At 51.4% G+C, this 55,601-nt stretch overlaps 4 protein-coding genes, 1 long non-coding RNA gene, 1 other non-coding gene and 1 pseudogene across 6 annotated transcripts in view; 3 read left to right on the top strand and 4 right to left on the bottom strand.

Annotated features, from left to right (window-relative positions):
- The window catches only part of Chd64 (transgelin calponin-3), a 10,441-nt gene extending 9,184 nt beyond the window's left edge, over nucleotides 1-1,257 (top strand). Inside the window, exons 2-4 of the mRNA XM_003743751.2 lie at nucleotides 149-285; nucleotides 373-583; nucleotides 689-1,257. Coding sequence (XP_003743799.1) covers nucleotides 149-285; nucleotides 373-583; nucleotides 689-859 — 519 coding nt within the window. The 3' untranslated portion in view covers nucleotides 860-1,257. The remainder of the gene's footprint in view (nucleotides 1-148; nucleotides 286-372; nucleotides 584-688) is intronic.
- Nucleotides 1,258-9,891: 8,634 nt separating this feature from the next.
- On the top strand, nucleotides 9,892-10,563 carry wde (Fibronectin-III type domain-containing protein windei). The gene is made up of 2 exons (XM_018639698.1): nucleotides 9,892-9,989; nucleotides 10,266-10,563. Exons 1-2 carry the CDS (start codon nucleotides 9,892-9,894, stop codon nucleotides 10,561-10,563), a joined length of 396 nt encoding a protein of 131 aa, XP_018495214.1.
- A 402-nt stretch (nucleotides 10,564-10,965) lies between these two features.
- LOC100901688 (multiple inositol polyphosphate phosphatase 1) lies at nucleotides 10,966-23,267 on the bottom strand. The gene is made up of 8 exons (XM_003743752.2): nucleotides 23,148-23,267; nucleotides 19,913-20,036; nucleotides 13,659-13,866; nucleotides 13,259-13,495; nucleotides 12,935-13,167; nucleotides 12,206-12,320; nucleotides 11,893-12,097; nucleotides 10,966-11,752 (listed from the first exon to the last, which is right to left on the bottom strand). The coding sequence occupies exons 1-8, from the start codon at nucleotides 23,189-23,191 to the stop codon at nucleotides 11,395-11,397; spliced, it is 1,524 nt and encodes a 507-aa protein (XP_003743800.1). The 5' UTR covers nucleotides 23,192-23,267; the 3' UTR covers nucleotides 10,966-11,394.
- Nucleotides 14,933-15,005, top strand: TRNAR-CCG (transfer RNA arginine (anticodon CCG)). The gene has a single exon. It is a non-coding gene; the product is annotated as a tRNA-Arg (tRNA).
- Nucleotides 23,268-27,271: 4,004 nt separating the features above from the next.
- LOC100900547 (uncharacterized) lies at nucleotides 27,272-30,153 on the bottom strand. The gene is made up of 4 exons (XR_001951189.1): nucleotides 29,957-30,153; nucleotides 28,992-29,841; nucleotides 28,772-28,873; nucleotides 27,272-27,812 (listed from the first exon to the last, which is right to left on the bottom strand). It is a non-coding gene; the product is annotated as an uncharacterized LOC100900547 (long non-coding RNA).
- Nucleotides 30,154-34,032: 3,879 nt separating this feature from the next.
- On the bottom strand, nucleotides 34,033-35,463 carry LOC100900688 (lysosomal Pro-X carboxypeptidase pseudogene; annotated as a pseudogene).
- A 15,662-nt stretch (nucleotides 35,464-51,125) lies between these two features.
- On the bottom strand, nucleotides 51,126-52,106 carry LOC100900832 (lysozyme C, milk isozyme-like). The gene is made up of 4 exons (XM_003743827.3): nucleotides 51,900-52,106; nucleotides 51,636-51,800; nucleotides 51,300-51,375; nucleotides 51,126-51,222 (listed from the first exon to the last, which is right to left on the bottom strand). Exons 1-4 carry the CDS (start codon nucleotides 52,036-52,038, stop codon nucleotides 51,126-51,128), a joined length of 477 nt encoding a protein of 158 aa, XP_003743875.1. The 5' UTR covers nucleotides 52,039-52,106.
- Between the last annotated feature and the right edge of the window lie 3,495 nt (nucleotides 52,107-55,601).

A 55,601-nucleotide genomic window follows, 5' to 3' on the forward strand; every position in this document is an offset into this window, starting at 1 on the left:
AACCTAAGCCTTGCAGAAACCTACAGTCTGGCGGTCACGGCTCTAGTCGCGAGACGTCAAGAACAGTCGGACAGCTCATGATAGGCGCGCAGGTATCATAGTGGAATAGCTCGCACCTTTCCTGCTCAGTGTAATAAATATCTTACAGCTCCTATCGAAATACGACAACCAACTTGCGTCGGAGGTCATGGAGTGGGTCCGCCGGACGACTGGGGGCGATTTCTCGGCTAGTGGTGAGATCGACAACGTCCACGAGGTCCTGAAGGATGGGGTGGTCTTGTGCAAGTGAGTATTCTGTTCTCGTCTCGACCTGCTTACCAACGAGGGATAAAGTTCCCATTCTGAGGAATCTTCGGAACCTATCTTTTTCAGGTTGATGAATGTTATCAAACCAGGAGCCATCCCCGAAAAGAAGATCAGCAGCTCGAAAATGGCTTTCAAATGTATGGAAAATATCGGATTCTTCCTCCAAGAAGCTAAAGATATGGGTGTGCTCGCAGAAGAAACGTTCCAGACCGTGGATCTTTGGGAGAAACAGAACATTCTAGCCGTCGTCATCTGCTTGCAAGCCGTGGCCAGGAAGGTACGTGAATCTCCGCTGTGCTGAATAAATTGAACTCAATCTGGAAATTATGCTACAGACTATCCCGTCTGTGAAATGCTCATCCGTAGTCTCTTCAATTGCAAGGCTTCGAAGTACGGCATCGAGGGAATCGGTCCCAAGGAGTCGGAAGGAAACCGGAGGAACTTCTCTGAAGAAGTGCTCAAGGCCGGCCAGAACGTCATCGGACTTCAATATGGCTCGAACAAAGGAGCCTCGCAGTCCGGCATGAATTTCGGAAACACGCGACACATGTGAATCATCTCAGCGGTTGGGAGCGGCGCTGGCTACACTCGTAGCGGAGGGATTTCGCGGAGATATGAGCGGGAAACATTTCCGCCTGCAAGGAATGAATTTTCGCGGTGCTTGCTCTGACTAGCGGGGCAACCGCTGCTCGGCGATGAACTGTTATGCCAAACATGTGCTTGAAAAAAACAGCTCATCGATTCTTTGATCGCATGGGGCACATGGAAATGAAAATCTTCTGCGTGCTACCGGCAACGTGATAGCTCGAAAATGTTTTGAGTGCTCCCTTGATGAGAGTCGCTGGGGAGATGGCGTATTCACAACTTTTTCCGTGGTGATATACTGATTGAACCTCGTCTGTTCCTTGAACAATTGTATCTATAAATAATATATACGCAGATAATTTATCTCTATGACATTTGCTTCGTCTCTTTCCCTGGCGTCCCAGATTTTGATACACAGGTGGTCGCTTCAATGCGACTTTTCTTCCCTGGAAGAAGTGATTCCCGAGAGCAGTGCCTCCAGGCTATGATATTGACCTTCGACAATCCTCTGATTGAAGGAGTTCAGCCCGTAAAAAATCGAATCGCTCAAGTCCCAGCCCTGGAATTCGGAAGATCGGGACGCTGGAATAGGTTCGATACAGGCTCATGGTTCGACTGACGAAAGCCTCCCGTCTAGCAAGGAGAAGCATCCGCACCGGACCATAGAAAAATCTCCCTCCAGACAAAGGGCGATGGAGAGTTCACTGTCAGATGATTCATGTAAAATTATGATATACATATGAGTAAAGTTTACCCGTTCTAGTCGACTAAAAATTGACGGGCATGCTTCCTCCCGTCCACGTGGGAATCTTTCACAGAAAATGTTTCCTACTTCGAAAAAGATTTCCCCGCTCGATCGGGAGTCCCACCAGTCGGGCTGAATATGATTTACCCTAGGACGCTCGGTGACTCACACAAGTTCCATTACTCTGATAAATCGCGATTTTCAAAATATGGCAGCCGGACGTATCCACCCCATCCGGAGCATCCTGAAGACATCCTCCGAGATCCATCGGAGTTTTCGTCAACCTGCCTTGAGACTATGTAGTCCCGGGGCCCGAGGAACGCGCAGTTTCGAAGCACCGGATTCGATTTCCATCGGATTTCTTGTCCAACTGCCTCAGTAAAAGTATTCCTAGAACATATAACATCATCATCCCGATCATCCGAAGTTTTCGCAGTCCTGAATCTGCGACGACGTCATGACACAGCCGCGACGCATACCGGGAAAAACTTGGAGTTCTTCAGGTCTATATGAAAAACGGCCCGCAAGAATGCATGGAAAACTCACAAAGGCAAAGGACGATTTGGTACCGCATTGATTGCGCGCATGCTCAGAGGGAGATTATGGAGTGGACCTGTGGACAGTAGCGTAGTAAGGTGGGGGCGGGGGGTGCGGACCGCCCCGGGCGGCACTTCCTACGGAGCATTTAGGGGCGGCATTTCGGGGTTTTGCATCTAAAAAAACGGCATTTTCGTCGAGCACGGTGAAAAACGGGAAATTTCGAATCACCGCCCCGAGCGGCACTCCGGCTCGCTACGCCACTGCCTGTGGATAAGGTGCAAACTGACGGGCAGACAGATATGGCGCTCCCATGCGGGGGAAGGATTAGGGGGGGTTGGATTTCACGAAGAGAGGGTTGTCCGATTGGCCATCACTTCTGAAGCCCGTCTACCGCATACTGCCCGTCCGTGAGAAAGTGCCCAATCATCAGGATATTCACATTTATAAGCAGAACGATATGCGTGTACCGATGAGGAATCTCCTCCGATATTGGGTTGGGGAAATCATAATCAAGTCTATGACTATGATCATAATCACAGATCGAATTTTTGTGACTATGATTATGATTATAATCATAACCATAATCATTATCACAGGCGTAATCATACCCGTAATCACAGTTTCTAGCACCACAGGGTACAGGATTATTCAATTATTAAACATAATGATGATTGAGATTGAAATCATAATTCATAATCATAATCACAGGCTCGACCATACCCGAAGTCACATTTCCAGCATCGCAGGATTCCGCGCGGACGAAAAAGTTTCCCGGGCCTCGCGCTGAGCGAGCGGAAGGTCAACATCCAAGCGAGTGATCGCGACACGGCGACATCGACGAGGAGAGCCTTGGCCTGAGCCGCAGGAGGAGAGGGAGGGGGATCAGGGCGAACCAATGCAAGAATCGAGATCCAGTATCCCGAAACCCCCAGATACATACCTATCATCCTCAAAACCCGTGTCTTGAATTCTATGAATACGGGTATGATTACGGCAAAATCACAGGATTGCTGTGATCATGATTATGACTCTAATCATAATCATACTCATGATTTTCAGACATCTGTGATTTTGACTATGATTTTATTCATAATCATAGGTTTGATTATGATTTTTCCCAGCCCTCCTCATTGGAGGCAGTAATATTGTGTAAATTGAGGAGACCCTGGTTTCGATCGACTGCGACATTCCAGACTCCATACTTCTACCGGCGCAGTATGAGGCGTGCGATGAAGATGCAGTTGAAAAGTTGAGACTTCTGGGGAGCGTCTTGAGGTGCCTTGCAAGCTCTACGCACGGTGCCTCCAGTTCTCCCAGGCCCACAGTACACCTGGGGTCTATGGGGACAGTCTCGGAGATTTTGAATGCCGAATGCCGCCGCTCACACCAGCTCCGCCATCCGTCGCGTCGCAGGTATTCAGCTACCTCAAGTGGGCTTCTTAAGAGCAATTACAGTAAAACCTCGCGATGGAGAACCCGGATATAACGGGCACTCGCCATCAACGGACCGATCGCTCGTTCCCGGACAAGCCGATGGGATCTTCAATGTCAGGTGATCGGCTCACCGTGACCCGTTCATCGCGGAACCAATAACTCTAGGATACAACAGGCTGATTTGCAGGCCCCGGACCAATCTCTTTCCATGTGAATCAAGTCGGTAATAAGTTATAAGTTACACATTTGGTACCCATTATCGCGGAAGCGATAGCCTATGCCTATAGGACAGGACGATTTGCGAGGTTCCTCGCCTTTGGACGAGTCATTAGAGAGGCTGCAGCGGTGTACCCGGAGGGATTCGTGTCCAACCCCTATTTGCCTCTAGCCCGAATCCGTATAAAACGTACTCCGCATATAATGGACCGTTTTGGCCGGTCCCTCCAAGTCTGATATAACGAGGTTCTACCGCAGATAGGATCGCAAGCCGCGCGCAAACAAAAGATCCTATCGTTCTCGGGCCCTTCTACGAGCTCGATGAGACAACAGCATACAGATTCGAAATCGCCCGCTCAGTCTCGACTCCCCGAAACATACCCTCTACGTCTAGCGGAGAGCGTCCGCTGACTGACCTTCAATATAGGACGGACTAGATGCATTGCAAATATTACTCTGCAGCACTTTCAGCCTCGTTTGAATTATCCTTCAAGGATATCTGACCTCTCGTACATCGAGAGCATAGATCGACGGCGAAGAACTCAAGCTGTCCGCAAATGTACGACGCTCGATTTGTCAGGATACGTGAGCCGAGAGAGATACTGATCCAGATCTCAACCAGGAATTCGAACTTTGCTGTCTTGAGCTCTCCAATAATTCCCTCCGGTAGCGGGCTCAGTTAACTTATCCAGGATCTGGGGTAAGGTGCCTGGAAGTCATCTGCTTATCGGACCGTCTCCACTTCACTCTCTCATGCTGGCCCTCTCCCATTTTGATCGCCTAGAAATTAGTTCGATTCTCAGTCAGCGGCAAGAGCACTGGTACTCGTCCTCACATCGGGGAATCAGGGAACTCTTTGCGAGCTTCTCGAGGGATCTTCGCTTCCACAGCATGCGCGTATTGAGACATCATGCGCGTCGCAATGTCACGAGTCACGAATCGCATCCACGGAGGAGGCACACGCGACGCCGCTTGAGGGGGCTGCAGATTTTCGCATTCACCGCCATTTGCCGAGGAGGAGGAGGTGGTCTCCCACTGAGAGGGTAACAGCTGCTGCGGTGTGGCGCTGCTGGCGCGGCTCGAATGCACACTAGAGAAAGTCAGCCCTCGATCCTCGCGAAGGAAAGATGCCGCTCGTGTCGATTCCGATGAAGATCGCTTATATCAGGGTTGAACTTGAGACTCGTGCGGCGCGATACCGAATCCCATCTCAGGATGTGGCAGGTGGCCGCTTTGGGATTCGAAAAATTCATATGGTGCTCAGATGCGGGAAATCAATGAAGTCAGGCCGTGACCAAAAATATTCCGGATACAAGACATGACTTTTACGGGCTGAGCCACCAGATGAGGCTATTGTGATGCAATTCTGATGTACTCTATCCGCTTGCCTACGAGCCTCGCCTACCTAAGTACTCTCGCTGAGCTTAGGCACCGAGGTCGCATCTGATTGAGATTTTTCTCCAAACACTGGTTCAGAGGGGACACGGACATGGGGCATCGTAGGTTCCACTCCGCATCAGGAACCCCATGGAGCCCGAATTCTTTGCGAGATCGAATTATTAAGCGAGCGTAATTTGCTGCACGTCGCTGCGCGCATGCGCGGCGCACGCATTCTGGGTGGAATGCATTCATTCGTCAGGAAAAGCTCCACCACAATAACTGTTGGCGGTATCTCTCTCGCCACGTCCACAATGGCGTATTTCTGTATTGTTTCCAGTTGTTCCTTCGTAACTGGTGAGGATTTCGCTCGCGTGCTCTGTGACAGGATGAGAAAAGTGTGTTGAATATGATTTGGTTGTCGGATTCCGAGGGCAGGCTTCCCTTCTCAAGTTGGAAGTATGTCATTTCCCCGACATCCTTAGGCGCCCTCTAGCGTTCGCGGCTTGAAATGGAGTAGAACAGCCGATGCAAGGTGTAAATCGCTTAGACCGAATCGAAGAGGCGTTCTCGAGGGTCTTGGTTGGACTTGCCCTCAGAGAAGTCATCTCCCACAACCGAATCTCGGGTTCGGCTCGGAGATGGCTCTGGATGTAAAAATTAAGAAGTGCTGTGTGCTGAACTGCTCGACTCAGAGAACGGGGAAGAATGATGTCAGCAAAATCGTCAGAATGCATAGGTGAGCATTTGGGGGGTCATGATCGAAACTGTCTTGTTCGGGAAGAGATGACCTCATCAGGATTTTGGGAATCCGATGCCGTGGATGAGCCTGGCTTCTGCTCAGGCCGGAGCGTTCCATTGGGCAATGATCATGATCAGAAAGTACACAGAGGGGGTGCTTTCCCCAAGAATCAGGGGTCGAGAGTTTCGTTTACTTCTCTTAGGGATTTCATTGTTCATCCTTCTTCCCCTGTGATTCCCTTCGGTTTTTTATGGTACGAGAACTATGCGTATTTCTGAGGCGTCGTGAGCGCATTAGAACGTAACCAGAGTCCGATTCCCTCTCAAATGTGCCCTATGTTGAGGAAGGTCCGCCGTCGATATGAGGTAGGTGTGCAGGTTTCGTGCACCAAATCTCTTCAGAAGCCGCGTGGGGATGGGTTCCGTTCTAGATTCGGACATCGACACCTATCGGGTGACATGTTTTGAGATTGGAGAGATTTTAAGTCAAGTCTTGAGAGCTCCGAGTTCCCCTCGCTCGGGAGCCCCCAGCGCGAGAAATTCTCTGTGTCGTGTGGTAGCATCTTGGAATCGAGCTGACCACCCCTTGAGATCCAAAGAAGATCGAGAGTCCGTATGCCGCAAGCGTAGGGGAGATTGAGTTTATGAGTACCTCTCCGCACGTCGCTCCATTTCTCCTTTATCACACAAGGTGGACGATGTGCGGTGAGAACCACATTCGCTTGCCCGTGCTGACCCGCTTGAGCAGCAGCCCTTCTCATTCACTATACCCTAGTTTCGCGAATCATCCTCGAGGGATCGACTGACTTATTTGACTCCTTATCTCGAAATGCTCGCGCATAGATGCGTCCCATCTATATACTTCTGATTCTTCTCGAAAATGAAATAGGATCCATGAAACATGAGGCATTCGCTCACATTTTAGACTGCCGCGTGTGGATATCGCCGACGGAGGCAAATCGGAAGACCCTCGCGGAGCCCTGAGGTTGAGATGGCTGCTACTTTCGGGACGTGAGGAGGAGAATATCACCGCTGAGAACGAATATGTGTGCGGGAAGCATTTTTTGCCGAGCGCATATCTCCATCCAGGTGAGTTAATCTGCCGCGATGCTTGGTCTTCCGTAAAGCTAATCATGTAGCATCCGGAAACAGCTCTGATATTACATGGTATTCAGTGCTTCGTCTCATCGCTTCCAGCCGGTGAGAAGAAAATCAAGAAACTCCATCCGCTCGCTGAGCCGTCGGTATTCCTGCCCGTGAACAAAGAAAACACGTCGAGCAAGAATGTTCTGTATAGCCCCTCCTTCGGCAGCAACGGGTGTGCGACTTCTTCCAAGACCTCGTCAGTCTCGGACGATAACGATACGGTTAGCTTGCATCTCGCATGTAGTCTCGAAGCCTTGATCTGAGCTCGTATCTCCGCGCGTATCATGTTTCTCAGACCAAGATTAGAGCATTTCCTGATGGTTAGAAGACTCGACCTTGGTCATCCCGGCGGCGAGATGATTAAACTCCTTCTTCCGCAGACTTGTGATGTCACTCCATCGGCCGAGGCCGATGAAATACGGCCAGTGCAGGCTCCGATAGATGGCCTGAACTCCGGTAGCAAAGACACGTCCGGACCTGATTCATCTAACTCGGATTCTCGTGATAGTCTGATTTGTAAAACGAAGAAAAAGTCGGTGAAGAAATCCCTCAGCGATAAATTGGGGGCCCGCCTACATTCGCTCAAAGATTCGAATGTGCTCCGGGAATCTAGCACAGAGTCCGAAAGCGGATCTCGGAGAAACAATTCGTCGGGAGCGAAGCTCGACGCGCCAGAGGCAATCGTGATCAGTTCCCCCGGGGGAGACGATTCGAGCGACGTTCCGAATCAGACACAATCGGGCCCATCGATCAACGGGTCAATTTCGGCAAAGAATGCTCCTGTGTCCGATGCCGAGACGAATGGCGAGTCTCGGGGCTCCACTGCTGCGCCGGTGAGCCGACTAAGTGTCAATGGATGTGGAGACTCATCCAGGAATGAACGCACTGCAATCGAGACTATCCCTCCACCAACGAGATCTGCGAAGAGGAGCTATCCCGTCGATTCCGATGATGATACCACATCGGAGTCTCAAAGAAAGCGCACGAACGATGAGCAGAAGTCGCAAGCTCGGGTGAGTAGTGAATGAGACAAGTTCCCGGCGTCAATGTTTCGATGGGCATCACCATGGATCCTCATATAGATAATTATCCATCTATGGTTGAGCTCGAGTTCTCTCTCTTTTAGATTAAAATTTGCCCTCGGAGAAGTGATCTGCAGAATGACGGCGTTGCAATAAACTATCCCGACGTTGTGGCGGGTGCCAACAACAAAGAAGGCTACCTGAAGGGTTTCACGGAAGCCTTATTGAATGCGGCAATATATCAGTTAAGGAAAGCCTTCGAAACCCAGAATTCCCAGCTCACCAAGTGAGTTCACAACACATGATTTCCCAAGATCCTCCACCGTTCCAGTTTCAGCTCATTCATGATGAATTGATCAAAAAATAAATCTTCGCTTACAGTATATTCAAGCAACTCTCAGTCGATGCGGAGGACATCGGAAAAAATATGAGGATCTAGCCTGCCGGATGAATTCTTGCAAACCCTCCGGCTCTACCAGGAGCGTCGGTATTCAGATGTCGAGCCTTGGCGATTCGCTACCAAGGTTAATAGCGGAGTCCCCGCTGAATTCTTCTGTTTCAACCAGCTCTAACAACGTAGCTGGTGTCGTTTCCGAGTCGCCTGCGCAACCCCGACGCAGGGGCAGACCACCTGGAAGTACTCATAAGGTGAGCTGCCACAGAAACCTCGAATCCACGAATATTCTCGCAAGACTCGAGCTGCCCAGTATCATGCTCTCTGCTTCCAGAAGGAGCCATGCATAGATCTCACGGATGATCAGCCTGGAGTTTCGATAGTCCGCGCGCCACAGGCTCCCACATCTCACACAAGCCTGGGACCACAAAATGATCCGAAACCATCCGCTGCCCCGTCGAAGTTTCCAGTGTCTTACGCGAGAGTGGGTGCCACACAGCCCCCCAAGTTGCCGTCTGCCATCAAAGTCACGAAAACCATTGCCGTACCAGCATCTAAATCGGATCTCACGTCTCCGAAACCGATTTTCAAACCGATATCCACGGCGGCGAAATCCACGTCGACTCCGAATTCCTCGAGTACTACGAATTCCATTCAGCCCCATTCGTCGGTTCTCGCTGCGTCTGCGAGACCCACAGCGATTCCCGTTGGGTCGATCTTCGTGGGTCAAATTCGCAAAGGGCTCACGGGGACGCAGAACGGTCCGTCTGCGCCTCCGCCTCGAACGCCGAATGAAATCAAAGTAGATGGAGAGACCTTCTGTTTGCCTCCAGACACGGTGGCCAAGCCGGTGACGAAAAACATTGTTGCTTCGTCGGTCGTGTCTTCCTCTACGGAAACTCGAGAGGCACAGGGGCGGCCGCAGAAATCTCTGTCACGACAACTACCATCTTCGTCACAACAACAACCTTTTGCGTTGCAACAGCAGCCATTCGCTTCACAAAAGCAACCTCCTGCGATTGAACAACAATCACCGCACCTCCCGCGCACGGTACGCCAATTTTCGCGTCTCTACGTAGCTTCTTTGTAGCATTGTCGCGTCTCTGTGTAGAGATTTCCCATCGAGAATAAGATGCTCATAGGCGGTGGGCTCAAGGAGGAGTTACCCCTCTCGAGGCTGCTCTCTGACCGAAGCGGACTGTCGGTCCCAGAAAAACCATGGGTCACTACGGGGATGAGTTCTGGTGTCAAGGCTTTTTGCGAGAGCCAGATCTGTTTCTACAGGAGTTCTGGGGGTTTCCGACCAAACTGATCATGAGTGATCTCGATTTTATGTTTGAAAAATACGTCAACATAGATTGTTCCCACAGAAACCGAGATCAAGTATGCAGCGTGCCCGTCATCCGGCTCCTCTGCCTGAGCCGCCGAAGTATGATATCGGTGAACTCCACACTCCGCCCGCTCCGATTGTTGATGTGACTACGTAAGTGTCGAGTACCAATCGTAAATAATCGTTTCCCATCCCGGACCCCAGTCGAGGCAGATGCATGCGTGATGACCATTGCTTACGAATATTATCGATTTATCATATCTATATGTATATTCACTGTTTATCATGAGTATTTTTTTTTCATATATTCGATGAAATGCCGGAAATATAATCTGATAGATATGATGTAGCACACATGATTACGAAAGGAAAATATCGGTTTTACAATGGTGCAGCATGAAGAATCATGAATACTTGCTTCTATTGCAGGTCGGACGGGGGTATCGTTGTGACGTGGGACATGAAACTGCAGCCGAATTTGAGGTACTCGCCCGCGGACAAATATCAGATCTTCACTTACACGGAGGGTGAGCAACCGCCATCGACCGATCTCTGGAGGAATATCGGCACCATAAATGCTCTACCGCTGCCGATGGCAGTGACTCTATGCTCGTACAAACGCGGTTTTCGGTATTACTTCGCGGTTCGAGGTCTCGACCGAGAAAACCGTTATGGTGCTTTCAATGAACCCAAATCTGTTGATCTCAGAGAGATAACGGTCCTGTGAGACGAAGCTTCTCAGCAGGGTTACTCGGCTCCGGTTGTTCAGTACTGCCAGCATAAATTAATAATTATGTCACACACCGTACAATTCTATGTCGTGAGAGACAGCGCGGCAAGATGACGCCGCTTGAGACGTACGCCTTGCCGGATGGGAATCTGCGTGAAGTTTTATTCCTTGCTTAGAATATTGGTGACAAGTTTCGTCCTACCTGTAAAATTCTGTAAATGTGTAAAATATGGAGATGGAGTCAAACATCAGAAGTGGAAGGACCACGTCAGATTATGCTCAGCCTCGGGAGATGACCCGATGCTGGGATTCGGAGTTTTGTGTTACGTTGGAGTTTTCTCGCCTAGCATGGCCCGCTCATGTCGTCCGAGTGAATAAATATAACCGTATATTCGAACATGAAACCAACCTCACGCCAGTTTATTCAACACGTTTTCTTTGTACATCAGAGGTTTTCGTTATATCGCTATGCGCTCATCCTCTATATAAGGGTTGCTACCTAAAACTTGTACAAGTCTTCGTCGACGCTAAGATAGACTAGATCACACGACCGAAGCTTCAACTTTGATCGAATATTCCCCGAACATTTTCAGAGCGTTTCAATTCGTCCTTCCCTCAGAGAGACCTGACGCCGACGCCTTTCCGTCCTTTCGCGACATTTCCGACTTTCCGACTCCCAACTCGATTTCTTCATGGATCAGCGTGGAACAATTTTCAAAAATAATATTTTGGTTGTCCCATCCGAATCATGAGGTGATAGCCAAGAGCTGCCTCCCCAATCAGTAGAGCTGCTGATACAAATCAGATATGGTTATCGGATGATCTTCGTCACGAGCAAATTTCTTCGAGTTCACATTTCAGGTCCTCGCGCTGGAACGACGCGCGGAATTCGCCCAAGGGGCAGAACTTCGATGAGCACCCAGGGAGCAGGATTAGCTTTTCGTTGAGCAGGGTGACCATTTTTGGCTGCGTGCCAAGGCATCTGTGCAAAACAAACAGAATATTTGCGTTGAAAGGACAGAACTTCGAACTGCGCCAGCCGCGGGGTTCGCAGGCCTCATCCCATTTGACTGCGGGTCCTTTCCCGATCCCAAAGTAGGCGAGGACCTTCTTCAGCGCACCCGCATGACTGAAGTGGAGAACGGTCCGCGTGTAATTCGATGCGTAGGACGGTGATTCGACCTCACTGAAATTGAATGAATACAATCATGAGGTTCTCGATTGATGCGCGGACCCAGGATCCGGAAATGAGCGGCGAAGTCGAGCGTTCTGCTCGGATCGGGCGATCCGCATCGGTCATACAGGAGCATTCGGGGCCTGACTCACTCGATCGACTCGAAGAGGTTCGCTGCTACTCCGCAAGCCTGCTTCCAGTTCATGTCGTTCCCGTACGCATCTTTATGATAATCGTCGAGATCTTCTCGGAACTCCAGCAATTTCAGATCGGCCGTCGTGAAGACGGCACACCACGGAGATCGGCCGACGATGGACATCTCGAACATGCATTGTCTATACATGACTTTCATATCGTCTGATGGAAGAAGATGATCATCAGGGAGAGATCGGGTGGAATTTGAGACTACCTTCGGCCAGGCTCTCGGAGCGGCGTTGAGCATTTACGCTCGGTGCACTGACGTACCTTTTGAGACTCGGCGACCCAAACGGGAGCTGAGTGTTTCCAGCAGGCTCGAGTAATAGGAGCTGTTTTCCAAACTCGTGACCGCCGGTGGGGTTTTGACCAATTTTCCTTTTTGCTGCGCGAAGAAAGAAATGTTAGCCCTTAAAGCTCGCCTTCTCGTGGAGCCCCTGGATATCTGCCATCAACACGTCGAGTTATGATCCGGGAGAAAACAAAACAAAGTATGGAGACGGAAAGATTTCCAAGACTTCCGAGGCGCCATCGGCTCTGGAAAGTTCTCCTCGAATCGCCCTCATTCGAGTCCCTGTCGCGTGAGAGGGGGACAGCCTCATTGAGAAGACTTTGGTGATCATGATTCAAAAACATCGAACGCCCCGAGAATCCATCAAACAGACATGAGCGATCTCCGAGAGCCTCGAGAGGAATATGCGAGATTGAGGATTGAAGTTTTGCACGCTTGGTCTCTGTCGATGTTACAGGTTCGCTAGTCAGTCGGGCGATTCGTTCCGCTGTGTTTGATGGACGCTGTCGTCTGACGGAGGCCCCACCATATGCGCGGAATGTAAGCGCGCATGGTGTAGCCGAAGAGCAGCTAAGACTACAGAGAAGAGACTGGGAACTAGCAGAGAGATCCAGCGAATATTGAGCCTCGCCTAGCAATAGAGCACAGGGTAGAGCCCGCACCGACGAAATATGAGATCAAGCAAAGCTAGTCCGCTTCGAACTTACCTTGAGCTTGGCGGCGCACTCTCTGTGGAAGTGCAGCAGGTCGTCGTTGACGTTGTCCCTGATTTGTCTCTCGATCACACTGTTGAAGACGCCTTCTGTGAACCATTGTTTCAGGAATGCATAGCCAGTTTCTCGACTCCTGACCCTGCTCGTGAAATCGACGGAGATCGACGAGGATTGAAATGGTCTCTCCACCGAGAAGATGGACGGAAACCGTTTCTTCAGACGAGCGACTGAAAATTCCGAGACATGCGTATAAACTCTCTCGGTTCATCAAAACCCCCCCTTCGTGACCTCAAACATTGGAGAGGATCGCTAAATCACCTTGTTCTGCGACTATCAAGTTCCCCTGAGGCGCCACCAGGTTATCCTGATCGGGTACGAATGGGAAAACCCAGTTCGAGAATTCCTGCAGATCTTGCTTACAGAGACGGCTCTTTTCCCTAGACACGATATCCTCCGCGAGTTTCTTCAGCCTGATGCTCGCTTCTTCTATGTCTTCTCGGTCAGGATAGCGCGTCGTATGGCGTTGGAATAAGAAGAAGAGGACCGGCTGGCACCCTGCGAAACCACCGAGCTAATTAATCGAGAGTGACAGCTCTAGAAGAAGAGGATCATGAGAAGTTAAGCGGAAAATTCACGATCCGAGTTCTGTCCAGTCGACCAGCCTCTTCAAAAATCACCATCCTACGAGGAAGAGCTCAATAAACGATTGGAGACTCACCCGGGATGTCTAACGGCTGGACGCTCTCATCCAGATGCTCTTGAATGGTGACGTTATAATCGGTTTTCGTACCACCCCATTTGTATCGATCCCCTTCAGGCAGATCACTGTAACACACTCTGCCGTTCACCGGGTCATAGCAACCCAAATGACGCTCCCGAAGATACAGGTATATAAAGGTGCCGCCGATCAAGAGAAGCGTTATCGCCTGAAATGTATATCCTTCATTAAGCCAGGCGACTTAATTTCTTCATCCATTACTCGCGAGAACGATATCTTCAGTAGACGGAGGTTGATTCCGGTTCTGAATTCAGTCAGAAGTGCGATCGATAGAACAGTCAAGTAGTGGTTGTTGCACCGTGAATTACAGCCCGCTCCTGGAATACCCCGTGATCGGAGATCTACGTGTTGAAGGACAGCCGGGAATCTATCGGAGTTCCCGGCAGATTTCGAATTGGAAAGCGCCCTTTGATATGCACAATCACCAATCTTATCCTGATGGAGATTCAGTGTGCCTGGAACCGACACGAAAAGGCGGACTTTCATCCTCGCGAGCTGAACTAGAGGAGCAAGGACACGAGACTGGCGATGGTCGACGGTCTCAAGTCTAAAACCCAGCTCTTGAAAGGAAGAGGAAAACGTCAAACACCCACTGCGCAGTATCCATCAGCTCCGCCATCGGTCGTCTGTGTTTCTGGAGCTATTTCGCTTCGGCTGTTAGTGACGGTGGACCGCCTTGTCCTCCTCTTCCTCCGGGTCAATTCCATCCTTTCCGGAAGCTGATGGAAGAAGCTCTCGGCGAATGTCGGAGGGTATGGAGCTCAGTATCACATCTTACGATACTCTAGGATCGACAGCTGACAGCGAATCGGAGGCGGAGAATGCCTAGCGAAATTCCAAGGCTCGTCAGGCGGCTTCGTTCTCGTCCTTCTTTCCAAAACAGTCGACGGCTACGCTACCAGCGGCGCCAGGGAGAAGAGAGAAGCGAGATGATGACCTAAGTCGAGGCAGTTTTGCCAATGCGTGTCTGGGAAATGGATCTGTCATTCGTTCCCCGCGTCGACCTCCTCGCGTAACATTCGAGACGCATCCGGAAAAAAATCGGTGGCTCGGAGGTAGGAGTCTCGTCGCTGCACTACGCCAGAAACGCTGTAAATTAGACATCTGCATCAATTGATCTCTGAATTCACGTCATTAAGCCGAACCAGTGGAGGTGTATAGTTGGGCGTGAGATACTGATGATGAAATCAAGAATTTCTACAGCGCTGACGAGCGCTCCCGTGGCCTAATGGATAAGGCGCCAGCCTCCGGAGCTGGAGATTGTGGGTTCAAGTCCCACCGGGTGCGGAGTTTTGTTTTGTTTCTTTGCGATTTTCCGAGTCGAGTTCGGGGAGACCGGTGTCTCGATCACGCCGAGCGGGCGGCCTCCTTTCTTTAGTTGCATTGTCGACATCAATTTTTTAGGAGCATCGTAATGATCCGCTCAGCTGTCGGAGAGTAACCTATTCCAACGATAGTGTGGCAGCGCGATCAATCTTCGAGTTCTAAATCAATTCCCCTATCTCGAGCACTATGCCCCTGTCAGATGTTCGGGGAAGATCTCAATTCCGGTTTACGAGGAAAGAAATTGCAAGAGCACGTATTGTTTTAGGATTCGATATGAACGCAAACTTCGCGGCGGAATCGACAGAACAATAGGCTCTTGCACTGGCTGATCGCCTCTGCTCGCACAGGTTCCGCGATTATGGACTGACATCCATACAACCAGCCGGTCCACGTTATGAACGGTATAGCCAAAGATTTCCCGATGAAGAACAAGGATAATAATATGTAGATCCTGCCGACTCGCCGTCCTCAGTCTGCGAGAATATGCGCGGGGAGCATTCAAGTAAAGACCTGTTGACCGGCTGGCAGCATGGTTCCATGTCGAAGATTCGGCGAACGAAATTTCGCCATCGACAGACATCCCAATAATGAGATATCTTGTACAAGGACGGTTGTGCTCGCTGATTCTCGGCTGAGAGTTCCAGGAAATTCAGGGCACGGGCTCATCCGTCAAGTGTTGACTTTCTGGCAGCTTTCCGACAGACCCGGTCAACAGATATGGCCTTTCATGCGCCAAGCCTACAGCGCGAAAACTACGCTGGATCGAGGTAATGGCACATGAGAGAAGAGATTCTTTGAATCCACCGTAGACGTTCCCATGCATGGATTCCGTTTGCCCGGACTCGTCTCGGTCGAGATTGAGAATGCGGTCGTTAGCCTTCCCGCCATCTCAGGTCACGAAGCACCACTCGTCAAAGCATCGAATCTTAGGAAACTTTGCCTTGAGCTCAAGCTCCGTCCCACCGAAATCGCGGAGCGAAAGTCCGGCTTATCGATGCGATGCAATTTTTCTTCCGGGCACAGGCGGATTGGCGGCCTCTTGACCGCAGCCAGAGACGATCTTAACCCACATTCGAGGACGATAGGGGGATTCGATTCGCCTTCGTTTCCTGACCGCTCCTTATTCGAAGACATCGAATGCAGCAGAATTTCCCGCCGATCTCTCGTCGAACTATGTATCCGTAGACTCGAAGCCGCAATTGAGCGAGAAAATTTCTCCACTATCATCGACCGTCTCGTCTTGGCTGAATTTCAAAGACGGCCGCGTCGGAGTGAGCGGCTTTTCGTTGACTGAGTCATTTGTTCGAGAGCGTAGAAGCTGGCGAACTCGTTGCTCATCGCATTGAGGCGGCTTCCGATTGCAGCGGCAGTCGAGTAATCGGACGTGTCCGTCCGCGTCAGAAAAAGGACTGCTGAATACTACTTCGACCCGAGAGTTTTCCGCAACATATCCGCGGCATCGACGGTGCGCGATCAGAGGTGCTCACTGTTAGGAGCTCAGCCGATCAGAGGAAGACGAGGAGAAACTCAAGGTCACACTGGACAGGGAATTTATATTGGAATAAATTGTCCAAGTAGATGGATGGTCGCACGGAGCGAGCGATATGAGTCGCTGGGGAGGAGATACCAGGAGGAACCTTAGAGTGAACACAGTTTGTCATACGAGACTTTCCTTGTGACCGCTTTGTTTGAGTCGTCGTCTCATTCGGCAAATGGATTGGGCTCTGCTCGCGGAGGAAGAGGGACGACGAAATCTTTCCGAAATTCCCTGTGGGGCACGTCTCGGGCAGCCAAATCCAGCGGGATACAGATTTGTGGAAATGGTCGTCGGGTTCGAATGATAATTTCCATAAAGCCGATCGGGCGGCGTCGATCAATCCTCGGATCATATTGCGGTCAGTCGATTGATCCGCCGGAGGAACGAACTTTCGGTCGCCGCTCAGGGCGACGAAAAGATGTGTGGCACGGTATCAAAATCGAGTGGCTCTCATCTACTACTATCTTTAATAAGCCGACGCTTACCGCGAACGAGCCGAGTGTTTGATCAGTCGACGACCGGGAAGTAGACGGTGGCTGTACGCGGAGTGAGCAATGAATACCCGCTTGAACTGATACGTCGTATGGGTGCCGCGCACTTTGCGAAAGATAGAAAAGTTTCTACGCAGTCTGCGCGCGGAAGCCAAACATCATTGGCAAGAGGAATATGTCCAATGGATATTCAATTGTTCGGAAGCTTCCAGAAAACATTCGCGGAAGATCCCGAAACTCCGAATTGAGTCTTATCCTTTTAGATACGTCTCGTATTCCAAAACGTTGGCGATAATCAGCGAACAGATGGACAATTATTAACCTGCGAAGTGACAAAGATCGCCTCGCATAGCCTGTAGGTCCGTGTTGCGTCAAGCGACTCCACCCAAGACTACCGGGATACTGTAGTCGGTGGACGAGGTTCCGCTGGCAGTCGCATTCAAAGCGATGTGAGCCAGACCCTTCGGAATGACTTATCGATCGCTTGATGGAATTAGTGAACTCGCTCATCGATGCCTTCAACTCGACCTTCACGAATGCTCTCTCTTTTCTTTGGTGACCCACTTTACTCGCGATCTTGTTCGGGTGTTGCCGAGATGCGCTCAGGGGCCTCACCGTCCCTCAAAACACTCCGCGGTCAGTCTTGGTGCTCTAAGCAGCTGCATCAGCTGCAGAGAATAGACTCCGGGGCTACTCATGAGCTGCGAGGATCTGAGCGATACACACGCACACACTGCGCGCGACTGGGACTTGTACATTGAATGTTTAGCCGGACCGGGAAAACCCCCGCTGCTGCGGGGACCTGGTCCTGGCCCAGACATTCCTGTAGATATTGCAGAGATCACTCTCCCCCGGAAGGCCCAACATGGTACCCGTGGAACGCGAACCTGTCGGGGGAATGGGGGAAGCGCGGTATCTTTGTGAGACGCTCCCAATGATGGATCGCCAGAGCACGCACAAAGACGCCGAAGATCGACAACTCGAGTGTGACTGACTTCATCCCGAATGAGTTTGTTTTTCGTCTCCATTGAAACGTGGCTCTCCAGGTCGATAGAACGCTCTGAGCTGAATCAACGGACTCAAATAACGGAGTACCAACTTTCCAAAAGCCGGTGCTTTTGCTGGCGTCAGTTTAATGTCAGGGTCATGATGGAAGCGCGGATTTGACTAGTGAAAAATGACTGTGATCGGAAGAGTCCGGAGGCGGGTGACGAAGATTCCATAAAATTCAACCGAGTGACCTCGTTTCCACGACGACCGCCGAACCAGCACCAGGTACCCAACCGAACGTTCTATATTTCGAGCCGTCACGTCTCACAAAGACAATCGAGTGGCTTTCGAACGAATGAGGCTACGATTCAGTTCCGCAAAACAAGCCTTCATGCTAGTCCGCAAGCCAGTAAGGGGTCGGTATTGATTTCCGCAGGGGAAAGAAAACGGAAAGCAAGGTCAGGGACACCGTTCGATAATGTGTTTAGAATGTGAGGTGTCCCGCCCAAGGTCGGTCGTGGTCGATTCGAAGCGCCGCTTCGGAGGAGGAGCGGAGAGAAAAAGCTGTACGAATTGTCGTCCGCTCCTGTTTTTGTGGAGTCGACTCGCTTGATATTACGTCACGCCTGCAAAGGGAATGATTGCCTCCTGGCGTGCGCTGTTCATATCCGAGCTCATATCCGCCCCGTCTCGTGGGATTTACGATGTCGTGGCTTCGGGGCGAGACGGACCAGATCGCAAAGTTATATGTCGCGACTTGTTGCACGAACCCCGCACCGGAGTCACAAATAGAGAGCTATGGAATTCCGGAAGCGAGCGAGGCTGTGAGGGGAACCGTGTTCGATTGAAATGAGTCGGCTCGTCGTTGACGATAAGAACTTTTTCGACGGATATCGGTGGAGACCACGTTCAGCTTCACTTTAGAGGGAAGGCAAACACTTCAGAGATTCTGGACTCTCAGCTTATCAATCTAATCATCTCATGATCTACCATATCGAGCAGGATATGACGTGGCGCCCGGACGGAGAGACAATCACAGCCGGTGAGCACAATACGTGAGCTTCACCATCAAATTCGACACTGAGCAGGCAATTTGATTTTTTCCCATATCCACTGAGCGGTGGTCGTGTCTACGTGGGGTCAACTCAGCGTACAATTCTTCCGCGAACGCTTTCGGTCCCATGCCGTGAAATGCTCTGAATAATTTTCGAAAACACGGTGCTAATGCAGAACAGAGCCGAGCAACCCGATTTGATCGCTCCATGCGTTTCCTCCAGCCCGGTGCACAAAAAAAACTGGGTGGCTCCAGGGCTCTGGCAGCCCTCTGGAAAATTTTGTTTCGGCTCGCTTTATATTGCTCTCGCTCTATTTTGGTTCACTCGGTTCCCGACAATTTAGAGTTTCACAAGTTTCGGTGAGCTTGCTCTTCTGGAATTATTTTTCTGGCTTCTCTCAAGTTCGCTGAACTCCTCGTCCGAGCTCTTCCGAGCTCATTACGAAAGTTAACATTGCTGATTCCATCTCGTGGATCCGCTCAAATCTCACAGACGGGGGAGGCGCCCTGACCAGACCTTATGGCTTATAAATCAGCGATAAACACAAAAGTTCCGCAGGGCGTTTTCCGGCAGTTCCGAATTCGGAGCGCTCATCGTAACAAGGCTTGAGAAGGATTCATTCAAAGTTTTCGTCAGCAATAACCCAGATGATAACAGCAGCGAACACCTGTTAAATTATAATAGGGATCGGACGACTTCACGCTGCATGAAACACTGCTTTCCGTAACGAATGACAATCATAGCACCGCTTGAATTTAATTCGACATTGAGCTTGCGGTGCTCCGAACAACCTACCGAAAGTGTCAAACAGCATCGGAGACAAACTCCCATATTGCTTCGATGCCGTTTCCGGAGTCCAGGTTTGAAGTTCTCATCGACGAACAGATCCGGGTTCACGTGCAGCACTCCTTCAATGTTTCTGTAAGACATCACGAAGGCGGTGTGGTCAGTTCATTCGTAGAAGTTTCACTCGAGGCCAGCCGGCCAGTAAGTCAGTCAGTCACTCAGTCATTCTCGACACTAAGTTCACTCGACATTTCGTTGTTTAACACAGCTTTAAGGGTGGCACTACAAGGCAGATTCTCATTTCCTCCGTCGAAGAAAGCGGTCGCATAAACAAACGTTTGGGAAATATCAGGTGACAGCGACCGAGGCGTTGGCTACGTAACAGCGATCTTCTGAAGCAGCAAAGCAACGTTTGCAAACTGTGCAGCTGGGTGGATAGTGACCCTTCGCCCATTGGCTCCACATGGGCCCTCCCTTTCCACCGTTCTCTCTTCTGCTTTGGCCGCTGCTGTGAGCATTGCCGTGGTAGCCGCCTCTTCCCTTCTAGATTTGGTTTACCGGGCTTCGTTGAAGACGAACGTCGGTCGGTGGAAACTTCTACGTCGCCATCATCGTCGCCGTCATCGTCGTTCCCTTCATCAATGGCAGCAGTCGAGGTTGTCATGGTCACAGCTGAGTGAGATCAACTTACTAGTGTGTCTACGCCTCCCGCGCCACCATGCAGCAGAAGAAACAGAGAGCACTTAGGCATTCCGTGGCTCCGTGGAGAAAGTACTCGATGGCGCTCATGAAGCACTCGCACACTTGCACGCAGCAACAGCCATCGCTGGCACTGACGGCAGGCATTATCGTCGTATTTCCGGACGGAAAAACGGACGAACGAACAGACGACTGAACAAACGAGCGATCCGCTGTCTTTTAGCCAGCACGGGTGACGTCGGCGTCGTCGAAACGTTGCGTTGACTCCGGAGCTGCTAAGCACTCTGAGCTTTGGAAGAGCGCACGCCGTAGTCTCAGGCCTGTGTTGCGATGAATAGAACCAAATCAGCGACCGATTCAGGTGGCGACGGGATGCTGACTGCGCACGAAAGTGGAAGCTGTTCATGCGATTCGTACTTCAGGGACCTTGGTCGAGCGTGGAAGAGCCGCCACAGAAGATCCCACGCAAACGCGATCGAAGCCTATGGTCGAGCTGTCAATGACTGCATAGCGCACGAACGAACGTGGAATTTCTCGCGGCCGGGGGAGGATGGGATGAAATAATAGATAAGCGCCTTCTCTCTCGCGTGGAGCTTGCTCGACCACTCAAACCAGATCCAGTCAGAAACACCAGTTCTGGCGGCGCGTGAACGCCGCGCTCTTTGTTGACAATGAACGGTCGTCGGCGTGGCCGCCACCGTCGTTGCTGCGGCTTTGGCGGTGGCAAGAGAATGCGTGTTTTGGTCACAGTGCGTTGTGACTCTCCGGTCGAAAAGAGGCGAACGAGCTCAGTGCCGGATTCAATGCTTTGGTAACCGGGGCCTGTCAGTCAGCTGAACGGTGGGTCGTTCCTTCGTCACTCTCACTCAGTGTCGGTTCCCGAGCCACTCGAGTTCTACGAGCAACGCCTATACCCTTGACGGCGGAGTGTTGCTCTTCCAGACTCTAGACTCTAGACCAATCGACTGATAGTCGACTATCGCATCGTCGTCGATATGGGCCTACTGGAGAGGGAGACCAGGGCCTTCTCAAATAAGAACAATCACCTGAGAACAGGCACCCGCACAGCCGGCACAGCTCGCGGGTGCTTCCCCGGCAGGAGATTCCCTCCGCACAGTGACTCAATCGTGGAGAGAGATGGATGCCTCAAAATGCAGAAGTCTCTCTCATCGGCAATGGTATGAAGTAGACGAAGTTCATGGTGGTCTGCGGAGTCGGAGAGCGGTATTATTTTTTCTCTCGCTGATTTCCGCACCGGGAGCGCGGCTTCAGCCCTTGGGATTCGATCCGATTTTCATCTTATTCTCTCCCGCATCCTCTCCATCGGATATGTAGAGGACAATTTGGATCATCGATGCGGTATTCAAATTGCGAGCTCGACACCCACGGTGACACCATCGGGTGACTATATCGATTGTTGCGGCTCACAAAAACCGGAATCGCATGGGATTCATGCTGCGACTGATCCCGGCTCACCCGGTAGAGCGTTTCAAGGATCATCTACACGAACTGTGTCGCGGTCGATTCCGTGAAATTTGGGATGAGCTCCCGCACCTTCAAGACATAGTCCCATGCGGAGGAAGCTACGCACAGTCCCATACGTTCTCGAAGTCCGCTACTTTCGGCCCTGGGACTTCAAAAGAACTTCCCTCCAACGACTCCCTCTGAATGAGCTCCACGAGGGCGCGAGGTCACAGAAGCGACAATAGGCGGATGTGCCCGTGAATCCGCGAAGATAACCTCCGTATCCTCCAACTAGAATGAGATTGAGATGTATCAAGTTCTCATTCGATCCATCACTTGTTGGGTAATAGCGAGTTGGGTAATAGCGCGGCGGAGACCCGCTTTGGAGTCGCGAATCTCGAGCCAGACCGACGATCGGAACAGACCTCTCGTTATGAAACGATTGGCAATGCATCGTCGAGAATCCAATATGGGGCGATCCTATATTCGCCGAGCTCAATATGATATAGGCCCATATTGGATTCAGCGAAACCCCAATATCGGCCGATCCAACTTTTCGTCTCAATTCATTTGACCGAGAATATAGAAATCAATTTCAGATGCGCATCCGACGCTAGGAGAGAGCCACATAACATCATAGCGAGGGCGCTCCGCTACGCGCAGCGGCGAGTCTCTCGGAGGAGAGATTCTTCATGTTCTCGAGAGCCATCACTCGCCCGGGTTGCTCGACCCTCGATCACGTAGAGACGAAATCCTCGAATCGTGGGGACCGAATCGCCCTCGATGCTCGCGTCTCTGCTGAGGTCACAAGGATCGAAGTGACTCTGGCAGAGAGCGAGGCTCTCGAGATGATAACCTCGGGAGACACTCTACGCGACTGGTCCCGTTTTCTTTAAGCACCGTTCGAACTAGTTTTTGGCAATGGAAAGCTTCTTCACAGCGAGCCGGGTTTGGGCAGAACGTGACGATCAATCATACCGATCGAGATCAGATCTCAGAGGAGATTCTTTGGATCTACGTTTGTATTGATCTCGTATCTCGGGTGAATTAATCTCGAATCTCGTACGTATTGATCACTCACCGGATAACGAGCAGGGTGGGTTCCCCCCGCTCTCCGGAAACCATGTCGGCGAGTTATTTCCAGACACTCCCGTACAGCGATCCAATTGAGCGGCAAATCCCACAACACTGGAACTCATCTGATGCCGACACGCTCGCCATGGTCGACCATGGCATCAAGCTCTCGGAAACTCTCCTGCCACGACCAAATACTTTCAGCTTTGGTGATCCCGTCCGGTTATCACGGCTCTCGGCTTAAATATAGAGAGCTCTGAGGACTGGCGACCAGAGCGTGGATCCAGCTCAGCGATCTCCATGGAAAAAAGAGCGACGCCGAGAAAGGATCGGAGACCCTGCCCGCCAGTCGGAGAGGCCAATCAACGACGAATGGAAACTGCTGTTCTTCTCTCGGATCTCTTCCATTGAAACTTAAAGACCTACGCTGGGGCGAGCATTTCTCGTTCGGCGATTGTTTATTTCGCTTCGGATCTCTATTTTTAACAACAGTCGCTCTGAATGAAATATGAGTGTACTGACGAAGGACGCCACGTCATATGAATTTCGCAGCCACGTGCTTCGCATGTGGATTTTCCCGTTCGAGAACGCACCGAATATTTACTTCGATTCTCATCCGACCGGAGCGAGGAAGACTAGCTCGATTTTGTATTCCGAGTGTAGAAAGAGTGATCTTCCATCCGGTTTCTGTCATTGTACCTGAGACATGGCACGCTAACGACAGCCACGCCTGATTACGCGGACACCAGCGAAATCCTCGAGACGTAATCGTCGATGCGACCGACCCCTATACGAATTTCGCGAGAGGCTGGGCTCTCCAAAGCCGTTCAGCCGCTTACGATGAGCTCGATTCTCTAGCCGACATATTGATCCACCATGACTTCTCGAAGCGAGCTCAGATTGAATTTCGGCAGACGCGAAGTACAGCGGACTGGCTTCCGGACTCTCGCCGACGATTGGAGCCGACCCGCAGACTTCTATCAGATCAGCAGGGTTAATGGATATAGCAAGGGAGGGAGTTGAAGCAAGCCAAGATGCGCTGAAAGAAGAATATTGTCCGCCAAACCCTCAGTCGCGAGCATACATATCAATTAGTCGGGAATCCGCGACGCCTCATTCTCTCCGCATGCGTGCGAGGGTTCACCGGAGAGAGCGCTCCGTTCTGCTCTCAAGCGTTGCAAGAGACGCAGCAGCAGCACGAGCAGTGCTCAGCTCCTCGACATCGACGATCTCTTTTATTTGAGCAACAAAGCCCCGTTACAGAAAGATCTGCTCCTGAGATTTCGTCTAAGCATCGCGATTCACGCTCTTTTCCGCAGTATCGCGACCGATCCGTGCACGATCAAGTTGGTCCGCGAGAGCCTTCTCCGGAGAAATTCGAGGACTTCCGCCGGCTGTGGCGCGTGGCGTTTCGGAACACGTGCACGTCAAATCGAGCCCTGCTCTCGCTGCTGTTGTAGAGTCATTCGCGGTCGAAGTGTTCACGAGACGCCGCAAAATGGTCGCGAAAGACTCTTCACAAAAAAATGTTTCGGACAAGCTGGGGAACCTGTTCCTCGCCTCGGTCCGGGAGTTCATCATCTGGAACAGACACTCGCTCTGTAATTCTGCGGAGGCGAAGGGAATTTTCAAGAAGATCCTGTGGTCGCTTCAATTCGCGACGGAAGCGCATTCAGCCGCTGTGATGACACTCTGGTTTGATCTGATGGAACTCATGCGTGTTACTCATGTGCATTGCATCCGTGAATGGGCGTATGAGGTTCTCGTCGAACTCTCCAGCATGCGGCATCTTCTCGAGATCGTTTCGAAACTCGGAGGCTTCTGTGCTTTTCAATTCGAGTACACCCGAGGGAACAATGACTACATCATGGTGAGACCCGAAGCCCGTCTTGTGATTTTGACGATGCTCGTCAGGATTGCACTTTTTGTGTGCAAGAAGTTCCCGGAGTTCGCGTACACCATTCTACTGGACTACAAATTCCATGAAATGATCGCTGAGTCGATTGCGGACGAGAGAATTCCAAACGAGTTCCGTCGTGAAGTTTCGAGGAGATTCCTGCAGCTGTGTGAATCGATCAAGAAAACTCATGATAAGAGTCTACCTCCGCAACATTTGCGAGTTCAGCAGCTGCGCCATGCGAAGCCACGCATGCAATTAGGGCGACAGCAAGTTAAACAACAGGGGAATCCTCCGAAGGCGAAGCAGCTCGATGAATCGACGCAACCAGCGTCGCTTTACGTAGATGTTCCTCTACGGGGCCCAGTTAACGAACAAGCCTTCGAGCGACAACAGCCTGCGGAGAAATTCTACCCACCAACTCATCGCGGATCTACGCGATCGGCTGAGCTCAATCAGCAAGCAAAACTCCTCCAATCTCACCAGATGCAAGAGCAGCTTCGACAACAAGCTTCTCAGAAGCTCCATCTCCAGCGTCTGCAGGAGGCTTATCGGCAACACATTTCAGAGAAGAGCCATCGCGAAAGTCCAACTATCGGGTCCATCGTCAACGCTCCGAAAGTGTGGAGTCTCGCGGAGGCTCAGCGGCCTAATTTCTGTGGCGTTCAATCGAAGGGAAACGATCTGAAGAGCGAACTCGAGGACTCTGTAAAATCTCCCAAGGGAGAGTCAGGAGAATCGGCACTGCAACGCCTCCTGCGAAATCTTGGCGGCTATCGCCCTCAAGACGAGGACCTCAAACACACTGGAATCGTGAAACGATCGCAAGCCGGAATCGACGTCATTCAGCCGGAGGATCAACGGAAATCAGTGGCGCCAGCTCCGTATCAGGGACCACAACTGTTTTTGAGCAGCTGGCACGAGATCTTCAAGCACGGTCGCAAACTAGTCAAATAGTCCGGGTCGATCCGCCGCATCCAGATCGGCAGATCTCACGGAGACGCTTAGAAGCTCAGTCGAAACCGACAGACCTTCGGCAGAAGCCGGCTAAGCCGAGTCGGGTGGAGCCGCAGGCTCGTCAACGAGTCGAGCAGAACCGATCGCGTAGGATTCAGCTTTCCGATGGAGAGGAATCTCCGGGCTCGGAAGGATCCGATGTCTTTTCGGAGGAAAGTCCGGCGAAAGAGGAGGCGCTCGATGATCCGACGAACAGAGCACGGTCCGTTATGCTCGCCAGAGACTCCGGGGAGCGATTGCAACAGGAATCGTCAGTCCTTGATCTGAAACATGATGTGATCGTTGACAAGCGAGCCGTTCAACGGCTGCCGAGACAGGAGAAAAAATCGGAGCAAGTGAAACAGAGTCCAATCCAGGCTCTTGATTATGAGGACACACGACCGAAAGATTTGGGTACCCTCTGGCGCCCGGCTCAGGACGGAGTTTACGGCGATCTGAAGCAGCTATTGGTTCGAATGCAGCAGCAGAATGGCAATTCAGTTGAGACCTATCGATCGGAGCAAGCCGGAATTCCGGTCCTGACTTCCAAGAAGAGACGGCCGGAGGTATGGCAATTACCCTGTGAGCAGCTCGTTCGCATGCGAGGCACTTCCTATCAACTGGCTGAGCTAAGCGCAGCATCGACGGGTCGTGATTGACTTAGAACACGACGATTCCCCTGCTGGGAGCCCGTGCTCGAGTTTTCAGCGATTTCAATGGAATTCGGTCTTGTGGAGCCGGATGCGTATTTTAGTTATACTTTATAAGGGTTTAGATGCTTCCTAAAGAACTCAATATTATGCCACAACGTGAGCCGCATCAGACATTGTTTGAGCTAGGAGTGCCGGCAGTTTTCATTGTGATTATCCCATTTGTTGTAACAAAATTATTAGAATTCGTTCGAGAGACCTCATATGTGACTGCAATTTTTGTTTCGTGCACGAGCGGGTAGATTCCTAGCCGATAAGTGCATTTGATCCGCAACGCCTCTTTTTGATGACTGCGCTGCTAATGTTCTCTATTTTTATTACTTGATTGATTGATCGATTTTGAAGGGATTTTGAACGATTCTGGTCAGGGACAAAGGACTCTTCACAAATCCTAATGAGTGAGATCCACGCTTGTGCATGCGATCCAACGAACGGTATACACCTTGAATTAAGCTTAGCCTTCGCGCTAATCGACAATATATCTTCTGTATAAATAAACTAGCGAATAAACATTCACAAATCGGGATCTGAGGGACATTCTGATCTTTATTCGATTCGGTTCATCTAATCGCAATAGTTTATGTCGAGGATTGGGACGGCCTCTCATCGTAGAGCGAAAGCCGGAAATTTAGACTGCCGCGGAGAAATGAGGATTTCTGATTCCTTCCCGGAGAAGCACAAGAGACAGGTGCTCCTGCTCCTCTCGAGGGAATATACACAGATATGAACCAAAACAATCTTAGGCTTGCAAGGTGCGCGTAATTATACTTATAGTCTAGTCTGATAATGATCGCAGGCGCAGGAAGCTCCGCTCACTTCAGACTTGGTATGTATTTACAAAAAAAGCCGTGGCTTGTTTCCTAGTTTGCTCTCATATAATCGTCGACAGCCAACATCTGTATCTCTTTTCCCGACGATGATGTGATCCCAATAGTCCGTGGCATCGACGATTCTATGGAATTGGATTTTCTCTTGAATCAATGACTAGCTTCTGGCATCATCGCCGGATGATCCCGAGGACGATGATCGATTGCGGTAGCGATCGTAGGGTACGGGCCGTTTCCGAGCGCTGGAAATTCGATTAGAGAAAACAGCTTTTCAAGGATATCCTCGGAAGTATGACATATTCGGAATCCAGGGGAGCAGGCTCTTCGGGCATGGCCTTCAGAATGAGATTGGGGATCGAGGAACGGAAATGAGATTTCATGGGAAGCAAACGGAAACTCACCGATACTCAAAAACAGAGGGGAGCAGTCCCGTAGGGCATCCCAGCGCTGCTCAAACTCAACGAACTAATAACAAAACCATCGTGGGAATGATTCCTACCACTTTCTAAGCAGAATTAGCAGCACAGGAATTACGTCGTGAATAACGTTGCATTCAGGCAGAAAGCGAGTCGCAATTGCTCCTGGACGCCCTCCATAAATGTTGAATATAGATATTCCGTGCAATCAACCGACTCGTTCTATCGACACCATGCGGATTTCTTGCACTGGAGATCATCAGGAATGTTTCTCACAAAAATAATTCATGACAGACAGCGACGCTCAAGGCTCTCGGCCTCCCTCAGACGTGGGATCGAGAACCATTTTCTCTTCCAAGATTCGAAAACAGAGTATCCCAAGGTAAGATCAGCTTTCCGGGGAGCAAAGGAGTGAATTCCTCATAGCAGATCGATATAAGCCCGACTAGGATCCCGAATACGAGCTGCTCCACGAGCGACTGCTTCGAGATCTTCTCCTGCGTCCCGACCATGAAGTACTCCCGCTCCTTGACCTGGACGACGACAGCATCGAACGACTTGAGCTGCGGTTTCTGGCTCTACGTCTCCTTCTCCATGAGGGCCCATCCGGAGCCCTGTGAACGAGCGAGCCATGCAAACTCAAATTATAAGAATGAAATAAGGGAAATAAACGAAACATTGAAGCCAACCAGAATATGAACGTCAATATAGAATATGAACCGATATGCACAGGCGCTCTTTTCTCGCGACCGGCGACGTGGAGTCGAAATGAGTCCATATCCTACCTGGTGATACGACGCTTGTCGAGGAAACTCGGAGATCCTGATCTCCTCGGAATTGAGAGGCTCCTGTGCCTCGACTGCGATCTGCTGTACGATCGACTGCGACTGGTGGAATAATAAGTTTATTAGGCTCCTCTCCCCGACGGTGCTCTGTATTGACAAACAGCCGAACGGCCGGGGATATGTCGAGCGTGCGAAACACACTCAACCATGTATTACTCACTCTGATCGACTCGAGGAGCTGTTTGATCGAGAGCGAGACGAATATGTCGACCTCGACGAAGATCTCCGGCGCGAATCCGACCTCCTTGAAGTAGAACGAGATCTCCTCGACGTGGACCTACTCCTAGACCGACTGCTGCTCCCCGACCGACTGACGGATCTGCTCCTGTAAGCCACAGGGAGGTCGTCTCCCTTCTCCCATTTGCTCAAATCATTTTCCTGAGAGGCGCTGTCTTTTCTCGGCAGGGCACCGACGGAATGATTAGAGGACCCGTTCGTCGCAGTCGCGAGCTTCCCGTTCGTAGTCGGGTTCTCCTGGGGCGGCGTTCTCCTGCTGGCCAAGAGTTTCCGAATTTTCACACAGTCGGGAGATGAGCTCGATTTTCGTTTCGCCGGAGTATCTTTCGCGGGGGGAGGAGACGTTTGATCGTTGCTGCAGGAGCTCCTCTTACGAGTCGATTCCTCAGAATTGTGCTTAGCTGATGAGCTCCGCGTGATTCCGGGCTCGGTGCTGCTGTCTTTCGATGAGCTGTCGATCAGTCCGTTCGGTTTGGACGAGTGCTTCAGCGGAATCATCGAGTTTCCATTGCGATCCTTTCCGTTAAAGCTGTGACTGTCTCTCGTGGTGTTCGACGAATTTTCATCATCCGAGCTCCCGGCAAACCAGACGGGACCGTTGAGTTTCTTCGTAGGTAGTTTCAGACAAAGCTGCGTCCCGGGGCTTTTCTCCACAACGCGACCTTTCAGGTCATCTTCTTCGTCAGCGTAAGGACTGAAGGACAACTTCGATTTCTGGATGTTCTTCTCGGAATTTTTCGGAAGATCGCGACGGGACTTTCTCGACGGATTATCTGCGGAGTTCAAAGAAGAGGTTAGACGTCAGACGATAGGCTTTCGGGGTCCCGAACGCTCGATGCGAATGAGTTTTGGGCATGGAAGCTGTTATGATTCAAAATTCTGACTCACCCTTCTTCTTCTTGTGCTTCTCACGCTTCGGTCGCTTCTTATCCGCCTCAGCGCTGTCGTCTCGGGAGTCTCTCGACCGTTTCTTGTCCTGAATCGAAGGAAGAATCGTTCGGAAACTTCGTCGGTATCATATCTGTGCCCGACCACAGACGGACAGGTCGGAGCGTGTGTTTCGGTTACTGTTTTTTAAAATTTGAATCGTGTTTCCGATGCTGGCGATCAACTTGCTTCACGGAGCTTATTGTTTCGAGTTTTCGTTTCCGTTCTGGATGTTGTTATGGTACGAGCAAAAAGTGCAAAATTGCGAAGTGTCCCTGTGAGAGGGTTACTTACTGCATTTTACCAATCATCACAGAGATCCTAAGGCATTCTAAGATTTGATAAGACCATTAGTCCAATTGTATAATGATGAAGTTCAAGTCGTAAGAAGAGGCTAGGGGAGTAAGAATCGGTCTACCATTGACAGAGTACAATTTACACGCGATTTACAGCGAGACACGCTCGTAATCGTGGGAAAACTTCTCGGGACGACCCGAATCGCGATTGACGCTTGTCGTAAATATCATAGAACAGACTATGGCACGGGTCGCTAGGCTCTCCGTTTCTTCGAATGATTGGATCGATCCGGTCATGACTTCTCATTTTATATGCTAAGAAGGCGCCACCAGAGGTCTCGATCGGGAAGTCCGATTCCGGAACATGCGACAAGCGGATCTCGAAAGCCCTGGCAGGGAGAGCGCGGCTCGGTGACAACAAAAATGTGCATCCTACATTAGATTTAAAAAAGAAGTGCGCTCCACCAGCTCTCGATTCCGTTCCGGTATTGGGAGCCCACGTTGAAGCAGGTCGGAATCTTCAGGGACCAGTTCTCGAGCAAGGAAGATCTCGTGAGTGATGGGGTAATTGCTTTCCTTGAGAATCCGCCACGAGGGGCATCGGACACTCATTAGACATGGAGGGCTTGCTCGGACGCAATCACCCCATCTATCTCCTCGTCAGTGACTCTATTAAGTCCGATTCGCATCGCTCAATGGAGCAGACTCCGGAATCTTCGTCAAATATCTTGGAACACTGACATGCACTCCTGGATACACAATAGATGCCGAGCAAAGGTTCCTGTTGACTCGGTGAGTTCACGTACCTTTCGCTTCTCTTTCTTTTTCTTCTTGTGGCGATGCGACTTTCGTCGAGCGCCGCGGTCAGTGCTGGAAAATATTCATCGGAGTCGGTTTATTGTCCACGACTAGGACACGACTGCGGGCCATAGATGTCTGGTACGCCCAGAGCGATCGCCCCCGTCTCCCTCCCCTCCCGGTCCGAAATGAAATTCGGCAGCTCAGAGCTAAATCTTTCGGTAATCTCCGAACCGCATCGATGCAAATCGTGAGCACGTACCTGTGATCTGAGCATTCACTCTCACTGTCGGAGGACGAGGAGTCTGCGGAGCAGCTGCGGGATCGGCGGGAGCTTTTCCTGCTGCGAACGGACATTGGCTAAATTATTGCGCGAACGAATCGATTGTAATCTTCTCGTTCACCGATATCCGTGAAATCAAGAGTCGAGAAGTCTTCTTCTTTATCACATCGATGTTTCTATTTTTTCTCGCACTTCTCACCTCTTCTTGATCCGTCTCTTGCTTGAATCACCTTCATTTCTCTTTGATGAGGAATTGGAATTTTCGGTGGCTGGGATGTTTTTGCGTCCCCTGGAAGCGTATCGAGCAAGGTTTCAGCTGATCGTCGACGCTGAAGAAATACTTCTACGGGAATCCCTACTGAAGCTGTCCACCCGAGACGCTAGTAAGCATTCGACTCCAAGCCGAGGACCACAGAGTGTTCTGGTTGACTCCTGATCGCAAGCAACTAGAAATAAGGCTATCATCGGAACAAAACTTACCAAACCTAAATACGCCGTAGCTGGCAAAGAACGAAACAGGTTTTCAAGAGAAATAATTGGAGAATGATACGGCCATCGAGGTCGAGTCACGGTAATGCGACTTCTTGCGTAGGTCAATCGAGTGAACCGAAACCGAATGGCCGATGCGGAGCGCCTCCGATCGATGCGAGCAAATAAGGAACGTTCTCCAAATTCCTCGATACTCCTAACGTACATGACTGAACTTCCAACCGGAATTCGTTCCTAAGTCATTGCTCACCTCGTTAAGAAGTCGGCATCGGCTTCGATAAGAGCGTTTCGTACCCTCACAGCATCCCGATTTTTGGCTTGCGTATCAACTCGCATACTGCAAAGAGAACAAGAAGCGCACCAGTCAGGTTCGGCTGATTAGGTTGACGCAGGACTGCTGCGGTTCCGGAAATAATCACATCTTCCTCCCTCATCCCTGCTCTCGGAATCGCCCGAGGGTCTCGTTCCGAACCCACGTAGTGTGTTCTGATAACCATCGTGTCCTTCGCCCAGGCCTTCCCGTGGCGAGAATACTCCTCGTCCCAGTTGTCACGTAATAATACGACATACGACCTATCAGAGTTTCATTGAGTTCATGGAAAGATCACGAACAAGTTTATCGAGGATAGCGGCCGATCGCGATGGACCGCTGGAGCAGCGGCGAAACGGAGCGGGAGCGCTGACACAGCCGAGTCCTCTTTCAGAGGAGAGTTGTCGTGTTCAGCCATCAGCCTTCAAGATCGACTTCCACAATGGAAACACTGTCACGACGAGCTGCCGGTATGAGCCATCGGGCGTACCTCGCAAACGAGTAACCCACGTCCCACAGCGTTCAGACAGGGACCGAGTCGCAGCAGATTCGAACTTGGGCTCCCTCTCACATACATGCACACAGACATACACTCTCTCTCCCAGTCGGTGCTCTGTGAGGCGATCCCGTTAGGCATCCTCCGATCTGGGAGAACTTCTCGATCCGCTCACCATGGTGTGAAGTCGCAGTCTCCGTCAACGAGAGAGTTCATTCCACACGGGGCGTAAATCCGTCGCCGCAAAACGACACCTCCGCGGCAATATTTTCCGTAGGCCAGGTTCTATGAGCCACCCTCAACAACGGCTTGACTGGCCTGCGCATCGGAAGGAGGCGTCGGGGAGAGGGACTCCAGCTGCCGAGGAGGAGAGTCGACTCCGAGGAGTATTTGTATGCAGTAAGGATACCGCGCCATAACACCAGGATATCTAGGCAGTCTTCACAGCTCTGGAGGAAAAGAGTGCCAATTGATTTCGTTCCGCCGTTGGAGCTTCAGGAAAACGGTCGTCGACCGCGCAGCGCTGCCACCGTGCTCGAGATTCGTTGCGGCGACCGATTTCTCGCCGATTTCGGATTCATCCTCGTTCGTGCGCTTGCACCCATTCTAGTTCGGAGCTTCATTACTTTGGGGTTGACGTGTGGTCCATGCATCTTCTCATAAGCTCCGAGTCTTCGAAATGCGACAGAGTCGGTCAAGCATCCTGCATCAAGGACCAACAACGATAAAAATCAAGCTGAATCTACAGAAAAGTCAAAGTCGAATCGGAGGAATCCATTTTGTGGACCGGCTGCGTTCTGCTCCAGGCTCGGCCGCTGGATGCATAGGTTGACCAATGAGTTTTATTCAAGAATTCCAATTTCTACAGAATATACAAAACTATCGCAAACTCTGACACGCTGAGTAGAAAAATCAGACCAATAGACTCGGCCGAGGTTGATCGCATACAGAATATCCCGGAATGTCGAGAATGATAGAGTGTCTACATCCATTGAGAAGAAATCACGAAAGAGGAGAATCTCAGTAGCAACCTCCGTGATATCGGATAGACAATGAAGGGTGCGCGGTATCGGTAGTTCATTCTCAATCGGCCACAGGGACTCTCCACGTGGAATATGCTCAGGTACTCGTTGGAAATCAGAGAAACGCCGAAATCCATCGATTCGATTCGCGTAGCCAGCTGGTCACTGAGAATAGGAAATACTTCCGAATTCTTCTGCCTGTACCATCTAAGCCAGCAGCGACCGAGCGGCTCCACACATCACCTCTACAGAGACATTGCAGTGGCGCTATCAGAGATTACGCTCTCGTCGACTTGAAATTCATCCTTGGTAGAATCTACGAACCCATTCGACAAGCTCAGGTTCAAGCTAGCCATGTCTTAATATAATTCTTGGCAGTATTCCGCGCTTTTCTCACTTCCTCCGTATCGTCCGGATGATCCCCTTTCAGATCGTAATGATGAGCCCCTCCACGAACTATAATGGCGGGCAGTGTTGGTCCGAGGCTCTTGAGGATGCCACCTGAAGACCAGGGATCCAGATCCCCATTTGAGAAAACAATATTCGATGCTACCGAAATCTTATCTCCAGCAAACATTGTGCGCACCCGAGAGGGGTTCGGTGTCATGCCGTAGCGCCTCTTGCAGTATGCCTTGATGCCATCGAGTTTCCACGAAAACGGATAACTGATATCGCTCTTTCCATTGGCACAATAGGGTAGGACGAGCTCATTGCAATTCTGGACCTGCCAGGCACTCCCGATGTGTTCGCCGTACACATCGTCGACGTTGTTGCAGTGCACGACTCCGCTGTGATTGTGGTAGACGTTAACGGCGTCGTAGATCGCCGAGAGGAGATCCTCATCTTTCTGGAAGTCTTTCTGAAGAAAAGCGCAGGCCAAACGGATCGGATAAGTGGACAATCTCCGCGTTTCCAGTCCATAGGGATAGTTGTGCATGGCGAGATTGACGTACGATCCGTATATCCAGTCCCTGACTTGTGCGAAGCCCGATGCGATATTCTTCTGGCAGACATGGAACTTCTTGAAGATGAAATTAGTCCCCTCCTCGCTTTCCTTGAATCTCTCGAGAGCTTTCCACGATTTGCGTATGTTGTTCACACACTTTTTGCCGCCCTCAGCGAGGAAAGCTCTAGCAACCCCATCGTTGAAGGCGTTGCACCCCACTAGACCCTGATAAAGGCGGATCGGGGCTCCTGAAGAGAGCGCAGCCTCAACCAGCCAAGGATACTTCATACGAAGCCAAGCCGCCAACATCCCGGCGTAGGAACCTCCGAAAGCGACGACTTTGCTCTTCTGAACACCCGGCCAGGTCTCCTTGATTTCTGAGATCACGTGCGCGAAGTCGGCGAGAGCTTGGTCCACGGTCAGATATCCGTAGTAGCTGACGTCTTTGAGAGAATCACGGCCGTAAGGCATCGATTTTCCGTAATAACGGTGCTCAGCGAAAACGAGCAGCGCACCGAACTCTTCGGCCCAGTCCCACAGGAGTCCGGTGTTGTAGACGAACAGCGCGATGTCTCCCTCGTTGCCGGCATAGAGGAAAATTGGACCAGGCTTGGTGTGATTGAAGTACTCGTTGTTGTACAGCACCCGCAGCGGGAACGTGTTGTTGTTGTAGTAGCCGAAATGGTCGATTGGGACGTTGAACCATGTCGTTTCCGTCACAAATCGCCGTCGGGCGGTGCTGGAGGATACCGCTCCGAGCAGGGAACAGACAAGTACTACTGGCAAGAATTGTAACAGGAGACACACACGCGCTGTCGAGATCGACATGTTTGTTGTGAGGATTACTTGACGTTTCGTCAATGCTGAAAATTTCTGATACTCGGACCGACGGGTGAGGGCGTATGCCTCATTGTGATTCCGTCTCTCGGGGCAGAATTATGATGATGTTGTCAAAGAGGAGAAAGCGAAAGTTGCACTCTTTGGCGCCGCTCCAACGAGCTAGAGACGAACGAGTGAGCGAACGAACCAACGAGCGGGCGGAGGGGCGGGTGGACGAATTGGAACACGTCGTCACTAGAATGAAAATGATCTACAATGTTGCTCACAGTCATCATCATGAAGTCGTTGTTGCGTCCGCCACCAGCACCACCATCAAGATCATCATTCGGCATGGCATCAAAGATGAGTCTCGAATTTCAGCTCTTGGCAATACTTTCGCTGATTAAGAACGCGTACTTTCGTGATGATGCTACCACCGTGGTCGCTGATGGTGTTGTCGTGCCCATGCGCGAAGTGCGTCTCTTTTTTTCTGTCGCAGATTCTACAGCTACGACTCCGAATTGCTCGTCGTAAGTGCGAGTGAGAAATCTAATTAGCCCGGAAGCTCCTTTCCCCTCACTCTGAGCAAGAAGACGTCGTGAAAAAACGAGCCACACCGAAAATCCGAGAGGCCACTCGTCTCCTTTGCGCTCCGCGCAGCTAATCTCAATGTCGTGGCATAATCGTCTGACGCAATCAAAGTTCACATAAGGGCCAGAAGCATGAGTTTTGCGGTCATCTGGGCGGAGATGGGAGCATGAGTTATGCGACGCATTACGGTCCCTTCAATAATTTCGCCAGTGAAGGCTGCTCAAGTTCTTGTGGATTCATCGAGTCTCGCTCAGACTGACGGAGAAATTATTCGGACTCAGAACCCGGCTCTCTGTATGGGCGTCGTCGTCTCGCGCAGCTGTGGCCATCGAAGTGAAAGCACCCCGCTCCGCTGCGAAGGTATGCAGCGGGCTCTTACCATTCTCGGTCAGATGTTGCGGACGTCTGTACTTGATTTCGATTGTGCTATTCTGCTAACAGAAGATTGCGAACATGTATGCGCACTCACGCTTTTTCACCGGAACGACGGAAACGTACTTTGTCGAGGTGAAGGCCGACGTAGCCGACTGCAACTAGAGCCGATCAGCTTCGAAGATCGAGAGGAATTCATGGAAACGATTGCTCCGAGGTAGGCGTTGCCGCGAAATTCCTCATGCGGTCGTTTCCGTGCGCACACATGAAGATACCAGCAGTTTTCGCAAGTGATCGTGGTCAAGCGAATCTCGATGAACACCAGCGGCGTCACTTACGCCCACGACTTGGATCGTTGAATAATTTCCGAAGTGCTGGAGTCCCGGATCGGCCAAGCTCTCGGGCGGTCAGGAGGCTCGGGCGCTTCTTCGCCCAGAGAATGTCCTCGGAGCAACGCGATGTCAATCCTAGGCAGCATAAGTGCTCTCAGTCAGTCCTAGCTCCTGATGTCTTTAACCATGAGCTGATTGCTCGTTACCATCCATGAATGCAGCAAGATCCCATCAGATTTTTCCGAACGCATAATTCTTACTTCGTCTACCGGCTGGACTTCTCCGAGCGCGTCTGTGGTAGTAAGCAGTCCGCATCGGTGGACTGGGCTCGCTCGAGCCCCCGCACTCTACTAGTTGAGCTGCACGACGCGGCACAAGTTTCGGCACGTCATGCGCCGAGCTCGTCACAGGAGAAGTGGCATCGTAATTACCGGGCTCATGTATTTTTGTTGTGGCTTTCATCACGTTGGAGAAGAGGAGCCTCGTGATATAAGCCACGTGACCGCCTCGTACGGCGCACCTCAGCACGGCGCGCTTCGCAAGCATTCTTGCGGTAGCCTCAATTCTGCAATTCCCTGAACCCATCCCGAAATGTTGTGGCTCTGATGCGCAGCTCCATCTCTTGATATATATTTTTGACTCTTCGCTGACGAAGACGAGTTCTTACGACTGAGTGAGGCGAAATGAATTTCATGAAGGCAGCTCGTCACAGAGTCGAACACAAAAGACTCCAATGTCACCGGTCCACTCTGGGGTTGGCGTCGACGCGTGACTCCCATCATCGTTTTCTTCAAAATTACGAAATACCCTTATATGTTCGTATATGTATCAAACTCGAGACGGTAATGAGGAAATTATTTCGTAGAGTAACTCCGAACCCCTCGGGGTACAGCAGACGGTACTCCACAATCGGTCGGTGCTCGACAGCTTATTCCAGAGAGTAGGTTGGAGAAGATCCGTTAACCCGGCATCCGGGCATGCTCGATCGCAGATCGGAAACCTCCAGAATATTCAAAGAGCAAGATCGGCGGGAAAAGAGTGCTCCTCTGCAGAGCTCCTCGCTGAGGCGGAAGGCGAACCCTCGTGATCCACCCCCCCCCCCCCCGCCTATTCGAAACGACTTCGTTTCTCTAACGCGATGTCGCTGACGCTACTCCTCCAGCTGCTGCTACTGTCGCCACATGGAATTCTCGTCGGAAGAAAAGAGGGGCAACACCTGAGCCACTTATTCTTGTCCCCCAACCCTGCCGCATTCCTCAACTGCTGGGCTGACTGCTTGACTGGCTAGCTCTGAGTCAGCCTCGTGGGCCATCTAACATCATGCAGCAGTAGGGTGGATATCCATCCATACCTCTGTCGAGTCAAGCATGCCGGCAAGCGGACCGGCTTGCTGCAAGAAAGCGGTCGACAGCCCATCCAGAGAGCCTCTAGTCGTTCAGGAGCCAGCCGTTACAAATCCCACATATTAAATGCACAACTCAGTCAGCTCACCAACCATTGGAAGCTTTCGGGACTCGTCGACATAAGCGCCCAGATAGAGTCGAACGCCTCGCTTGCGAAATTACGAATCTGATCTGGGAGAGCGATGCGGAAGCTCACGGTCCGCATCTGAAGTTCCGGCGTTCGATCCCGTCTCTGACCAGGACAACCAAGAGCTCGATTCTGTCGCCGGGAAAACGTTCGCCCCTCTGCTCCTGTCAGGATCGTCTAACTGCTCGCCCTGATCTACGAGCATGATTCAGGAGTTTTCGTAAGGCTCGTTTGCGCACAGATAGCTCGCCTGTATATCGGGCTTGCGCCAAGCCAAAAATCATATAGGTACCTAATCACCAACGCCATCAGTCGCAGCAGGCTCGACTCGGCCGCGTGGGGCGGCAGCTGCCACCTGAGATTTTCCGTTTCATAAACTCCACTGTTCGGCTCTCGAAGCATCTGGGCCGCCATCGAGCAAAGCCCAGCGGAAGGAAGCTATGTTGGAATCGCTGGACCGGTATGGCTGCTCACTATCGGAATCTGCGCAAAACTTCCCGCCACCAAAAACTGAACATAACAACTTGGTCGCCGCTAGCTGTAAAATTGTATCGCTCTCAGGAAATCCGCAGCACGCGTCCAATGTCGTCCCGATTGAGGGGAGAGCTCGTCGGGCTTGTCGTAGGGAGAAGCTTGTAATTGGACGACGACGACGACAATGACGAGCAGCTCGCTCACTCGCTTACCGAGCTACCCTCTGTTTAGGGCTTATGACAGCTCTTGTTCTGAGAGCTTAAATCGCTTCTGCTTACTGAATCCAGAGCTGACTCGGATGATATCCCGGAGCCCATCTCCGAGTCATCCGCCGGCTGCGGCCGCGACGCAGCCGAACGATTCGTCTCATATGAGGTTCATCGATATTTCCAGGAAGTAATATAATGCGCTTCCGTGAATCAAATTAGACGGGAAAGATCACGAGAAACGGGCCCGTGAACGCTTCCGAGAGAGGAGAAGAATCACTATGGACTGTAGGTACAAGGTTCCGAAACTTCCACTTCTGAGTGAGTGTGACAAGTCGATTTTCGAGATCGACGCAGAATGCTCCGCTGACATCGCAGTCGGGCGCAGGCGAGACCAGCGAAAATGGAGGTGCCGAATCATGTCATGCCTCGGAGCCTGTCGCATTATTTCGCTCGGCCGAGACGCGAGCTGCACCGCACTTATTCACTTCGTGGATGACGACGGTCGATTGAGCTAGTTCTGGACGAGAGCGGACGAACGGAAGAAGCCGGGAGGGCGAATGCCGTCGACGATATGAACATATGGATATGATCGACACAGCGTCCTCTGAGCCGTAACACCCCACCAAGAAATCGCGCGCACCGCGTTGCCTCAGAGTAGAGCCCGGGCTTGCTCTCGAGTAGGGAATTAGTTGTGCACCCACCACCGAGTGAGCCAACCGAGTGAGCCAACCGAGTGAGCCAGTCGGCAACATCGAGTGTTTTCTTTAGATATTATTCCCCGACACAATTTATATATGAGCAATATTTCGATTGCAGATTGAACCTCAGCTCGGCTCTTTTCGTCGGCTGAGCCGCTCTCACCCACAATGCCGATGGGATTTATCAATTGGCCAGAAGAGCTATGAGAAGTAAGGAAAAATGAGAATTCGAGCACCGGGTAATCTACTGCTTCCGAGAAACGCTGCGATTCCCTCAATTCCACCATACGACTCGCAGCGGTGCAGGACGATCTATCTATTATTCGATTACCGATTATTATCGATTGAGAATTAAAATGCGCCAATACGAATTAATTGAGTTTATCACCTATTTTTCACGAGGAACGAAATCGGGCTTATGTGGAGCGAACCCGAAGTTTCGGTGCAGAAGGGACGAACTCCGAATAACGCCAGCTCCCACCTCTCGCCTGAGCCCCATATTAAAACCCTATGAGGAGCTTAAACTCTTCCTCGAACATTTTGTGTTATTAAGAGCTTGGCATCGGCCCGCCGGTCGTATCAACAAATATCGAGAAGATTGAAATCGTGAGTTTGTTCGGTGTTCCGTTTGTTTGTTTTCGGCTCCGAGGAGACGCACGGGGGGACAGGGCGGGTTGAACGCAGCTGATTTCAGATTCTCCGCCAGCGATATCGGAGCAGGACCGATCGAGAAGGCGGTCAGCCAAGAGACACCTAACACCTCGAAGAAATCTGAAACTTACCCCCGGAGAGCATCCATGAAGATACGAGCTCCGTTTGTTCTATCTAGAGCAACTTCGAGTCGGTCCATGAGAGCGTCGACCCGAGCGAACGTCCTACTGGAGCACGAGCACATATTCACTTGTACTTCAGCATCGGACCGCAGGGTTCTTTTCCCGCCTGTGCCGTTCAACGACTTCATCGTGAACCTGACCAAGTCTCCCCGTGAGGCGATCATGAAGGTTTCCCGTCGTGCGCGGTTTCAAGCCTCAGAATGCATTAGGTCCGAAATTACTCCGTCGTCCTCAACTCCGACACATTGATACGTGAGGATGCGTCGCGCGCTTCCAGCACTCGCACTCGATTCCGCCGGGCTGGCCCGTGGCCAGTGAAGTCGGCCTAACACCACCGAATGCCGCTGTGATCCACGAAAGTAGCCTGATTCTTTCTCGCTGCTTGGAACGGTGGTGCTTTCGAACTAGGTATTTGTTAGCCTGTCTTTCAACTTGGATCGTGTGCGTGGCAACCTGGCGAGCAGCTGTGACGCTATTCAGCAACTCACACACTCACGCTCTCAAACACACAGCAGAAGCACACGGTCGAACGTCGGATTGGCGACCGCTACCAACGTCGTCGTCGTCGACAGCGGCGGCGTTAGCAGCGAGTGAGCGCTAACCATGAAGCAGACTCGAAACACACATGCTGCTAGTTCCCGCTGATTCTGTTCCCGTAACTTCTGCCGTCGGATCGTTCATCCGTTTTCACCTGGACGGCGACTGCTCTCGCTTGTTCTACGGTAGACAATCGGGAAGATGACGGGAGACAACGAACTCTTCTACCACGGGCGTTCGGACATTGGCAAGCCAGTCGAACGGGCGAGCGGGCGGTCCTACTGACAATCCGCCACCGGTGTGGACCGTCGAACGATACAATTCGTTTAAAAGTCAGCGTGCTCGATATAGATTCGACGTCGAGGTCGACAACAACGACGCTGGCAGCAACAGCGGGCGCACCGAACAGATCAGCGAAAAATGATCCGCTGGCGAGACGGAAGACTAACTAGGCTCGCCAGCGAGCGTAAGATTCGTGTTCTCTTGGAAGAACGGCGGCAACTACGAACGTATCCCGGCGGTCCGATGATCGAAGCGCAAGCTGTTGCCCACGAACTTGGAGGTACAGAGCACGGCGGAGATGTCTTGACACTGGACACATGTGGTATCCGAGACTTCTACGATCTCGTCGCGAATCTTCCTCCCTGAGATTTCCTCTTTCAGTGACGGTTCCAGATTTCCTAGTTCGTCCACGCGCAGATCCCCGGCCCGATTCCGTACCCTTCGAAATGCGGCACCGACTCAAAGCTGTTTTCTTGAGGGGCCGCTTCGTTCTCTTCTCGACACTAACGGCTGGTAGTCGCGGATATGCGAAGGTCGGGCAGCGTTTCGGATTATTCACGGATTGCGCGTAAAAATCGTTTACGCCCAGCGTCACCGATACCGGCATCGATCCGCGATGGATCCTCGGCGCGATCGACTCTCCGAGGACCCAAGGATCCAGGACTACCCGAATCATTTAGTTTTCGTTTCGCTTGCGGAATCTGCTCCCGTGCTCAGTCAGAGAATTCCTCGTCGAGCAGCGAATCGATGCGACCGGAACGAACATGTTATCGCATAGGGTATTTGACACCCACATCCCGCTCGGGCGGTCAGGTTCCTCCGCTCGTGAGGGAACATCGGCGGAGAATTCTCTAGGGTGACAAAAATCATTTGTGTCCCTCACCAGGCAAGAGATCGAACCTGCTCCTCTCGCGAGCTGTCTCGTCTGATTTCGGCAAGATATCCATTTCTCCGTGGCTATCCATATCAACGATGGTACTCGAGCACGCATCGCCGCGCCACCTGAATGCGCCGCCATTCATCGAGATTCGTCAATAAATCCCACGGATTTTCCAATGGGAAGCATTTTTCTCGCGTCTCGGCTGCCGCGCTCGAAACGGCGATCGCTTATCGGAGAATTCTCACAGCTGACGACATCTACGCTAGGGAGCGCGTCCGATACCAGCTAACTATTGAGCCGTTTATGGCTTTTCGCTGTTGGAGATTTGGTTCCATTCCTCTTCCCGATCTCGACGCTTTCTCCGGGTGAGCTGGGGATCTCCATCCACCGGGAATCCTCCTCGTGCATCCATCTCGAATCGACGGAGCCGCTTGGGCTTCCGTGCATCGAGAATCGAGGAGGACATCTTTCGCAATGTTTCGCATCTATTCGTGCGATAGAAAGACATTCATACCTGCATACGTCTAGGAATTGGCGGACCGCATACGAGTCGCATACGAGGCTCGAGCATCTTCCAGCAGGGTACAGACCTCAGGGAAAAGTTCGCAATTCGGGCGACGCTCGATGAGGAAAAATTACGGCACACATGCTCTATCGGATCATTTAATGTGAAAATTCTATCACTGACCTGACGTTCGGAGAGGCGGACTCGCCCTCCCCAATGATGCCCTTACTTCCGACGAATGCCTGCAAAGTTGCTCTCCAGAGATTCCTGAACATCTCTCTCTGATCCAGGGGTAGGGCAGCTAGGAGGGCAGAGTTCGAACGCGGTCTCCGTCGTCGCCGTCGTCTTCGAGCTGCCGATGCCGACAATTTCACAGGCGGTGGGAGAGGAACTTCTTTGTGGCTGTCCGTCAGAACATTCATGGCGTTGTTCGCACCAGTTGACGTATGCGGCAAGGCGGGCGACGGTATACGGCGTGCTCCCTTATGCTGGACGAATGCGGCTACAAGGTTTCGCTTAATGTACCTGCGCTAATTCTCCCGCGAGGGGAGATCACTGGACTGTACACCTTGGCTCACTCACACGAGTAGCTACAAGCTGAACTTATGGAACGGTTTTTACATATCTACAAGTATTTCGCTTATTACACGATTGGTTTTTCCGTGGGTAGACATCTACATAGACAGAGAAAGAAAAGTGTTCAGGCGGTGACTGATTGATTGCGTATCGAGAGTGATAGTGTGTGGATCGAGTTTTAGCTCGGATCTGTTCTTTATAGGCTTCTTCTCTTTTGCTGAGGGACATCTCCCGCTTCCAGCTAAGCCTAAGATTGTCGCTTGCAAAAAAAGAAACAGCCTTGAACGTTCGACTGGATTCCGTCCGTCCGTTCATGGGGACAGGACGCGATCCTCGCCGAGTATTGCTGCCTGGGCTTCGCGCCCACGATTGCACCGGAACGCCTTCTTGCCCCGTTCCCGCGGCAGGATGCGGACAAGCGTCTGCGTCGCCGTCGGTCGGACTCCACGCGTATGGGTAACGGGCGAATTTGTGATTGTTCGTAGCTTCGAAACAGAAGAAACAAGAAAGTCCGCTACAGGAACTCATTTCGGTGTTACGTGTTCGGTTCAACTAGACTTTTGCGGCGAAAATTCAACGGAAACAGGTGCTTCTGAGTGCGATGTCTTTGACAGAGTTGAGTTTGCCTTGCATCTCGATCGGGCCTTTTAGCTACCTACGGCATGCTTTCTGTACAGTATTCCCTGAGAACTGCTTGTGGATATCAAGTTCGCCCTCCTTAATATTGATATGTTCGATTCTCGATATGGTTCGCTTTCAAAGAGGACATCCTCCTCAGGCGAAGAATGTGGAACTATTCTAAAGATTCTCCTGACATGTGCGGTTCGACTTGACTATTTCTTATCGGGTATTTCGTCACGACTCCCACCGGAGGAGAGCGGAGAATGAGCAATCTTATAGTATCCGTTATTCAACGATAGATTGGGTGAATTTTGACGACGAAATACGAAATAACAGAGCTCCTCCTGATGCGATTGAATGTCGTATCTAAATAGGGGCGAGTTCCTTGAGGAACGAGTGCCGCTCATAACAAGTGCTCTCTGATGAGCTGATGATTTTTGCGTCAGCGAAGAATAGCCGTCAGGATTTATCATGATCCTGGAGCTGCTCATCGAAAGGAAAGACAGAGCTCGAGTCCCTTGGATATGTTTCACTGGAGGATATGGAAATCTCTCCCGTTGCTCGCCGGCACTCCCTTCGTGTGGCTCTCAATCTGCTAGTTTCATTTAGCGGTCTCCTGATCTTTGGAGGCGAATTTGGCGGCCGACTCTCGCAGCCTATTCTATGAATGACTTTGTGAGACGCTCATCGCGACAATGGCTGGAGTCTTGTGGGCTGTGTGAGGCGCGCAATTACTGAGCGCTACTCACAATGGTCAATTTGTCGCTTGCGAGTGGCTCGCTAAATTCTCTGCTTGATCGAGCAACAGCTATGGTGGACTTCCATTGCATTCTACCCTCGGTTTGGGGTCGACGGAATTTCTGTAGCCTCAATGCGTGCCTCGCACACAGCTATATATCGCAGATCGACATGCTGAAATTTTTTGGGCTTTGAGTTTCGGAGTTTGGATTCGAGAAAGACAAACTGCTCCGGTATCAGGAATCATATCTGCAGGTCGTTCGGAGCAGTCGAGCGGACCGGAGAGAAAGCGGCTGGAGGATCGCAGGGGAGACGAGTGTTCCCAGCTGATACTTTAGCCTTCTATTAATTTCAGCCGACTTCACCTCACCCATACTCAACGCCCCGCGGTGTTTAAACTCCGTCTGGCTTCTTCCAATGGACAGATTAGGCCCAGGGAGAAAAAGGCGGAGAGACAGGGCGGCGATGGTGGTGATGCAGCGGTAGCAGCACCACCACAGCCATAGATAGAGCGACAGTGATTTGTTTAACAATTGAGCGCAATTTAGCTCCCTCAGGAGTGTTTCAAAGAGCCCAACTCACCGACTGACCGACCGACCGGCAAACTGTCGCGCAAACTGACAGGGAAAATGCCTGCATACAAACCGTACTGAAACTTGAGAACTTTTCACAGCTCAACAGGGACCGAATGAGGGAATTCGTGAATTTGGCGACAGAGAGAGAACCACAGGCGAAAAGGGCCGGGACGACGACAGCTCAAAACATCGGTTTTCTCGGAAATTCCTCGAATACCGAATAGGAAGCTGCTCATCGGCGATACGTCACTCGAGGGATGGATTCTTCGAGGACAAGATTCTTTCTTCGTTTTTGTGCTTTTTCCGGGAAGCACAGACAATTCGTGAAAGATTTCGAGAGTTGAAGTCCGCCGAATCTTCGTCGGGTAGATCGCCCGCCCTGAACATATCCGATATCCAGGACGGGGAAGCCGCCTACAGCGTTCCCGATTTGTCTGCGCTTCGAAGTTTTTTAACAAGAATATATTTTTCATTAACCAGAAGCTAAACTCACTGAGTTTCTCGACTAGGGTCGGTAGCCCCGATCGAATGAGGCCGGAGGATTCCGAGACCACATCGAGTCGGGACACCATGGAAGACGTGATTTTGTTGACACCTGATCGCGGAACAGGCAGTTTTATACCTATGAAATAACTAACGAACGCAAACGCCGCGTATCGACGGTAGTCCTCCGGCGTGATCGGAACAATATCCGCGATCCTGCCGGAACTCTATCCATCCGTCGATGCGCCAAAGTTCAGCGCTCTCCTCGTGATACATGTTTCTTCGAACTTCACCCACGTAAGATCTTGCCTTCAGAGATCCCATCGGCATGGGAATCTCTTCAGCAGAAGTGGAAGTTTATCTACGTACGCGAATACCGTTTCTAGGAGGGAAAGACCTTTCAGCTACACACTTCCGATTCGACCAGCAGCTTACACCTCGTAAAACCGTCGCCTCTGCCTCCGCCGCACTCGTACCTCACTACATCAAGTTCTTAGTTTCTCCGCAGCACTGACCGCATCTCCTGACGCTCCAACCGAATCGTAGAAAACACGTCTGTCGATCACCTTAAATTGTGAACGCTCACATGTAGTCCGATGCAGTCCAATACGTTCAGGTACCTCAAAACTCCGGAATATTCTGCACGTATCCTCGACTCGATCAAAACTCTTCGGAACTCACCAGATCTGATGGAAATTCCCGTTCATTGACATGTGAGTGGGGTCGAACTACGAACTACAAGCCAACTTGCAAGCGGTCCGACATTATGGATTCATCGTTGCCTCGTGCTCCGCAGAGATGCTCCGCCAAGCCGGTGTGGTGGAGTTCGTGCCGCAAAACCACAAGTGGCCTCGGATTTTCCTCGTCACGCTTCCGGGAGCGATTTCTGCTCAGAAACCTCACCGAGTCGACTCACTGAAGACGCAAATTAACGAGATTGGGGCAATAATTCCGAGATAATCATTTTCCCGGGCCCCGGCTCCCGAAGCCACGCCTCCAACATGGCCCGCGTCGGGCGGAAACGTCGCTGGAACATCCTCCCGGACGCACTCGCGGCCGAATGCTCCGAGCGGCACGTCTCGCCAGAGCAACACAAGTAACTGCAGATGATTCAAACGTTAAGGTAAAAGTCAGTCCTGTCTCTCAGAGACTCCCGGTGAGGCAAGCTGCGCACCGAAGGGGCGGCATTCGAGTGTTGCAGTGGGTGGCAAGCGGGCCGAGCGGGTGGCTGCAAAGGGCACCAATTGCAGGAGCCAGCTACTGGGAAAGAGCCTTCCTCTACGATGACAGCGGCGGCGGGATGGCTCCGCCCCCTGGTAACATCTTGACTTCAGCCGAGTTTGCAGAGTTCGTTGAGGTGGGGTGGCTCAAGCGCCGGATTCAAGTCCCTTTTAAAAAAAAGTCGATATAATTCCATCTGCCGGAGTCGTGGTGCATCGTCTCTGTGTCGAGTCGTGACCAAGCGGAAAACATCAAAGCCGAGAGCGGGACGTGGATTCCCGTCTGGAATCGCGGCCTATTTCCGGATTGACTGCGGGAGGACAAAGGGGCCTACACAGAAGTGGGATTCTCCAAGAATATCGATGAGGAGCTGGAACATTCTGTCCGACGGAATTGAGCCGATGGTGGTTTTATGGTGACGGCACAAATTGAGCTCGTTGGAATAGGCCACGCAGACGACCAAGGCGATATCACGATGGTCGACGATGGCAATAATTCCGGAGAAGGGGAAGCTAATCCCGAGGCATCCGAGCAGCCGATACGTCAGGTCCACCGAGTTGGGTGGACGTCCTTCAATTCGGAGAGCGTTCAGTCATTCGGTGTGAACCGACCATCCTCTCGGGTTCTCATTTCACATGCTGACGAGTCATAGGGGCAGAGTCTTCCCCCTTCCGATCACGTCATGATCGTGGACACTCATTATGGCCTCTTCTACCATCCGCTCTTGTGGCATGGAGCGATCTTCGTTCCAATCGAGACTCAAGCGTGTCAGGATGTGTAATCACTAACATTTTACTCGGATCCATGGCTCGACGCGAAGAAAGCTTGGACGGAATGTTGTGTCCCGCCGAAGGTGGCTCAGAGAACCACAGATCTGGGGAGAACACGTGGCGAGGCGATAACTACTCCCTAAGGACGATTCCTGTATAACTCGTTCCTTTGATCATCGCTGGTGTCGAATGAGTTCTGATCAGAACGTGAGACCAGCGATTTCGAGCATCACAGCGAAACTCCATCGGAGGAAGTGCCTCGAAAAGAAACGTATGAAAGACGAGGTTTCTAATCCACCTGAGATTCGTTCGATATGAAACCGCCTAAATAAATTCATCGAAGGACTCCTCAACCTGGACGATTCACCCTCCATGTGCAACCAATCAAGGATGCGAAGGAGAGTATCGAGATGCTTCCTCCCGCGGATTGCGGCTAGCCTCCCTTGATTTGAAGCGCTCCGAGGTAGCTTTTGTCACCCGATAGATGGTCACTTGTACTCGCGCGACAAAAGCCCTCGAAGTATTGTGTGAACTCCTCTTAGTGTCCATCAGGCATGGGAATATCGACAGGCAAGCAGGCAGGCCAGCCGGCCGGCCGGCCAAAAGACTGGTGAGCAAGCTCGAAAATCACTTCACGACAAACGAACAAAAAACGCGCTGTCCCAGAGTATCGAGTAGGATTTAGGTACTCGGAAGCAGCTACAGCCAAGTCGGAGAATCGCCGTGCATCGACATTATCGCTTGCCTCCTCGAGAGCAAAAGCAAGATGTTGTGCGACTCCAAAAGCAGAAACTTTGAAATAAGCCTGTGGCCCTCAGCAAGACTTCCCTCCCTGTTCATATCCTTCACCTATCCATCTGCAGATGTTGAACGCCTCGGTGCACCCGGAGCTTAAAGCCCCCACAGCCAGAAAACTGCGAAATCAGGCAGGTCCTCGCCGAGAAAGCAACATTGTGGCTCATAGGGGATGAAGCTCGCTTGTAGCAGATTCTCTGGCCGAAATTCTCGAATTAAAAGGGAGATCGTATCCCATTCTCGAAACGAATCACATGTGTAGGATCCTCCTCAACTCGAGTGCACGACCGGCACGAAGAGTGATCGGGCAGAATAGGACAGATTGCGTATTCCGCGAAAGAGGATCATCATCAGTTTTTTTTTGTCTTGGTAGCGGGTGAGAGTTACTCAGGGATGTGTCTGCTCTGGAATCGCGAAAAGCCGTCCAGCGCTTCGTCGGGACGGGAATCGCATGCTTTGGCAGACCCGGCTCTTCGAGAATAGCCGATTATTCCGAATGTATCGCTCACTCAGCTGTCAATGGGCAATCTCGCCGGATTGAAATGGCATAGCATCACGGCTTTTGAATCCATATTCAATAGAGAGCTGCTGAGTACACGGCTCGCTCACGCCACTCGCACTCCGTGTTATCACCCATCATCCACACCAGCAGAGGCTAGGCAAACATCCTTATCAGGTTCTCCCTCAGGCGAACCTCAGCCGGAAGTCTTCGTTGTTTCCGGTCGGGGCGCCCGCGGGCGGTTGCTCCTCGCCGCATTCAACTGTATCATGGCCTCGTGTTTCGACGACCGCAACAATATCGGTTTAAACGCCAAAGTATTCGGAAATCCCGGTCCTTGTCCGCCACGAAACTGCGAATATCTCATCCCGACCTGAGACGACCGGAATAAGTCCGGATCGCAAGACTTCAAGGTTAATCTCCGGAGACTTTATTGAAAAACTATCCGGCACGAGATTCCAGGGTACCCGGAACCGTTGCTGCGCTCGAGAGAAGGGAACAGCGCTGACCGTGGGGGACATCCTCCCCTCCGACATTTCGGGACGATGAACGGGATACCTCATCGCGAGCAGCCACCAGAGGAAGTCTGCCCGTGCGGGTAGGTTCCGAACCCGACACCTCAGGAAGTCAGTTGTGACTGAATGAAGCCTGCGAAATACGAAGCTTTCGGTGGGGAGAAGGACCAACGAGCTATGATTAGCCGTGAAACGTTACACTAAGATTTGAACAGGGGGAGCCTCTCTTTTTCCTCGCGCGATGACTCAGCAGGGGCAAAAAGACGCTCGGAGAGCGGGAACCTTGAGGGAACCAAGAACTCCATTGCGAGAAGATTCTGTTCTTCCGAGGAGAGAGCACTATTTGCGGAATTCCAAGACAGACGAGGAATCCTTCCGATATCAGAATCTTCGAGCGCAAAGCGGTCTTCAAGATGGGACATTGAGCGCAGCTGACGAAGACGGAAATGGCGCTTCGGTGAATAGCCCGCGGCTCGCCTGCATCCATGGCTGACGAAGCTTGTCTCTCAATGGCAACACTGGAATTCTTAGCGCGGGAGATTAGCCAGAGCGGTGGGTGAGCAGCGAAAACAATTTCGAATTCCTCCCCTTCAGGAATTCGCCATCGGCTCCCTGACTCTCCACGCTCCTCTCCGCTCTGTAGTGTTTCGCCCCGCATGCTCCCCGGTGAAACGATGACACGGAAGAGGAGGATGAGAAAACGATAATGAATTCGCTTCGCCTGAATTTGTCATTCAAAAATCCACCCTGGACAGCCTCTGCAGTCGCCGAAAATTCGTACGCCTGTATAGTTGAGATGAGCTCGCTTGAGCCTTAGCGTGATCTCTCGTTCAAGGAAGCTCCATCGACTTCATTGGCGGCTCTTGTTTTACCTATTGTTCTCAATGATTAAACCATCACCACCAATGATGTAAGCTAATATTGTAGCTAACATTGTCGAGCCGGAGATCGAATCGGTACTGCTCTCGGAAATCCGCGGTCTGTTCCGTCTGGTAGGAAATGGTCTACAATGTCCTGAATAGAATCTGCTCTCGCGGTCGGCAGGAGAAAGCAAACGATGGAGAGAACGAAAAACGAGATCAGGGTCGCAGGAAAAGTGGGAGGAGGCATGCCCGATGGGAGAAATATGAAGCACATTGTGTCAAATACAAATTTCTCGCAGTCGAAGCGTAGAGGGCGCCCACCCCCGGCTGCCGCTGACACGATGATGGAAGGCCCAAGAAGTCAACGCGGCTTGCGATGGCAAGAGGCGAAGGTAATTATGGGGGGTGGTGCATGGGTGAGTTGACGTATGTAAGTGGGGCCATATGCTGGAATCGGAGCTCCAGCATCTCATTGGGTATTGCTCAGCTCGGGGAAGATAAACTGTTAACTGTTATTTGGTTGAGTCCCCTGTGAAGATCGGGGGAACTACCGTTACAAGGCTTCTCTGTGGCGGTATTCGACCCACCGGAAAGCGCAAGTGCCCATGTGTCGCAGTCGTTTTATTCGACGATCTCAGTGAACGGGATTCATCTACCTACAATGGCGGTGAGATTACGTCCGAATCGTGATTCAAACCAGCGGGTCCATCCGGGGGTGATGGGTATCCTCTGTATCTTGCCCGAAGCTTGCTGACCAATCTTCGTCCACTGTTCACCAGTAGGACCATTGGCCCGGCTTAACTTTCACATCGCAACCGTCGAGAAGATTCGATAGAACCTTCTGCTGACATGCTCGTTCCCATCCATGCCTGCCGATAGAAGGATGGTATGATGGATGGACTTGATTTCCGCAAATCTGATCTCTATCGAGAGTCACCACGCTCACCAAAACTCAAATCCGTATTGCCAACGGATGTAAGATGCGCACATGACGTCGTCATCGAGGTCTTCGTCCAGGAAAGCTATCGAAATAAGTGATCTTTATAATTCCCTCATGTATTACTATTTCGGACAACATACGTCATCGAAGACAGCACAGGGAGACTGACGAATTCTCGTCCGTCGAGCATTATTCAAGTATAATTATCAGGTTGGGAAAACGTCTCTCTGCCGACTCGCTTCGGAGATTTCGACAAATCCGGACTCACAAAGAGTGAGTGTTTAGAAATGATCTCGTAATAGGCATATATTAGGATATTGGAGTATTCGAATTCCCACGAACCCGAGCAAAGAGCGTGGCACTTCCCGTTACGCATCCCGGGCACGAACTTATCGAAACAGTAGAATTTACTGGGGATCTGGAATATTCCGACGAGTCTCTGACCTTTCGCGCGGGGTTTCGACAAGTTCATTTCATTGCCGCTCACGAAATCAGCCACGCAAAGGACTGTGGGCGAGATGAGACCATGAGTTCGACAGGAAACCTACAGCGAGTCCGGCCGATAGAAATCGTCGACCGGGCGATGGAACCGTCCTTCCTACTCACAGTTATTCACATTCCATCGATTCCAACCAACTTCGTTGAGTTTCCGGGCGAGGTAGCACCGATGAACTTTACGGCCAGATGACTGTGGGGACAGAGAAACCACGGTGATGATCCAGAGACACCGTATGATGGGAGTCATCGCTCATGATATTCGCCGCATCAGTATTTCGACTCAGAGCATTTCGGAGCCGCAGACTTCGGAAAATCGTTCCATGACAAGGAGCGCGATTCATGGGACCATCATGGCGTCGGAGCTTTCGTTGGAAGGATTTTCCGATGTTTGAACAGCTTTAGCTCCATCGCGATTTCCTCGCGAATTCGCTTGAACGACTTTCCGCTAATGATTCGTTATTTTTCTTTCTCCGATTTCCATTGACGGGACCGATCCTGAGTGTACCAAAACAGTGATCCATTGAGTTGGTCATACCGTAGCGGTGATCGGGTTTGGATGCTTTTCTGTCTCTGCTTGGTTCTCGGAACCCGAGAGCTGCCAGCCAGGAGCCCTCTGAGGTTTCATATGCCGTTCGAGTCCATCCAGAGTAGAATCCGCTGTGAAAACGGCGTCAGCCGCTGTCCATGGTCAGACGGGCGACTTGTTCTTGATTTGTGGTGGACTCTTGCTCATTGGAATCCTAGATTCCTCCGGCGCAATCGCTGTTCTCAATGTGAACTCTTTGTTTGCCTATGCGTATCGACTTTCTAGTCGATTTTGCCGGAGGGTTCGGAAATGATGAAATCCCAATCTTCTTTTCAAAGATCGCGGTCTTCGTCTGGGATACGGAGGCTTTTCGTTCAGCAAAATTCTGCTCCGAAGCCGTCGATTCGGGAACCCGCTGGTCTTGAGTATCCCTTTTTTTATATTTCGACATCTTATAGAGGAGGGTGATCCTGGCCGGAGGATCTATGAGGGAGTTCGGAGCTGTGCTGATCATGAGAAGAGCTACAAGCGACTGAGTGAGCGACTGACGGAGCGGACCAAAGACCACTAAGCTTTCTCTGGGGACTTATCCAATATGGGAACAAATGGCCACGAGGTGAACTGAGGGATTGAGGGTGAGCTCGGGAGATTATTCCGTAATTAAAATAGAACCCCTGCAGCCACCGCCCGCTGTCACTTCTCGCTCGAGCCAATAGCCCGCGGCCAGCGAACAATAGACACTGCGTCCTACATTCCTCTCGATTCGAGGATCACCTGTTACTTTCCGGGTGAATCTGGTGCTCTTAGAAGACGGAGACGTGGGAGTCACAATTGTTATTCGGTTGCATCCCAGAAGCGTCCACGTGTTACCCGCTCGCGAAAAATTGTGTCGGTTCCCATTTTGAAGGAATGATTCATCTAAATCACGCACGGTAACGAACCGGCTACCTGGCCTGCGTCTCCCACATGAGACCCAAGAGACGATGGTGCTTAGCTCTCTCGCGGAGGAACATTGGCTAGCTCTAAATTATTGTTGCTGGGATCTGGAGTGACATCTTACGCTCCGCGATCTCTCTTTGGGCATTCGGGCGGAATAAGTCGGCAAGGATTTCCCTCCTGGTACCTCCGCCGAGTCCCACTGCTCCCAGCTCTCCCCCTCCTTTTTCAGCGGATTCCTGGCCAAGTCAGGCTATACTCTCATACGACATTCGGGGAATACCGAGGGATGGATCCATCCACCAATTTCGCCGAGGGAGACACGTACCCGCAAGCGTCCGGATTCTTTGAGCTGATGCAACCGTGTGGCCCGGCAGTCTGCCTGAACCGAAAAAATTTATGGATTATTGGTGAGGCTCGTTTTATTCATCGAATTGCGGGTAGCATGTGTATACACATCACTTGAGTGATTTACTCCGAGAAATTCGCCCGGGGACCTATCTCTCAAAGACTTAGGTAACGTCAATTCATTGTGGATAGCTAATGAGATCGATTGCACTCGGATAATGATGATACATCGAGCGGCTTGCTTCCGGAGCGTGACGATTCCGGAAAAGCAACATTCCTATCTTCTCCGAGGACGAGGCTACGGGTTCCGTTTCAATGAGCCTTCCCACGGAGGGGCTGTTGCATCTGGAATGCAGACGAAAAAGTAAGAACTTCCTCTGTGTGAACACTCCCAGCTCGCGTAAGCGCACTTATTCCCATGTCTCACCTATGCTTTCGATCGAAAGCGTTTTGGATTCGGCTCCCCTATGTTTTTTGTTGCATTTCGTTCGGATAAGTGCGACGATGAATGAAACTGTAATGAGGGACTGATTCAATAACCGCGGTGGAGCAACACGCAGAACTTCCTCGGATCTCGGGACGCGCTCCGGGGAGCTTCTTGTCAATCGCAGCGATTGAGGCGGAACAAACAGCGCTGTCAGCGGTATAAAACTCGGAATAACCGACTATAGAGCATGATGAATCAGTAGAGAAATGGATAAACTCACTCAATACAACAGCAGTAACAACTCCGATGCCGGCCACCATGTACCGAAAGTCCGTCAGACGATGCTTAGTTGCATCGAGCAACTTGTTCACTTCAGAGAAATCTATAGATTCATACATCGCTCCGTCCGTCAAACCAAGGGTTCCGTCCAGAAGAGTTTGAGCGTCCCAGAAAGTGATTTCACCTGTCGCATCCCAAGCAACGGAGTGGCCCGTTGCTACCAGCGCCGAGCCGTTCTAGAATGGTTTTCCTTCTTTCCCGGTCAAAGCTCCATACTACGGACCAGGCTGGTCTGAAAGATGTCGGGCCCCGTTGGTCGGCGAGGGAAGGTGGACGGAGCCGAGAACATCTAAAAAAGAAACGGCAAAGCTACTATGCACTCTGAGTCATCTTCTCTCGAGACGAGCGGATAGCCCAGCTGACGGCTCCGGACGCCGGAGCCGTAAGCTGGTCCGTCCGGAATCCAACGACTCGGAAGCAGCGTTCCCAGTTTCTGCATTCCGTTATTAAAGTAGGTAGTATTCAGGTTCAACTAAGCTCGCTTGCCCGGAGAAAGCTCCACGTCCGGTCAAACTTCAGAATTACCGACTTGAATGAGGGAAACTTCCCGATTGGAGGAGCAATTTCGACGAGAGGGCAATCCGGGCACTGCGGTTCCAGGATGGAATCTTCCCGGTCGAAATGACCCCCCGTCTCCGGGCAAAGGTATCTGCTGCTCGGGGAGATTCTTCCGAGGGCCGAGCAAAAGTTGACAATTCAGACAGGTGAAAATTTTCACACCTGACGCGCGGAAACTAGAAAAGATTCCCAGAATATAACACCTGAGGCGTAAGACGATCCGACTTCGGAATATATTCCGAGCCCAGAGTTCGTTGCCCTCTTCCAGTACAGCCATAGCCGAATGGCAGGATTCGCGGAGCTCCGCGGCTTGCCCTGACGAGAGGAGGCTGGCCTGGCTTTCCCGTATAGACAGTCAAGTTGCATGGGCGACGAGCGTTAGGCCTCCGAGACGGACAGAGTACGGCGGACGTACACGAGAGCTTCGATGTAATATTTTACAGCTCGGGGAAGTCTGTCGCATCTCTCGACTCTCGACGATGCTGGCGAGTCGCCTTCCTGGGTAGAGACGGGTACCTCTAATCAGAAGTACGACGACTTAATGGGAGGGTTTTTGAGAAAAAGACGGGCGTCCTCTCGCGGTCAGAATGCAGGGTTTGCTCGATTCGCTGATGACAGATGCATACATGACGATACGCGACGCTCAAGTTCGAGAGCGTCAACCGGGAGATCCTCG

Source organism: Galendromus occidentalis, unplaced genomic scaffold (assembly GCF_000255335.2).
Source record: "Galendromus occidentalis unplaced genomic scaffold, Mocc_1.1 scf7180000077451, whole genome shotgun sequence".
NCBI classification, from domain to species: Eukaryota; Metazoa; Arthropoda; class Arachnida; order Mesostigmata; family Phytoseiidae; genus Galendromus; species Galendromus occidentalis.

Coding starts and splice junctions, on each gene's coding strand:
- wde (XM_018639698.1), top strand. CDS start 9,892: ATGCAGCGTGCCCGTCATCCGGCTCCTCTGCCTGAGCCGCCGAAGTAT. Junction 9,990..10,265: donor CCGATTGTTGATGTGACTAC/GTAAGTGTCGAG, acceptor CTTCTATTGCAG/GTCGGACGGGGGTATCGTTG.
- LOC100901688 (XM_003743752.2), bottom strand. CDS start 23,191: ATGGTTTCCGGAGAGCGGGGGGAACCCACCCTGCTCGTTATCCG. Junction 20,037..23,147: donor CCCACCCTGCTCGTTATCCG/GTGAGTGATCAA, acceptor GATGTCTTACAG/AAACATTGAAGGAGTGCTGC. Junction 12,321..12,934: donor AGTGCGCCGCCAAGCTCAAG/GTAAGTTCGAAG, acceptor TTCTTCGCGCAG/CAAAAAGGAAAATTGGTCAA.
- LOC100900832 (XM_003743827.3), bottom strand. CDS start 52,038: ATGACTCCCATCATACGGTGTCTCTGGATCATCACCGTGGTTTCTCTG. Junction 51,376..51,635: donor GTGCCACGCTCTTTGCTCGG/GTTCGTGGGAAT, acceptor TTATTTCGATAG/CTTTCCTGGACGAAGACCTC. Junction 51,223..51,299: donor CAATACGGATTTGAGTTTTG/GTGAGCGTGGTG, acceptor TTCTATCGGCAG/GCATGGATGGGAACGAGCAT.